The 55,187-nt window shown below is 46.6% G+C and overlaps 2 protein-coding genes across 2 annotated transcripts; both read left to right on the forward strand.

The window, feature by feature from the left end:
- Nucleotides 1-17,699: 17,699 nt before the first annotated feature.
- LOC309680964 (olfactory receptor 10A7-like) lies at nucleotides 17,700-18,635 on the forward strand (the record flags this gene model as incomplete). Its single annotated transcript, XM_082494734.1, has 1 exon — nucleotides 17,700-18,635. The coding sequence occupies one exon, from the start codon at nucleotides 17,700-17,702 to the stop codon at nucleotides 18,633-18,635; it is 936 nt and encodes a 311-aa protein (XP_082350860.1).
- A 13,214-nt stretch (nucleotides 18,636-31,849) lies between these two features.
- LOC309681237 (von Willebrand factor A domain-containing protein 5A-like) lies at nucleotides 31,850-43,452 on the forward strand (the record flags this gene model as incomplete). The annotated part of the gene is made up of 17 exons (XM_082495071.1): nucleotides 31,850-31,892; nucleotides 33,259-33,506; nucleotides 33,615-33,837; nucleotides 34,209-34,351; nucleotides 34,484-34,598; nucleotides 34,777-34,904; nucleotides 35,049-35,137; nucleotides 35,395-35,539; nucleotides 35,941-36,023; nucleotides 36,507-36,621; nucleotides 36,796-36,960; nucleotides 37,244-37,347; nucleotides 37,602-37,783; nucleotides 37,946-38,152; nucleotides 42,475-42,698; nucleotides 43,022-43,136; nucleotides 43,313-43,452. 17 exons carry the CDS (start codon nucleotides 31,850-31,852, stop codon nucleotides 43,450-43,452), a joined length of 2,469 nt encoding a protein of 822 aa, XP_082351197.1.
- Between the last annotated feature and the right edge of the window lie 11,735 nt (nucleotides 43,453-55,187).

Raw genomic sequence — 55,187 nt, forward strand, 5'->3', positions numbered from 1 at the left:
TTTCCAGTTCCAAACTGGTTGTGTCTGTTTCCCTTTGAGATCCCGCTCCTTGTAAGTATTTAACAGACCAGTCATGGTTCAAGTACTGTTGAACAAAAGCAGCACTACTGCACTGTGTGACAGCTCAGCTCAGAAAACCACAAAATAGCTGAAAAATGTGGCTGTTCTTTGAGAAAAAAAAAGATTTATTATCTATTTGAAGGACAAAAATCCTTTTTCCCAAAGTCTCCATGGAGTCCTCTAAGTATCAAAGCAGGTGTCTAAGAGTATCTCAAAGAATTCAAGAAACAAAAACTGTAAACTTGCCTGATACTTTCCCTTTAACCCCCTTCCTTGAGGTAGGTTGTATCCAAGAAGTAAAAAATAAAAATGAACAAATTAAAAAGTCTTAGTTTTAATATTATCCTATGTAATAATTAGTTCTATGGCTCTCCAGGCTCTGCATGTCAGGGTTACTTACATGAATGAAGGTTGTAGTACCAATCCCAAGTTAAGTGAGAAGTAATTTTTTGTGCACTTCCAGAGAACTTTGCTAGTAAACCTGAGATACTCCTCACACCATTTTTAGTTCCTGATGCAAACAATGTGATTTCTTGTGTGAATCCAAATAATTCATGGGGCTATGTTTGGTCAGATCAGACCCAATGTATGCTGGACCAGAATTGCTGTTAGGATGAAATTCTACCGTGTTCAGAACCAGCTGTATTTTTAAACAAGATTGAGGGTATTCATTCTCTAGTAAGATATAAGCCATCAAGGAGAAATGAGTGCAATTCATCCTAAATGGCTCTAGATGCTTAAACCTCTGGCATCCCATTCGATCAGGAGCCCGAGTAGTCAAGGGAGAGATAAATGCTTTGTTGCTGCCATGGCTGGTTCTGAGACAGCAAGGGAGAAGTAACTTGTGGAGGTCCACCTGGAAGGCAGACTTAGATTACCTAAAGATAAGTAAAGTAATTTTGATGGTTTTTGAGTAAAATCCCCACTGGCCAGATGTTTTGCTTTAGGCACTGTTCCATTGCAGCGCCTGGAAGAAGCAGCACATCACTTTCTGGTCAGATTTTCATCATGGGTAAGAAAACTGTCTTCTGTGAACTGCAATGATGTTACTACAGAGTTAACAGAGTTACAGAGTTCCCCCATTGATATGGGGGAAACAACATCCAGTTAGACATTGCAACATAGCAAATAGCATAGCAAGAATCGTAGATAAGAGGCTCCTGAATGATGACACTAGGGCAGTTCTACCTTAGAAGTGGCAGACAAGCAGAGCTATCTGGAGCCATAGAGATAACTGGAATGGCTATCCAAGGCCCTATCCTCTGTGAGGAGTAACCATCTGATTAGAACTGGTCTGGCAGCTTGGAGCTCAGACTACTCAGCATTCTGAATTAAAGGAAACTATTACAACTATCACCCAACAAAGAGAACAGGACACGACAAACTGGTTTTCGGCCAGGCCAAGCTCAGCGGCTTTGGCAATCAGATAAGGACAGTGGACCAAAACAATACAGTGATAAAAAGGAGTAACTGACTACCAGAGGGTTCTGAAGGACCACCGAGAGACTATAATGCACATACCGGAGTGGGTAGTAGCCTATGGTAATGAATTCCCAGAAAAGTAATGAACATGTTAATCATTTCCCGAAAACCTTGTGAATATGTATATATGGCATGTATATAAGCTGTACAACTAACTTTTAACAATCTGCAAGTTTGGAGGAGCGATCCCCCTTGCACCCAGCACTGCAATAAACATACTGCTTTGTAACTCTTCATGAGTTGTGGAGTTTGTTTCCGCATGTCAACATCTTGAATAATCAGCTAAATGATGCTTATTGCTTCCTGTATCTCCACTACAGAACGTAAAGCTCTTAGGCTACAGGACCTCGAGAGTGCTGAATGCTCTGCAGTGATCTTCCATGTTCTGATTCACTGATTGTATCAGTCTGTCCATAAACATACGAATACAGAAACTGAAGACTTATCACTTGTAATTCTGATGTATAGAATATGTTAACCAGTTACCTCTAATTCTAATTTCTTATTTGGCAGGAAACTCTTCACAGCTACTTTTCTTCTGTGGGTTAACCCTTTCTTTTCATTTCAATTTGGCCATGCCATCATGAGCCTTTCTCTATCATCTTGCTAAGTTTCTGCAATTAGACAGTAAAATAAAATGTCACAGCAAGAACATATTGGGATTTCTATGCCACTGGAAAAGGCATTGGTGTTCCCAAAATATGTTCCTCAGTTTCACTTGGAAAGCACATCTGTAGAAAGCAACATATGCAAATTTTGAGAGGAAAAAGAGGGAAGAAATCACATCTGATTGAGCATTAGAAGAATGAATGTTTTAGTCTAGAAGATTGTGGCTATAGAAATAAAAAGGAGAGAATACCATACCTGCACCGAATGTTTTATACATGGAGAGATAAAGAAGATGGTCATGAATTCATTTATCTGTTCTTTGATGGAATGATCCAATAAAACTTACATGTTGAAATGGTAAATCTCACCACAGTGTAACTTACTGAGGGACATAAAAGATCCTTTAAGAACCAGATTTAGCATAACCTAAGGGGTCAGTTGATATTTTCACAGGTGCAGCACTAACAAAGCTAATCCTTTAACATCTTCCAAAGTAAGATGCAACTGTTCAGTCCTACCTGGGCGGAATTCATCTTGTTGAATGCTAGCGTTCCAAAACTTAATTAAATCTAAAGAAGTTGTCCAGGCTCAGTTTTTGGTCACTAGAAAGAGACTGGCATTTTTTGAAATATCAGAATATAAATTCTGGATTTATCTCACTCTAAGAATATAAAAGAGATGATAAGGACTGCCTTCAAGAGTAACTATTACCCTCTGTTGATCTTAGATACAAGAGTTAGAGAAAGCATGCTAAGTTTATGCAAGTGAAAGTATAGGAGATTAATCCTACTCTGCTAGAATCCCTGTTCTTGACTTTGACTGCAAAGACAGAATGTTCTAATTCAATTTCTTTTCTTTGCTGTTGTCTTAATTTCCAACTAAAGCGAGTGATTTTTCTTCACCTTTATTTTTAACTTTTACACAAGAGGAACAGTAAACTTTTTGTGTGGATTGTCTGCTTAGTTTAAGAATGAGATTCAATTACTCAGACATAAGCTAGTAGAGCACTGAAGATGTCCCTAGTTAGCCAGGTTTATCTCCAACTTCAATTGCAGGAAAATATTATTTGCATAAGTTCCTGTGTGCACAGATATCTCAGATACTCTAAAAGGTCTAAAATGATAATCAACTGCCATCTGCAGCCTGTGTTTCATCTAGGCTGCAGATGGCTCTTGTTTCAATATCTAATGAACCTGTGCTGACTCTATAGACTATTTCTGCCATCAGTGGAAAGAAATTGGTTAATCTCATCCTAAAATAGGAAAAAAAACCCTGAGTAAGTTGAACTTTAGAAGTTCCTACTTCTTTCAATTGGCTACAACGGGAAACTATACAAATAAGTTGGATATAGGGATGGCATTCACAGACTTACAGAATAGTTGCAACTAGAGGAAACTTCTGAAGATCTTCTAGTCCAACCACCTGTGCAAAGTAGGATCAACTACAGTAGGTTGCTCAGGGCCATATCCAGTCAGATTTTTATTATCTTCAAGGGCTGAAACTGCACAATCTCTCTGCACAACCTGTTACAGTATTTCACCAACCTCACAAAAATTAATTAGTTAATTTAAGTCTTATATTTAGAAAGAATTTCCTGTATTTCAATTTGTGTCCATGCCTCTTGTCCTTTCACTGGGTATGACTGTGAAAAGTCCAGCTCCATCTTTTTACACCATTCGTTCAGGTATTTATATACATTGATAGGATCCCACTGAGACTTCTCTAGGCTAAACAGTCCCAGCTCTCTTAGCCTCTCCTCACATGACAGCTGATCAAGTCCTCTCCTCATGTTCATGGCCCTTTGCTGGATTCTGTCTGGTATGTCCATGTCCTTCTCGATCTAGACACAGTACTCAAGATGGATATGATTGTATTCAGATGTACAATGTCTTTTTAAACATTTTTAAGTATTCTTCCTGGCTTCTAAGTATTGCTTCAGAAAAGCAGTAACTGCCGGAAGCTGTAAGTCAGTGCCGAGCAAATAGCTTGCTCCCTTAAGTTGTCTCAAATTAGATTGAAAAACATGTTTAGGCAGCTCAGTCTTGCTCAATATGTTTGCAGTCAATGGGGATGTATCCCACCTTTCCTCATGAGAAAGAAAGAAATCAATTTCAGTCATCGTGGGAAAAAAGAGATAAAGACTATTCACAATATTTTTAAAAGGAGATAGCAGAGATCAAAATACCACTGAATGTCAGTGGGAGTTAATAGAGAGAAATAAATAATATTAATTTAATCTTGAAGTGAATGTGTCAACTGAGTGAGATCAATTAAACACAGAATTGTTTATTTCTCATCTAATATTACAAATAAGGCATAAATATGTGGCAGAAAATTAGAAGTCTGTAGTGCAGGTGTCTGAAATAAATTTCTGTGAATGCTCTTTGAAAATGCAAATACTTTTATTTGTTATGATTATTTCTTCTTTTATCTTCATTGGTCTTCTTTGCAATTTCATTGATGCAGAATGACCCCTTTCAGCAAATATATTGTCTTGGTTCCAGCTGGGATAGGATTAATTTTCTTTCTAGTGGCTCCTATGTTTCATATTTTGTGTGAAAGGAGTGTCAATAATGCATATTGTTTCCACTGAATCATTTAATCATCTAGGTTGGAAGGGACGTTTAAGATCATCAAGTCCAACCATCAAGCTAACACTGCCAAAACCCATCACTAAACCAAGTCCCTCAGCACCACATCTACCTGTGTTTTAAATACCTCCAAGGATGGTGATTCAAGTGCTGGGCAGCCTGTTCCAATGCTTGACAAGCCTTTCAGTGAAGAAATTTTTCCTAATATCCAATCAAAATCTCCCCTGGGGCAACTTGAGGCCATTTTCTCTTGTCCTATCACTTGTTACCTGGGAAAAGAGACTAACACCCACCTTGCTACAACCTCCTTTTGGGTAGTTGTAGAGAGCGATATGGTCTCTCCTCAGCCTTCTTTTCTCCAGACTGAACAACCCTAGTTTCCTCAATGAGTCCTCATAAGACTGGTGCTGTAGACCCCTCACAAGCTTCGTTGCCCTTCTTCTCTGGACGCGCTCCAGGATCTCAATGGCTTTCTTGTAGTGAGGGGCCCAAATCTGAACACAGGATTTGAGGTGGGGCCTCGCCAGTGCTGAGTACAGTGGGCAATCACTTCCCTACTCCTGATGGCCACACTATTTCTGATACAAGCCAGGATGCTGTTGGCCTTTTGGCCACCTGGGCACACTGCTGACTGATATTTAGCTGGCTGTCAACCAACAGCCTCAGGTCCTTTTTTGACAGGCAGCTTTCAAGCCACTCCTCCCCAAGCCTCTAGTGCTGCATGGCTTTGGTGTGACCCAAGTGCAGGACTCAGCACTTGGCCTTGTTGAACCTCATACCATTGGCCTCGGCCCATCGATCCAGCCTGTCCAGATCCCTCTGTAGAGCCCTCAAGCAGGTCAACACTCCCACCCAACTTGATGTTGTCTGCAAACTTACTGAGGGTACACTCAATCCCCTCATCCAAGTCGTTGATAAAGATATTAAAGACAACCAGCCCCAGTACTGAGTCGTGAGGAACACTACTTGTGACCTGCTGCCAACTGGATTTAACTCCGTTCACCACCACTCTTTAAGCTGGGCCTTCCAGCCAGTTTTCTACCCAGCAAAGTGTACACTCATCCAAGCCATGAGCAGCCAGTTTCTCGAGGAGAATGCTGTGGGAAACAGTGTTGAAGGCTTTACTAAAGTCCAAGTAAACAACATCTACAGCCTTTCCCTCATCCACTAAGTGGGTCAGCTTCTCACAGGAGGTTTGCCAAGCAGGACCTGGCTTTCATGAACCCATGCTGACTGGGCCTGATCACCTCATTGTTCTGCATGTGCTGCACAATGGCACTGAGGATGATCTGTTCCATAATCTTTCCAGGCACTAAGGTCAGAGTGACAGGCCTGTAGTTCCCCGGATCCTCTTTCTGACCATGCTTTTCAATGGGCATCACGTTTGCTAACCTCCAGTCAACTGGGACCTCCATGGTTAGCCAGGACTGCTGATAAATGATTGAAAGTGGCTTGATAAGTACTTCTGCCAGCTCCTTCAGCACTCTTAGGTGCATCCCATCTGACCATATATACTTGTGTGTGTCTAAGTGCTGTAGCAGGTCCCTCACCTTTTCCCCTTGGGTTATGGGGGCTGCATTCTGCTCCCCATCTACTAGCTTAGGGGGCTGGGTACTCAGGGAAATAAAGAGTGTTACTGTTAAAGACTGTGGCAAAGAAGTCATTAAGTACCTCAGCCTTATCCTCATCCTCTGTCACTATGTTTCCATCTCCATCTACTAAAGGATAGAGACTATCCTTTGTCCTCCTTTTTGTTGCTGCCAGGTGTTGTTTATATTAGTCAAGGACTTTTTTTCAGCTTCTCATAGAAGCTGAGAGGGAGCATAGACAAGACAAGCTGGCCAAAGGAATATTCCATACCATAGGCATCATGCTCAGTATATAAATAAGAGTTGGCCAGGCACAATCCACGATCACTAGTCAGGGTGGGCTGGGCAACCAGTCTCTGGGTGGTGACAGTGACTTGTATTGTATTATTTCATTTTGTATATTCTTTTACTATTACTATAATTATTATTTTCTTTTTCTATTATTATTCTATTAAACTTTCTTTATCTCAACCTATGAGTTTTTTTTTTCCCTTTCCCCTCCTTTTCTCCTTCTTCTCCCTGCCCTTCTTGGAGGAAGGGAGAGAAGCGAGCAAGTGGCTGCATGATCTTGAGGTTAAACCACAACATACATGAAGGAGTTTATTTGCTCTTTTTGTTTTACTGGTAGATTTTTCTGTGTGCTTCTTAGTGAAAATCAAGACTTAAGTGCCTTCACCAGCAATCTGCTGAATTCCATTTTTTTTCTGATACATCATCTATTTTATTCTACCTGTCAACTGGATACTTGGATTTTCTTAATGTTTATCTTATGATAAATGTCAAATTGGTTTGAAAACTAAATGTAAAGATTTTTAAATGATGTTTTGAAAGACAAAGAGATGGAGGACAGGCTTAAAACTACCCACCGAAGATAAATATCTTTGTCATGGGCACAGGATGAGAAAAAAGGACATACAGGCATTGAAAGCTTGAGAGACAGATAAGAATAGAAGGTTGGTTGATTCTGTTCTCATTATTTTAAAGAAACTACTTAATAAAAGGAGAATATTATGAAGAAAATAGAAAGGCTGGTTTTTTTTTTTCACTTTCAAGTGAGTATTAAATATTTAGCTTTTCAGTGTATTGTATTACTGTAAACATTCTTCACAGAGCTTGGATGGAAAATGATGGGCCTTAAACACACCTGTAATACCTTGAGGCTATACAGATACAATCAGTAGATAATTTACTATATTAATTTACTTTATTGTCTGGAAAAAAGACATTTTAAGGTAAGCTATACTATTTTAATTTTTCTTCATTGTATTTTGGTTCAGGAACTGCTGCAATATGATTTTCACATTAGTCATTTACAACTTGTGGTTAATCATGGTACTTTTTACTAAGACCACCCAACAAAGTGATATTAAATACATTTTTTCTTTGTGTTTCAACAAAATCATAGCCTATAACCTGGGAGTACTACTGATGAGAATCAAGATTAACTGAATTCGATAAAATTAACTAGAAGAATAATACTGCAGCTCCACATTTCAACAGAAGAGGAACAATACTTGGCCTCTCTTAATTAACCCTTTAAAAACAGAACTCAGAGGGTTGTGATCAGCGGCACAGAGTCTAGTTGGAGGCCTGTAACCAGTGGGGTCCCCCAGGGGTCAATACTCGGTCCAATTTTGTTTAATATATTCATTAATGACCTGGATGAGGGGACAGAGTGTATCCTCAGCAAGTTTGCTGACGATACCAAACTGGGTGGGGTGGCTGACACCCCAGAGGGCCGTGCTGCCATCCAGCGTGACCTGGACAGGCTGGAGAGCTGGGCAGAGAAGAACCTAATGAGGTTCAACAAAAGCAAGTGCAAGGTCCTGCACCTGGGGAGGAAGAATGCTAGGCACCAGTAACAGGTTAGGGGCGGACCTGCTGGGAAGTAGCTCGGAGGAGAAGGATCTGGGGGTTGTGGTAGACAGTAAATTATCCATGAGCCAGCAATGTGCCCTTGTTGCCAAAAAGGCCAATGGAATCCTGGGCTGCATAGGGAAGAGTGTGGCCAGTAGGTCGAGGGAGGTCATTCTCCCCCTCTACTCTGCACTGGTGAGGCCACAACTGGAATACTGTGTCCAGTTTTGGGCTCCCCAGTTCAAGAGGGACAGGGAACTGCTGGAGCGAGTCCAGCGAAGGGCAACTAAGACGATTAAGGGCTTGGAGCATCTGCCTTATGAAGAAAGGCTGAGAGAGCCGGGACTCTTTAGCCTGGAGAAGAGAAGGCTGAGGGGAGACCTTATTATGGCATACAAGTATCTAAAGGGTGGGTTGAAGGAGGATGGAGCCAGGCTCTTCTCAATGGTTCCAAGTAACAGGACGAGGGGCAATGGGCACAAGTTAGAACACAGGAAGTTCCGTTCAAATACACGGAAACACTTCTTTACAGTGAGTGTGACAAAGCACTGGCCCAGGCTGCCCAGGGAGGTTGTGGAGTCCCCTTCCCTGGAGATTTTCAAGACGCGCCTGGATGCAGTCCTGAGTAATGTGCTCTAGGTAATCCTGCTTTAGCAGGGGAGTTGGACTAGATGATCTCTAGAGGTCCCTTCCAACTCTGATAATTCTGTGATTCTGTGATTCTGTGAAAAGAAATTATTTTAAAATTATTGGGAAGATACTGCAGCCACTTGTGCAGTTCTCCCCGCTCCCCCAGAAAGGCTGGGAGAAGAGGGAGAAAAAGAGGGTGAAGGGAAATGAGAAAAAAAACACGTGGATTGAGATAAAGACAGTTTAATAGAACAATAACAGAAAAGGAAAATAACCATAACCATGACAATAGCCATAAACATAGCAATAGCAATAACAATAACAGTAATAAAGACAGAAGTCACTCTCACCACTTGGTGAACTGGTACTTTCCCAAGCAGTGATTGTGAGTACCACCTCCTGGCTAACCTCGTTTATATACTGATCATGATGTCTATGGTAAAGAATATTCCTTTGGCTGTTCCATCATTCTGTCTATGCTCCTTTTCAGCTTCTGTGAAAATAGTCCTTGAAAAATATAAACAACACCTGCAACAATGAAAACAGTATGTGTTATTGAAATTCCTTTCATACCAAATCTGAAACACAGCAACCACTAGAAAAAAAATTAACTCTGTCCCAGATGAAACCAGGACAAGGCCCTGTTGAGGAGAGAATAGTGATGGACAGAAATAAGCAATTTTAAGTAGTGATTCATGCAATCTATTTTTGTTTTCTACTTCAGTAGAAACTGCTCAGACACATCTTCCCCTTCTCTGACTATGAAGTGAGTTTCTAGATCATCAACTTAGAAACAGGCAACCACAGTGTAACATGAAGATCTAATTATTGGAAAGAGCAGTCAGATAGTAGATATATGAAAAGTGACTATGCTCTCCATGATTTTAGGTGTGTAGTAAAATTTTACAAATCTAGCTTCAAATTGCCATTCCAAAAGGATGTGAATATACCCTAATTCTTGCATTGTACCTGCTAGCCCTGTCCACATGTCTTAGACTTCATGGATGTAAATGTTTAGGCATCTAACACCTTTCCCAGTCAAACTGAATGCTCCTCTCCACTGGCTGTAAAATGAGTCAGTAGCTGTAATACACATCTCTACATTCTAACCAACTAAAAATTAGTAAGATGAATTGCCTTTTAAATCACACCTCAAACTTTTGAGATAGTAAATGTGAAGCAAGCTGAATTTTGTTTTTACACTACAGGAAGAAATTAACTTACTGTCTATTTTCCTTAGTGGTTACTTTTCTCTTCTGTCTTTAACAATCTGAAACTTATTTCCATTTAATCATCTAGGTTTTCTCTGTCCTATTAATGGAGACAAGTACACCCCTTTGGAGGAAAATTTCACACATTCACCTTAGACTTTGGTCTTAGGGTAAGATTAAGAGATTTTTGAAGGTGCTTATGTTGCTCCATTAACTATAAAAAGGTACTGAACTGACACAAACACCTTCTTTTTAAATTATGAAAATCAGAAGATGGTAATCTTATCTCTGTGGGAATCTCAAAAGCACCACAACAGTCTGGAATTTGACTTTTTGTCTTACCCATGGCAAATATGCATTTGGGACATGTCATGGGGAATTTGAATCTTTTACATGACTTTGTTGTTAGAGTACTTTCAAATAAAACACAGACAACAATTCCAAACGATTTCTAAAGCTTACTTGGGTTCTCTGTGTTCTTTTGTTGACACATGACATTTGTGATTGGAAAGAAGAAGGAAAATCAATCCACTGTACAAGTATTTATCTTCTTGGGATTCCCTGAGAATAAGTATTTCAACACCTTCTCCACGGTCTTTCCTCTTGTGTACACCTTAACTGTGACAGGAAATGTTGCTGTCATCATTCTAGTGAGATCACACCCAGGGTTCCAAAAACACACGTTATTTTTTTCTTTGCAACTGCTCCTTCCTCGAGATCTCGTACACTTCTGTCTGCATTCCCAAAGCCTTCACACTCTTCAAAGGTATTAGCAAAACCACTTCCTTCACCAGCAGTATTCTACAGATGTGTATTATTTTCTCCCTGGGCTGCACAGAGTATTTCCTGGTAGCTGTTATGGCCTATGACAATTATTTAACCAAATGCTACCCACTGCATTACAGCATTCTCATGAACAGAACTGTCTCCACTCAACTAGCTCTTTGTTCACAGGCTTGTGGCTTTCTAGCTACTTCTGTTCCAGTCACTATGATTAGCAGGTTGTCTTCTTCTGTGGCTGTAATTCTACCAATTGCTTCTTCTGTAGCATTGATTCTTTGACTATTCTTTCCTGGAGTGACACCCATGTGGTTGACATGACAGCTTTCATCTTCTCTATTTTTGTCATTCTTCAGTCATGCTTGGTGTCCCTGATCTCTTGCATTCATGCTGTCCACCACACTCAGAATCAAAAGAGTTCAACGCCGTCACAGTTTTTTCCACTTATTCTACTCATCCCATTGTTCTCATTATGTGATATGGCTCCACAATTTTTCTTTTTGTCAGGTCTTCTAAACAAGTCTTGATGGAAATGAACAAGATTGTCAACATACTGAACAATATTGAATCTTTTCCACCTACACTTTGAGGAAAAAGAGGTTGAAGCACTTTTGAGGAAGGTATCAAATGTGTCCTAAAATGTAGCTGAAAAGGATTGATGTCATCAGCCTAAATATTTAGTCTATGCTTAAGCTTGTTTTTTTTTACAGCAATTTGCACCTTCATTCCTTCAAGCATGCTTCTAAATTTAGACATTTGGATAAATATTTTAAAATTTCTGAAGGGCAGGGTTACAAATATTTAGGTATGTAGGAAGAGATTTTTCTTAGCAAATCATCATCTATATATTCACAGAATCATAGAATCATAGAATGGTTTAGGTTGGAAGGGACCTTGAAGATCATTGAGTTCCAACCCCCCTGCCCTGGGCAGGGACACCTCCCACTAGACCAGGTTGCTCAAAGCCCCATCCAGCCTGGCCTTGAACACTTCCAGGGATGGAGCTTCCACAATTTCCCTGGGAAATCTCTCCCAGTGCCTCACCACCCTCAAAGTGAAAAATTTCTTCCTAATATCTAATCTAAATCTGCTCTCTTCCAGTTTGAAGCCATTCCTCCTCCTCCTATCGCTGCATGCCCTTGTAAAAAGTCCTTCCCCAGCATTCCTGTAGTCCCCCATTAGGTACTGGAAGGCTGCAATAAGGTCACCCGGAGCCGTCTCTTCTCCAGGTTTAACAACCCCAACTCTCTCAGCCTGTTAATATTAAATGTCTACATGTGTGCCATATTAAATGACTGTATGTAAGACAGTTGTCTGTACTGTAGTTGTACTAAAAGGAACAAGAACTTCCAGGATGAGATTCAGCTCATACAATAGATGGCTGGAAGAACCAAGGTTTAAAAGTATCTCTTTTCCTTTTATAATAAAAGAAGCCTTGACAATTCATCTGCCTAAATGCAAACATCTTCTGTAGTTTTGAATATTCCAGATTTTGAAAATATTTCCGTTCACTATCCTTCCATTTCCCCCAAACCCTCACAGGCACACGGAAGGAAAATGCAGTGTATCTCTCATCCAGCAGCTGTCTTTATTCAGGCAGTGACAGCTGCAAAGACACCAAACCTCAAGTCCGAGGACATGCATGTACATGCTATGGTTTCAGTGTTGCTGTTGCATGAAAATACCTGGTTCTGCTTTAAATTGCATGTCAAAACACAAGTGTGTCATAGTGTTGTCCCCAAGTGGGGTCATCTACCCGGTGTGCAAGATGCCAATGTACACCCAGAGCAGAGGTATTTCTTTAAATCATTTCTGCAGAGACGGGGAGGGGTGGTGATCCATAAGGCTAGCACACCGGCCAACGGACTCTTTGCAGTATTTATACGGTTCAAAACACAGAACTTACCACCCTTCATTCGTAAGTCCTTTAACTGATGTGTGCATGCTCCAGTGCAGTGTGGGGCAGTTCTGTTTGGTCTCTAATGGAGTCGGTGGTCGCAATCTCCCACTGCCGCCTTTACCTTTCCCCCAGTTACTGCAAATCTTTGTTGACTTTGGGCCTTTTCCAGCACCTGTCCGGTTTTCAGCCTGTTTTAGCACTTTCTGCATAGGTATGTTCCCTTGTTATCAGCCTTCTGTTCTTCTTTACTTTCATTAGCAAGGCATGTATCGGCTATACAAAGTGTCTTGTTTCACAAGGCCGTGTAACCTTTTTACAGCTCTTTGCTCTTGCTTAGCGAGAAATTCTGCCTGCTGAAATACACTCTACCTCTAAAAAGCACATTTTTCCTTGTTATGGTACATCACCGCCCCACCGTTTGCTGCCTGGTCACCCCTCGTGCTGCTGGGCCTGCAGCTCCCGCAGGGCCACTGCTTCAGCTCCAAACCTCCCCGTGTCTGCTCTGAGTACGTCGACATGCCAAAACCATTACTAAATCAGGTACAGATGCAGCTGAAGTGGTTTACAAATGGTAAAGGGTTTTTTCCACTAATAATAAATTACACATCTCTTGTGGTTTAACCCCGGTACGCAGCTAAGCACTACACAGCCACTCACTTACTCCCCCACCCAGTGGGATGGGGGAGAGAATTGGAAGGGTAAAAGTGTAAAAACTTTTGGGTTGAGACAATTTAATAAATAAAGCAAAACTGTGCACACAAGCAAAGCAAAAAAAAGGAATTCATTCACTGCTTCCCAGTGGCAGGCAGATGTTTAGCCATCTCCAGGAAAGCACGGCTTCATGACACCTAATGGTTACTTAGGGAAAAAAATGCCCTAACTCCAGACATCCGCTCTCCCCTCCTCCTACTTTCACTGAGATTTTATTGCTGAGTGGGACATCATATGGTACAGAATACCCCTTAGGTCAGTTGGGGTCAGCTGCCCCAGCTGTGTCCCCTCCCAGGTTCTGTGTACCCCCAGCTGGCGGGGCAGTGTGAGAAGCAGAAAAAGCTTTGATGCTGTGAAAGCACTGTCCAGCAGTATCCCAAGCCACTATGAAGAAATTTAACTCTATCCCAACCAAAACCGGTACACCACCCCACATAAACACAGTTTACAAGTCATTATCAACAGCAAGAGAACACAAACAAGACAAAAAAAAAAAAAAAGAAAAAGAGAGTGTCTATTTGATTTCAAGACATCTGACAAGAGCAGCCATAGGCCTAGATAGCAACTGTGGAAGTAGCATAGGTGGTGGGAGGATCTTTTGTGGAAGCCTAAAGGCATGGTTCTAGAAAGCATAGCTTGATAGAAAGCTTGTGTCTGGGAAGGGAAGGGAAGGGAAGGGAAGGGAAGGGAAGGGAAGGGAAGGGAAGGGAAGGGAAGGGAAGGGAAGGGAAGGGAAGGGAAGGGAAGGGAAGGGAAGGGAAGGGAAGGGAAGGGAAGGGAAGGGAAGGGAAGGGAAGGGAAGGGAAGGGAAGGGAAGGGAAGGGAAGGGAAGGGAAGGGAAGGGAAGGGAAGGGAAGGGAAGGGAAGGGAAGGGAAGGGAAGGGAAGGGAAGGGAAGGGAAGGGAAGGGAAGGGAAGGGAAGGGAAGGGAAGGGAAGGGAAGGGAAGGGAAGGGAAGGGAAGGGAAGGGAAGGGAAGGGAAGGGAAGGGAAGGGAAGGGAAGGGAAGGGAAGGGAAGGGAAGGGAAGGGAAGGGAAGGGAAGGGAAGGGAAGGGAAGGGAAGGGTGAAACATTCAAAGTTAACAAGTGTTCAGTTAACAGTGAAGATTCAAATGTGAGTAGCTAGAACTGAATGAAACCTCTGCTACAAGAGATAGCTCTTCCCCTAAAGGCATCCAGTCCAATTAGGCAAAGGTAGTAGGCTAGGATCAGGCTAATTCTGTCCTTTGAATCACACATCCCTTCACGTTTTCAGCTGTTTTCAGCTGTTTTTCAGACTTTTTTTGGTTAACAATTGATCATCAGCTGGTTCAGGATGCACAGTTCATAGCTTCAGACAGATAAGATATGATATGCCTAAGTCTGACGGAGTCACTCCGGTCCCACTTTGCAGACAATGGAGGGAAAGCCATCATTCAAAATAGCATTTCCTCTGCTATTGTAAGTATATCATTGGTTTGTTACCTCCCATTGCCCACAGAGAGAGCATTAAGTTCTGAACAACCAACTATGACATTTCTAAAATCAGCTGAAATCAATCCCACCCATAGGGGAAACGGGGATTTCAAGAGAGTCTATTTAATCCTGGAGTAAGTCAAGTGTCAGAGGTAGCTCAGCTCTTTTCCTCTTGGCCACAAAAAATAAAGATGCATGGAGGTCTCTACCTTTTCAGTTGCACCCAATTCAACTAAATTGAAAGAACTTTAACAAATTCCTTTTCTTCTTCTTCTCTGTGAGACTAGTCTTTGGTGACTGGCATGATGATATCTCTTTGAAGGGCAGGTAAATTCCATTTATGGTGCTTCAGAGAAAACTTGCCTGATGTTCCATGGAATATACCATGTGCTAACATCACAGATTATTCAAGCTGTGGCAGGAGAGCATCTGCATTTAAAATGCAATTTAAAATCTGCAATGTAAGCTGACTGTTGGAGTAATCAGCCCAGCACTGCCCTAATGTAAGAAAACAAAGGAAATTCTTCTAGTGAAATTTGCATGATTCGTTTTGGAGGCACTGGACGGCTGAAGGTAGGACGCTTGCCTCAAAATGCATATTGTGAATACGTAAAGCAAATCCAAGGAAGAACTAAACAAGAATTACACAAGTGAGAGTTGTTTCTGAGGGGTGTTCTGCGTTAGGGAAAAAACCACCAACCTATCAGTAAAACAATGACTACTGTGAATTTATTGACTTAACAGCTAATGACTTAAGAGTCTAAAACTTTCATAAGGGATCAAAGAGCAGAATTAGGTAGTGAAGTGGCAGAAGGAGAAACTAGATGGAGTCAGTATGAGGTGTGATTGAATCATGGTACATCTGTATGCACTGCTCTTGCTTTGTTGATGTGTCCTTCTCTATGTGTTGTGCTCTCTTGAACACGTCCATGTGTGTACAGTGGAAAAGGCGCTCCCCTGCTCTGTCCCTCCATATGGACACATTTCTGCTGCCCAAATGCACTCTGTGCCTTGAGATTCACTGGTGTAGTCCAGTGGTTTGTTGCCGCTTTGGGAAAACATGAGAAGTCTGAAGAATGAAGAATTAGTGACGACTTTCCCCTCTTGTGGCAGGCTTATTTCTTCTCTCTTTCTGTGCATCAGTTTCCCACTCTGAGCAGAAAGAAAACACAAAGCTCCCACGGCTGGCACAGCGCTACGTGAATATCCCATAGGCATCGCACACACAGCAACACTCACCAGGGTAAGGAGGCAACGTGACTAAGGAAGCAGATGGTACTGAGCTTCACCCTCTACACTTTATTAGTGTTCTCTATGGCTGTCTTTCCCTCTGATTATTCCTTCTTCCTTTGCTTGTCTATAGACAATGGGTATTTTGGTTTGCTTTGGTTTGTTTTTGCTTTCTTTGGACTGTGGGTGTTCCAGTCATCATCTGGGCTTTCACTTCAGTGTGGAAAGCACCTACAGAACCACTTGGGACCACAGACCTAACCTGTGGGGGGAGCACATACTCTCAGCAATTAACCATAGGCCCATGTTGGAGCCAACGCTTAAATACTGCCTCCTCGTAGTTGTATGCTTGATCACTATCCCAAACTATGAAACTCAGAGAGCACGAACATAACAGAGGGGCAGAGTCCAGCTGGAGGCTGGTAACCAGTGGAGTGCCTCAAGGGTCGGTACTGGGGCCCATATTATTCAATATATTCATCAATGATTTAGATGAGGGAATTGAGTGTACTATCAGCAAGTTTGCTGATGACACTAAGCTAGGAGGAGTGGCTGACACGCCAGAGGGCTGTGCTGCCATCCAGAGAGACTTGGACAGGCTGGAGATTTGGGCAGGGAATAACTTAATGAAATACAAGGGAAAGTGTAGGGTCCTACATCTGGGCAGAAACAACCCCAGGTTCCAGTATAGGATGGGGAGCTACCTGTTAGAGAGCAGTGTAGAGGAAAGGGACCTGGGGGTCCTGGTGGACAGCAGGATGACCATGAGCCAGCACTGTGCCCTTGTGGCCAAGAAGGCCAATGGCATCCTGGGCTGTATTAGAAGGGGGGTGGTTAGTAGATCGAGAGAGGTCCTCCTTCCCCTCTACTCTGCCCTGGTGAGACCGCATCTGGAATATTGTGTCCAGTTCTGGGCCCCTCAGTTCAAGAAGGACAGAGAGCTGCTGGAGAGAGTCCAGCGTAGGGCAACTAAGATGATTAAGGGAGTGGAGCATCTCCCTTATGAGGAAAGACTGAGGGAGCTGGGTCTCTTTAGTTTGGAGAAGAGGAGACTGAGGGGTGATCTCATTAGCGTTTATAAATATATAAAGGGGGAATGTCATGAGGATGGAGCCAGGCTCTTCTCAGTAGCAACTAGTGATAGGACAAGGGGTAATGGATTCAAGCTGGAACACAAGAGGTTCCACTTAAATTTGAGAAGAAACTTCTTCTCAGTGAGGGTGACAGAGCACTGGAACAGGCTGCCCAGGGAGGTTGTGGAGTTTCCTTCTCTGGAGACATTCAAAACTCGCCTGGACGCCTTCCTGTGCAACCTCATCTAGGTGTTCCTGCTCCGACAGGGGGATTGGACTAGATAATCTTTTGAGGTCCCTTCCAATCCCTAGCATACTGTGATACTGTGATAACACACTTTAGCATACACAGCCATTGCTGCCTTCTTTTCTTCAGCTAAGCCAGCTATAGAGCTGCACCCCTCAATCCAGTGGCTCTCCACGGATTCCCAAGAGACTACTCACTCCAGCAACTGGTAGAAGCACCGTGAACTTGGAGCGGTGACTCCCCCTCTGACAGTCTGTCCATTTGATTCCTCCCAGATGAAGCCAACAGATGGACAAGAACCAGGAAACCACACTCTGCTGACTGGATTTGTCCTCTCTGGATTCTCCAAACACCCAGAACTGCACCACTTGCTGTTCTTCACATTCTGCTTAATTTACACCATCACCATCATTGGGAACCTTCTCATCTTCATGGTCACAGTGCACCCTTCCTTCCGTGTGCCCATGTACTTCTTCCTCCGGGTCCTGTCCATCCTGGATATTTCCACAGCATCGATCGTTGTTCCCAAGATGCTGGTAAACTTCCTGTCAGAGGACAGGAGCATTTCCTACATGGGCTGTGCCACACAGGTCTACTCTGTTATTTTCTTAGGAGCCACTGAATGGTACCTTTTGGCAGCCATGGCCTACGACCGTTACGTGGCCATATGCAACCCCCTTCGATACGCAATCATCATGAACAGCAGAGTTTGTGTTTCCTTGGTTCTGCTGTCATGCTGCAGTGGTAATGTTGTGTCAGTGGTGCAGACAGCTTGGGTGTTCTCATTGCCGTTTTGTGGGCCCAGGAAGATTAACTACTTCTTCTGTGATATTCCCCCTCTCATCATGCTCTCCTGCACTGACATCTCTTCATACGAAAAGCAGATCATCACAGCCACAGTGCTGGTCATCTTCACACCATTTTGCCTCATTCTGGTATCCTATGCCTGCATCATCTTCAGCATCCTGAAGATTTCCTCTGCAGAGGGCAGACACAAGACCTTCTCCACCTGTTCCTCGCACCTAATTGTTGTAGCATTGTACTGTGGAAGTGGGACCTTGATTTACTTACGTCCCAAAGCCAGTTACTCTCAAGACGTAAAGGAATTTCTGCCTCTGACATACACAGCCATAACCCCTATGTTAAACCCCCTGATTTACAGCCTAAGGAATAAAGATGTGAAAGAAGTACTAATCAGAGTGATGGGCTGAGCTTATGAAGAAATAAATCTTTTCTTGTCTATGAATGTGTGGTTTCAAAATGTTGTTTCCATTTTTGGTGTGTGTGTAAGGTTTACTAGCTCACTGGAAACACCAGAAGCAAAGAGGGATTTCATACCTGAGAATATTTTGGCCTTATTCTTAGCTCTTAGCAAATTGTTTAGAATTTCCATTTCTTCCTTAGGAGTATGAAATGTATACCAGACATTTCTTCTAAAACAGAGCAGCTAAAACCCACCCTACTTCCCACACCTTTTTCAGGTATTCTGGCTTGAAGTTCTCACTTTCATTGCAGGAGTTCAGCTGCCCTCTCACTTAAGAAATATGCTTTTACAGGGAACTTTTTCAGATAAGCGTACACAAATTGATAGCAAGTAGGCGGGTTGCTTTGACCTTTTTTTTTTTTTTTCCCTTGTTATATGATTCCCATTCCTTGCAGTAGAAAAAGGGATTCACTGAATGAAAGTGATAAAGAAATTAACTGCAACTCGTTAAAAGACACATGGTTTTTATTGAAGGTGTGGGGAAGGCAAAGGAAAGGAAGGTAAACTAATGCTTCTCCATTGTTTCCAGCAAGAACTAAGCATTTCATATAGTAGAGTGCCCACAAGCATCTTGGAGTCTGAGTCATGGGATAATTAGCATTCTGCATCTGTCATCTGGAGAAATTCATGCAGGCATGATAACAGGACAGTTCCAAGAGGAGTAGCTGAGATCTCCAGAAGCACACAGAGAAAAAGCCATGCTACGGCCTTGGAGTATTCATTTGGGAGAGGGGGAAGACAACAGCACTAGCTTTCTCTGAGAGGGAAGGAAAGTGAAACTAGTCTCCTGCATGGCCAAGGAGAGTTCTGCATCCAGAAGTGACCGTGTGAAAGTGTGGCATCACTCTGTATGTGCCGTTTCTGGCACTTGGACAGATTTCCACCTGGACAGGGCTACCAAGATGATTAGGGGACTGGAACACCTCTCTTATGAAGAAAAACTGAGGGAATTGGGCCTCTTTAGTCTGGAAAAAAGACGGTTGAGGGGGGACCTGATCCATGCTTATAAATACTTAAAGGGTGGGTGCCAGGAGGATGGGGCCAGGCTCTTTTTGGTGGTGCCCAGTGACAGGACAAGAGGTAACGGGCACAAACTTGAGTATAGGAAGTTCCACCCAAACATGAGGAGGAACTTCTTTACCTTGAGGGTGGTAGAGCACTGGAACCGGCTGCCCAGGGAGGTGGTGGAGTCTCCATCTCTGGAGACGTTCAAAACCCGCCTGGACGCGTTTCTGTGCAACCTGCTCTAAGGTGTCCCTGCTCTGGCAGGGGGGTTGGACTAGATGATCTCCAGAGGTCCCTTCCAACCCTATGATTCTATGATTCTATGATTCCCCAGGAGCTCCTATGTTCTGTTTCCTCTCTAGTGCAGCACAGGAGAAGCTTCCACCACTATGGCCAGGCTCCACATTTGCCATTTCAGTTTCCAAGACTGACTGAGAGCAGAATTTGTGGTTCAGGAATGGGGAAAAAAACCCACAAAACTATCTAACAAAAAAAAAAAATCTAAAAGATGTCAATGAGTGTTCATCTACAGTTGCAGTTTAGTGACTTGTTTATACACACACATACACAAGGGGGAAGAAAAAGACCACGAGGAGCAAGAAAAACCCTCTCTTGGGATTAACCTCCAGCAGGGTAAGCTTTCTGCTGTCAGAAAACAGCATACACCTTACAAAACCTGAGCACTGGTTTAGTGCAGCTGCACCCCCTAGGGCTAAACTTCAGCCTTCTCTGTAGTTGCCTAAAGATATTTTGGGTACAATCATGGGGCTTGCGGGTATAACCCATGGCATACAGGAAACTTATGCTCCTTTTCACTGATACCTCACCCTGCATGAAAGTACTCCAGACGCCATGGGGTCTTAATTTTGAATTTTGCCCTGTCCTAGTTGTCTAGTTTTAGATTGTTGCTGAGTCTTCCTGAAAGTGAAAGCAATGTAGTGAACACCTTTGGAAGGAAAGTTGACCCAGGTTTAATGCATCTCTCTGCAGATATAAACGTGATGGTTATAAAAGCATCCAAGACAACCTACTCCTGGTTCAGTCCAGGGATATTTACATTCAACTCGGGTCACCTGGTGTGGGATAATGTGGTTTCTGGGTAGAGCAAAGAGTTAGGAAACAAGGAGGGGAAAAGAATACTAGAATCTACAGAGACAACACATCTGTGATTGCCATGAGAATAAATTCTGTCACCATGGCTTGGTTTTGCAAATGAGACCATATTTAATCATCTGCTTATTGTAAATGAGACTTTCCAAAGGGAGGAAGTAATCCATAGCATTCTTCCCTCTGGCCGTAGTTTTGTGACTTGCTACGAGCGCAGGTTTCTGTTGAGATAGGACTGCATCACACTCTTTCACATCTATGAAATCCCACATGGTATTTGCATTGGCTTTCTGCAGCAAGGGTGAGGGTGGGAGAGGGAGTGAAGCTGCAGAGGTGTCCTCAGAGGTGAGAAGAGACCAGACCATGTCAAACAGAGCCAAGGCTCGAAGACAAACCCACTGCTGCCTAAAACAGAGCCAGTGAGCGATGCTGGTGGCACCTCTGTGACAACGCATTTATTCTGCACAGCAGCTGAGAGAGAGGAGTGAGAAAATGTGAGGGAAACAGCCCTGCAGACACTCAGGTCAGTGAAGCAGGAGGGGGAGGATGTGCAGAGCGTCCCCTGTAGCCTACAGAGAAGACCATAGTGGAGCAAGTTCTCCCCCTGCAGCCCATGGAGGACCACAGCAGAGCAGATATCCACACTGCAGCCTGTTGAAGACCCCATGCTGCAGCAGGTGGAGGTTCCCTGAAGGAAGCTGTGACCTGTGGGGACCAATGCTGGACCAGTCTGTTCCTGATGGATTGTGCGCCATCGAAAGGACTCATGTTGGAGCAATTCTTGAAGAACTGCAGCTCCTGGGAAGGACCCACATTGGAGAAGTTCATGTAGGACTGTATCCTGTGCGAAGGACCATGCAGGAGCAGTGGAGGAGCGTGAGGAATAAGGAGCGGCAGAGAAAACTTGTTATGAACTGTCTGCACTCCCCATTCCCCATCCCCCCTGGGCAACGCAGCAGGGAGGAGGTAGAAGAGTCAGGAGTGAAGTAGAGTGAAGTTGCCTTGGAAGAAGAGAGGTGGTGGGAAAGTGGTTTTAGTTTTATTTATATTTCTCAGTATCCTACTCTGTTATTAATTGGCAATAAATTGAATTCATTTCCCCAAGACAAGTCTGTTTTGCCCATGATGGTTTCTGATGAGTGATCTCCCTTGTCCTTATTTTCTCCCCACTGACCAGCTGAGGATGCGAAGTGATAGAGAGGCTTGGTGGGCACCTGGCAGCCAGCCAAGGCCTGTTCATCTGGTGCAGTGAATCCATCTGTAACCAAAAGTCAAAAATGCATTGTCGTACTGTGGTGCAAGGTCAAGCTCTACTGATCAGCTCAAACTCCACCTGTGTGAAATTAAACCCCGTAGTGCAGATGCCTACAGCCTTGCTGGTCTCTTGAGCCCCTCTCTGCTGAGTGAAGAGGATCTGGCACATGTTGCGCATGATCTCTCAGGCCAAAAGTTGCTGTCTGCTTCAGGGTGAGACGCTCTTACCCTTGACTGCTGCACAGATCTCTGTCACCTGTGAAAGGACACCAGCTGATAGGCTTTGTGTTGCCTTCCATGCAGATGCCTTCTCATGGAGGTTTTAACACAATGCCTAGTTGAGTGAGGATATCCGTTAGATCTCCTCTGCTTACAGTGGGAACCAAGAAACCTAGCTTGTTTGCAGATACCTGCACAGCAGGCACCAAAACCTTTATGATGGAAATCTCTCCCCAGTGTAAGGGAGGTGCATTTCACCCACTAGTCCCACCCATTAACACCAGTATCCATAATGTTAAATATGTTTATAGCTTCTTTTCTTTCCCCCTGCTGTTAAAACCCAAAGGCTTCTCATGAATATTAATGGCCACCTATTATTTTTTCTCTAAATAGAGTTACAAATAAAAGGCATTCTCTTCCCTCCAGGCCTTTTGCTCAGGTGTACCTGTGCTGTAAATTGGTCTCACATTCACACAGGAATAGGAGACACCTCTGTGAGAATGTTAAACTGTGTAGCTTTCCTCTGGGTAGCACGGTGATTGTCCCAACAGAGCCATCTGGGGAAATTATAAAACACCTCACAGCTGTTTGGGCTTTGGAATGACCACATAGCGAATGAAGTACTGGCATTGAGAGGAATATCACTGCAGCGATTCAAAAATCTGCTCTGTTTATCAGGATTGAATAAAATCCTTTAGGATTAGATAAAATCCACTGCAAGCAAGTGTCATGGTTTGGGCTGGTCTGGCCGCTAAGGCAAACAACAGGTGCTCTCTTTAAACCCTCTCCCTTCAGAGAAGAGAGAGAGAGAATAAGAGAGAGAGAGACTTATGAGCTGAAAAGAAACTAAACTACTTGGACGCTGGCGACTGAAGAAAGAAATTGACCCTCTGGTCCATCAGCCTGTATACTGAGCATGAGGCAGATGGGATGGAATACCCCATTGGACAGTTTTGGGTCACCTGTCCTGTCAGCTCATCCATGCGGGTGTGACCTCTCTACACTTTTCCACTTCCAACCCTCCAACGGGGCACACAACAAAGTTAGCTGAGCTTGGCTGTTATAGGAATAATAATAAGCAAGAGCCTTTCTACATACCGTTCCTTGGCATTAACTGCCTTATGACTCTGATCGCAGACACTACCTGAAGAAGATGCCATTACTCAAAAGAAAACTAGTTCTGTTTTACCTCAAACTAGGACAGCAAGGAAAAGGCGGTCCAGATGAATTTCCATGGCACTTTCAGCTGTGTGCGTGAAGCTCACCCATGCCCTGTTCTTAGGCACCTGCACTGCAGGCATCCAAATGTGACATGGTGAGCCCCCTTTACAGACAATGATAGGCAGAGGAGAGAGGGGGCTACTGGGATATGGTCTTTCCAGAAGGCATTTTTTTTCTCCTCCATGTGAAAGGATCCTCTTATTTGACTGACTGTGCCTCTGGAGGAGCCTGTTCATTCTCAGTCTCTGCTGCTCAGGGTGCTGAAGCCTCTCTCTAGTTTCCAGACGCTTGCAGAAGAGGCTCAGATCTACAGGCAGAAGGTGCACACAGAAAGTGGAGATGGGACCCTAATGACTCACGCTGCACTTGGCATGACATAGTTGCTTATAGCTCTCAATTCTGTGCAGTACCCTTGTGCTACTTCTCCCATGGACTTCTGGGCCAAGTCACCTGACCCCCAGGAAAGGAAATAGAGCCTGAAGGCCTGCTTCACGCAGGAGCTGTAGGCCTTCTGGCACAAATGGTTGAAGTAGCAGGCCCTGGGAACATCAGCCTGGATCAAGCACCTCTCCTGAAAGCACCAGGGATTGGGGAGTTAGGATATAGACATACAGACATATAGATGTACACATACTTATACATATACTGTGAAAGAGACTCCCAAGTGAGGTAGTTGGGGACGCTGCTGGGTTTCCCACTATCAAATTTTAGACATTGAAGCTGAGCTGGTAGAAAAAGAAGCGTATCTACAAAGCCAAAGTCATTGAATGACAACATGTAGAACAACACAAACCACTACGTGCGCTCACGTCATCCTGGAAACCACAAAGTTCCTTTTTGTTGGGGCAGATATGCATAGAAAGAGAAAACTGTTGGAAAAATTTGATAAAAACCTAAGTGTCCGCTTGGCAGACTTTTAAGGGTCTACCTTACAATGAGGGATTCTCTGGGAAGCATCAGAAAGGCCTGTCAGACACTGACAGAAAAAAAAAAAAAAAAACAAAGCAAAGAAGACATCGAGTACCTCTGCCTTATCTTCATCTGCTCTCTAAATCACAAGCCCATTCAGCAGTGAGCCCATATATTCCTCCTTTGTTCTTTTCCTGTTAATGTAGCAATAGAAGTTCCTCTTGTTGCCCTTGACATCTCTTGCAATTCTGAGTTGCAGCTGAGCTTTGCTTTTCCTAACATTGCTGCATGCCAGGACAATGTTTTTGTATTCCTCCTCTGTATTCTGTTCCTGCTTATACTTCCTTTATATGCTTTCTTTTGCTTTGGAGCTCAGTTGTTTGGCCAAGCTGGTCTGATATCTCTGCTTGCTTTCCTGAGTACCCAGAGGGACCATTTTTGTGCTTGAAGGAGATTTCCCTCAATGACTTGTGATCTCTCTTGACCTGCTTTGCCCTTTACAGCAGATCCCTGTGGGATCCCCCCTATTTCCTTGGAAGCAAGGACTAACAATGGCAGGGTAGGAGTCTGATGGCATCCTGGGCTCTATCAGCAGGAGTGCAGCCAGGAAAGCTAGGGAAGTGATTAGTCCACTTTACTAAGTACTCATCTGATCACATCTATAATGCTAGAATGAACACGGGGGGGGGGGGGGGGGGGTGGTGTGGGTGAACCCACCCCATGACTGTGAGGTCAGTCTCAAGCTGTCCTTTGCAACAAAATAGCTAATTCCACCTGAAACTGAACTCAGCATGAATGGTAACAGCTCAATCTACAAACCCTCCCAGATGGCTGTATGGAGGAAATCAGGATTTACTCCTGCTTCTCTACACAGCTTTCTAATACTGCTTCTCTACGCCAGCACGCATTACAACCCCAAGCATCCCCACACCACCCACTGCAGACTCCACTCACGCATGATACGCGTCTTCAGCATCATGCAAAACAAGACCTACTTTTGCTGCCTGCACCATAGTCTTCTGATTTCAAGCACTGTGAAAGGAAAAAAAAAAAAAAAAAAAGTCATTCTGTCTAAAAATTATGGGTGAGAGGGTCACTGTATGGTGCTTACAGGAGACCTTGGCAAAATGCTACATAGGGTGGCCATGGTGATCTCTGTGGGTTGCTAGGCCAGAGTGTGGAGGAAAGCTGCTTTGCACCCCCTTGGCCTGAGCATCAGGGATCACTCAAACAGTTTCTTTTAGGATTGTAGATATAACTTACATCTTCATTCCTAGTCAGAGCACAGGGCAACTCTCCTTTATAAGTCCCTTAGCTAATGAGGCAAAACTGAGGTTTTATCTTTCCTGTCTTTGTGGAAGGCACCAGGAAGAGTTTTCAGGCCACCAGAGGTAGGCGTAAGGCCAGGCTTTTGTTCAGAGCTTGCAGTCCCTGTTGCTGTCTAGCCTACACGAGCTATGCATAGCATACTGCCAAGGTCTTCTATGAGCCACTAATGATGCTGAGATAAACCGCTGTTTTCTCTTGAAGGAAATGTACAGTTTAAAGAGGCTGTGTGCTGGTTTTGGTTGAGATGGAGTTCATTTTCTGCATAGTGGCTAGTATGGGGCTATGTTCTAGATTTGTGCTGAAAACAGTGTTGATAACAGAGAGAGGTTTTCATTATTGAAAATGAACTATTTTGTGCTCTCCTAACTTCTTGTGCTTCTAGTGGGGAGGTGCTGCTTCCCACGGGGGAACACGGGAGCCTTCCCCCTGACCCCACTCACTGCACCCCGGCCACCTCCAGCCCTCCCGTGGGGTGGGTGGTACTGGGCAGCTCCCCCTCCCCTGCCCATCCCGTGCAGCATTGCTGCAGTCTGCTCCCCAAGATGTCCCTGCCACCCACAAAGGCCCTTTTCCAGGCAACATCACCAGCTCAGAGCCCCCAGGACAGTCAACAACCCACAGCTCCACTGACCTCCCAGAGCTGCCCAGAGACCTGGAGCACCCCTACACCCACTGCCTCCCACCCACCAGAGCAGACAGGGCTGGCAGCATCTCCAGTGGCCTGAGCTCATACCAGCAGACAGGGCTGGCAGCACCCCTCGTTCCCAACCATATATCCCAGAGTGCACATTTTGGCAGCATTTCCTTTCCCGGAATACGGCCAGGCACTGCGGCTGTGAACGCAGCTCCTACCCAGCCCTGCTGCTTCCTGCAATGACCAGCCCTCCTCCTCCTTCTCCTCTTTCTCCTGCTCCTGCTCCTGCTCCTGCTCCTCCTCCTCCTCCTCCTCCTTCTTCTCCTCCTCCTCCTCCTCGATTGTCTGTGAACATCCTTTCATGCTGCAGCTGACAGGTTTCCGTCAGGGGCCGTTCCTGTGCCTGTCTGCTCGTTTCTCCTGCTGCACGCTGCCGTTCCACGGTGAGTGCGTTTGTCTGTGCATCCATCCTTCCTTCCCTCCACGTGGAAGGATTGCAGACCTGTTCTGCGTGCATGTGTGCATTTGTCTGTCTGCGCTCGCCATAGCCTGGCAAAGGCTTGGGGGCTTCTGTGTGTCTGTTTGTTTGCTGCCCCACCCTGCCAGGCCACCTGCGTTCAAATGGTACCTATGTATTTGGGATCTCAAAGGTCAAGGACAGCAGGCCAAATTCACAGAGGCACACGCACGGATCGTGGTATCTGTAAATTCAGTCTCTTACCTGACAGAAAATCATGTTTTATAATGATAACACGGTTGTGCGAGCATTCTGTTATTGAGATCCTCAAAAGCAGTTGCTGGTAAACCAGTATTTCTACTATGAACAAAGAATCATACCTTTAGTCTTTTATCAATTTAGCAACTCTCTGTGTCCCCAAATAGGAGCTGTTTGCCCAGGAATTCCTCTGACGAAAGGGTCCTCCAGAACTGGGAGGATTATCCAAGTACAGTTTAAAGAAACTGACAGCAAGGATGGATGACTAAAGGTAGAAGTCTCTGAGAGCACCAGGGAGAGCACGTGCTTTCTCCTGTGAGTAAAGCGAGGAGAATTATACCTGTTGTTGTATTTAGTGATGAGTGAAGACGAAGTCCCTGGTGACGGGTTTGGACCTGCTGGCTTTTCTTCCTTTCTTTTTGTCTTTGACTTTTCTCACTCTTTGCTTTTGCTCTGCGCAGATCCCAGACTTACACGAAAAACTTATGTTGATCCTTGTGGAGCCGTTTGAGATTATTTATACGTGTTAAGAAAAAGGGGCCGTTAACTCCGCAGGTCTGTCTGGGGCAGCGCTGGCTCAGAATAAAAGACTGCTGTTAATGCTGGGATGAGTCAGGGGAGCGGGAGATGCTTTTTCGCCTAGGAACAAAAGGGCGGTTCCTGAGAGCCATTCCCTTGGAAATCCCACCCGGGGCAGGATCATCAAGAGCTGACGGATCCCCCCAGCTCTCTTGGGTGCTGTGTTATCGTGTCTGGGAGGGAACGGCATAATCACGCACGGCATCCCCCCGGCTGCAAGGGTAGAAAGTCAGTTCTTCCTCCCCACACGCCGGCTGGGTTGACAGCCACCACGTTGATCCCGGGGCAACGGGGCGGCTTTCCGGGAAGGAGGTTCTATCCGCCCCAGCACTGGCAGAGCCGTCACCCGCGGCGTGCTCTGCCGGCTCCGCAGCGGAGCGGAGCGTAAGGGCCCCCCCTCTCCCCCCGCCTCCCCGCCGATCCATGCCGGGGAGCGGCCGCCCCTTCCCCGGGCTCGTCTGCAGGGAGAGCGAGGCAGGGAGGGACGGCGCCCCTTCCCGGGGCCGAGGCGGGGGCGGCCGTGCCCGGTGCCCGCGGGCTCCACGCTGCCCTTCGCCCTCCCTCCTCCGCCGCCCCCCTCGCCGGCGGCCGCGCAGAGCCGCTCCCCGCCGCGGTCCCCGCGGTCCCCCGCCCCCGTTCCCCCTCGCAGGCGGCTCGTGGCTCAGCGGTGCCCGGGACCAGCCGCCCCGTGCGCCCCCGGCCCCGCGCCCCCGCTGTTGTCCGCCGGTGGGGCCATCTACCCGGTGTGCAGGACGCCAACGTCCAGGATGAGACTCAGCTCATATAATAGATGGCTGGAAGAATCGAGGTTTAAAAGTCTCTCTGTTCCTGCTATAATAAAAGAAACCTTGACAATTCATCTGCCTAAATGCAAACATCTTCTGTAGTTTTGAATATTCCAGATTTTGAAAATATTTCCGTTCACTATCCTTCCGTTTTCCCCAAACCCTCACAGGCACACGGAAGGAAAATGCAGTGTATCTCTCATCCAGCAGCTGTCTTTATTCAGGCAGTGACAGCTGCAAAGACACCAAACCTCAAGTCCGAGGACATGCATGTACATGCTATGGTTTCAGTGTTGCTGTTGCATGAAAATACCTGGTTCTGCTTTAAATTGCATGTGAAAACACAAGTGTGCCTCTCCCCAGCAGGTACACTACAGCAGAGAATGCACATCCCTCCTTCCCTTCGTCATTCTCTCTCCCTTCACATCCCCCTGACTCCTCACTCATTCCTGTGCCCCATTCTCACCTCTTTATTGCCTCATTCTCTCTCTTTCTGTGCCCTCTGGCAAAACCATTGGAGGGATTTAGAAATTACTCTGAATGTGCCTATTTTTAATTGCTTACATTCATATATATATAATAATCTTGAACTGAATCCTACTTTTGTGATAAGTAGTAAGTCCTCTTATTTAATTTTAGGGGTGACATTTAGTTCACAGAACGACAGGATGGTAGGGGTTGGAAGGGACCTTTGGAGATCATCTAGTCCAACTCTCCTGCCAAAGCATTCACCTAGAGCAGCTTGGGCAGGAACGTATCCAGGCAGGTTTTAGATATCTCCAGAGGAGACTCCACAGCTTCTCTGGGAGCCTCTTCCAGTGCTCTGACACCCTCACTGTAAACAAGTTTTGCTTCATGTTGAGGTAGAATTTCCCATCTTCCAGTTTGTGCCCATTGCCCCCTGTCCTGTCTCCGGGCACCACTGGTAAGAGTCTACCCCCATCCTCTCGACACCAGCCCTTTAGATATTTATATTCACGGATAAGAACCCCTCTCAGTCATCTCTTCTCCAGGCTAAACAGACCCAGGTGTTTCAGCCTTTCCTCATCAAAGAGGTGCTCCATTCCCTTGATCATCTTTGTAGCCCTCCGCTGGACTCTCTCCCATAGTTCTCTGTCCCTCTTGAATGGGGGGACCCAGAACTGGACATAGTACTCCAAATGTGGCCTCACCAGGGCAGAGTAAAGGGCGAGGATGACCTCCTTTGGCCTGCTGGCCACACTCTGCTTGATGCCCCCCAGGATGCCATTGGCCTTCTTGGCCACAAGGGCACATTGTTGGCCCATGATCAACTTGTCGACCAGGACTCTCAGTCTCTCTCTGCAGAGCGGCTTTCTTAGCAGGTCCACCCCTAACCTGTACCGACATGTGGGGTTATTCCTCCCCAGGTGCAGGACCCTACACATGCTCTTGTTGAACTTCATGATGTTCCTCTCTGCCCAACTCTCTAGCCTGTCCAGGTCTTGCTGAATGGTGGCACAGCCTTCTGGTGTATCAGCCACTCCTCCCAATTTTGTGTCATCAGCAAACTTGCTGAGGGTACACTCTGTCCCTTTATCCAGGTCACTGATGAATATGTTGAATAATAGAGGGGTTGGACTAGATGATCTCCAGAGGTCCCCTCACCATTTTGTGGTGTGGAACACCAACTGAGAGGCTTCCAACTTGACTCTGAACCGCACAACTCCCAACCTTCTGAGCTCTGCCATTCAGCCAGTTCTCAAACCACCTCACTGCCCACTCACCTAAGCCACACTTCCTAAGCTTACCTATGAGGATGTTATAGGATACTGTGTCAAAATCCTTGCTAAAGTTAAGGTAGACAACGTCCACTGCTCTCCCCTCAACCACCCTACTGGTCGTTCTATCACAGAAGGCTATCAGACTGGTCAAACATGATTTTCCCTTGGTGAATCCATGTTGACCACTCCTGGGAACCTTCTTTTCTTCTACATGCTTGGAGATGACATCCAGGATGAGCTGTTCCATCACCTTTCCAGGGATGGAGGTAAGGCTGACCGGCCTACAGTTTCCAGGGTCCTCCCTTCTTGCCCTCTTTGAAGACTGGCATGACATTAACTTTCCTCCAGTCCTCAGGCTCCTCTCCTGTTCCCCACAATCTCACAAAGATGATGGGGAGTGGCTTCACAATAACATTCACCAGCTCCCTCAGCACTCCTGAGTGCATCCCATCAGGGCCCATGGATTTGTGAGTGCCAGGTTTGCCTAAATGATCTCTAACCAGATCCTCCTCAATCAAGGGAGAGTCTTCCTTATTCCAGGTTCCCTCTCCTACCTCCAGGGTCTGGAGTTCCTGAGGGCCAGCCTTAGCAGTAAAGACCAAAGCAAAGCAGGCTCATGTTGAAACATGAGTGTCTAATATCATTTTAGATGTCCTGTCATTTCCAAGGTAGACGTGTGCTGTATGTATGGCACAGCACCTATGGGAGACGGCTAGACAGGATTTCCTCACCTTTGCAAGAAACACTCACTCGTGCTAGGGCTCCTTGCTGCAAATGGCCCTTCTGTCCAATGTTTTGACAACAGAGTTAAAGCTCTATTCAGTATTGGAAGAGTTCAGACCACTGACCACTGACCTGTACGCAGACGTGTGGTTTTAGATACCTTTCCTTAGGTGCCTAATTGACAGATTAATCACAAACCAGGCACTTTTTATCATCTTCTCCCTCACATTGCACACACTGCATGTGCTCATCAGTTCCTCCTTCCTGCACCTCTCTGGATGTGCATCCATGTATCCCAACTACAAATTCATTCATCCATTCCCCTTCCTGCTTCCCCATACGTTCACTTTTTTCTGCTATTCACTCCTACTGCCACTAAATACAGCCCTTTCCAACTATCCAACTATGCCACTTTCCTCATACATATCCATGCATTCCTCCACCCATCCTTCCAGACCGTGCTTCTCCTACTCTGTCTTTCTGCCACTCTGCCCATTTCTATCATCTCTGTCAACATTGGTATTCGTGTCTTGCGGGTGCAGTTATCACTCAGGCCCAAATTCATACTGTGCCTTGTGTCTCAGGCTTTGACCCATCATTCCTCCCACCTTCCCTGTACTCTAGTCTGGAGATGACATCTACTCTAGTCTGAATTAAGCAGTACCTGCGCATTGAACCAACAGGCGTTTTTGACACCTGCAATTCCCATCCCGGGCCTGTCTCCTAGTCATCTGCTACCAGGCTGGTGAGAGAGGGGCAAAAAGGATTCTGAGGTGGGATGTGAGGAAGCTAAGAGTCATCTTGGCCCATGTATGTGCAGGGGAGCTCCATGTCTTGGAGTAAGGGAAGACAGAGGTGTTGACTTTTTTCCCACGAGGTCCTCATAGCTCACTTTATGCTCCTTTCCACACAGAAGCTGTCTTCATCCAAAGAGTCAAGATGAGGAAAAGCGGCATCCTGTGCAAAGAGTATATGTGTAGAGGTGAGTTGAGGCCATAAAGGTGGTATCTGTGAGCCGTGGGGAAGTTTTTAGCTGAGAGAGCAATGTGGGAAGGAACTAATTTCTTGGCTCGCTGACAGGGAGGCACATCTCACCATGTTCTGGGAACACAGGGGCATGGCCTGTAGTCAGTCTTCAACTTTTCTGGTTGGCATAGAAAAAGATGTTTTTATAAGTGTGATTCATCTCACCCATAGCACTGAAGGCTTTTCAGGGATACCATCACAAAGTGGGAGGATGATGCAGAAGCGATGTCTACTACTGTGGGATGGGGAGCAACACTCCTCAGTGCTATGATATTGCATCACCTCTACTGTGGTGCTAAACCATTCCCTACTGAATTGTGTTGTGATACCTAGGTACGTTGCTTGACTGGTGAATTGCATTATCCCTTCCAGGTGAACTATACCATCCTCTTCCAAGACATTATAATCCCTGTGAAGGTCTTATACCTTCCTTTGGCTAAGTGTCACTATATTCCTACTGCAGTGTTATGCCATTCTTGACTAAGACACTACGACGCATTTTACCATCAGGTTTGGTGCACCACTGATGCCAAACCTTGCCACAATACAAGATGTTCTTCATCTCAAACTGAGGGCCAAGGTATGGAGAAGGTTGCCTTTCCATGGGCTGGTGTCATAGCAGGAAGAGAGATCCTCAAATTCAGACCTACACATTGTCGGCCTCAAATAAACCATATGCTCCAGGTATGACAGGCGAGAAAGGGAGGTCAGCAAGAAACATCTCCACTGCTGACAATGAAAAGGAGATGAGGCAACTTCCTGTGACTCTGCCTTTGATGACATGCTAAGTGCCCTTGGTATGGTCACCCATTCCTTTCCAGGAGTCCAAAATGAGTAGTGTATCTGCTTATGCTGAAAATCAAGCTCATCTGTTCGGAGCATTAGTCTCAAGGCAGGTGATGGTGCCTGCTTCTATCTCAGAGATATGGTCTGAAGGTTTGAGAAGCTGCAGGGCACCTCCTGCTGATTGCATGAAGCTCTGTTGTGGGACTGTCTCATGCTGTGTGCTGGGGGACAGGCAGACTCCTCTCAATGCCATGGTAGGCCTGAGCAAAGATGAAGCATGGCACATTTAGGCAATCTGAGGGCACAGCTTGTCCTGTGTGTTGGACAGAAAGGAGCTTAGAAAGGTGGGGAACTGTGGTCTAAGGGAAACATGTTGATAGCCTCAAGGACCTTTCACTGCTATTTGTCAGCTTCTGCAACTGTCATTTTTGTGACAGGTTTGGACACACAACTGTTTCCTACTACAAGCAGACACCTCAAATTTAAAGTTTCCCACGTGCAACCGGGGAGTCTGACAGCTGTCGTGTCTTCCTCAGGCTTCTTCCAGAGGGGAATATGGTTCTTCTCTTCCTATCTTGAAGTGGAGCTGGAAACTGTGACAGTAAATGTAACCATCCAGGACTTTGTGGCCGATGTGGTGTCTGAACTGTTTTTCCGCAATAAGCAGCAAGTCTCTAAGGAGACGATGTTCGTATTTCCTGTGGACTCTAATACTGTTGTACATACCTTCTACGCTACCATGGGGGACACTCGCATTGAAGCAATGCTCTGGGAGAAGGAGGAGGTACTGATACTGTGGTGGGAGGGCTCAGCAGATTGGGATGAAGTATGGAGGTGAGAGAGGGGAACCCTGTGGAAACCTCAGTGACACGTTTTTCTCCCTCTGTGACAGGCCCAGCAGCTGTGCAAAGCCACTTCAGGCATGGAGAATTTAAGATACCTGCAGAACCAGTGGGATCTTCGGGGTCCTGTGTTTGCTTGTTTCTTGGGGACCCTGCCTCCTAACAGTGAAGTGGCCATCAGCCTGTGCTATGTCCAGGAGCTGCCAATGCAGTCTGATGGAGCTGCCCTGTTTTGCTGGCCACGCGAGCTGTTCCCCCACAGAAGAGACATTAGTGAGTGATCCCCCGGGTGCATCCCCCAGGGAGAAACACATCGCTCCCCAGCATCCCTCCTGGGGGGAACCTCTATATCTGCACATGTATCTCAGTGAGAGAGTCTGAACATTCCGCCTTGCACCTCACAGTCAGGAACACCACAGGTCTCCCCATATATCCCACAGCAAGAGATCCCCACAGATCCCTGTGCAAACCACAGTGTGGTCTACAGATTCACCACCACCATCCCCCCCTCCACCAAGCACCACACTGAGGGATGTCTCAGATGCCACATTTCCCCCCTACCAACAACAGACAGTGCCCCACCGTAGCTGTCTACTGCCCTAGGGTCTCTTCTTTCACCTTCTCACACCTCTTTCTCACTGCAGGCTGGATTTATTCTAAGGAGGAGATGTGTGAAAAACTACACTTCAGCATCTGTCTGAAGTCAGCGCATGGTGTATCCCATATAGCCATTAACAGCAGCTACACCCCTCTGCAATACACGACTCCAGATCAAACATCTGCTGAGGTATGGCCTTGCCAGATGCTAGAGTCCCAAAGGGGAAGAGGCGGGAAGGGTCCGCAGCCTGCTGGTGCTCCTTAGGACTCCTCAATCCTTTTATTGGGTTCTGTCTCCTTCCCACACCCTACTTGTCCTCAGGTATCCTTGAAATCGCCACCCTGGATGCAGGACAATCTGAACTTGCTGGTGTATTACAGAGGGTCTCACACTCTCAGTGCTGTGGTGGAGAGGAGAGATCCCAAAGCCCCACCTGGTGAGTGAGGAGGGTGGAAGTGGGCATTAGGGAGAGGGTGCCAGGGGAGACTGGGGGGATCTGTGGAGCTTTTCAGGCCATAGGTCAGAGCTGAGGGCTATGTGGAGGACAAAAGCAAAGAGACAGGGAAGCGAGCTCCAACTTAAAAGTCTTCCTTGTTTCTCTTGACACACTCCAGGCTCTCTACTGGGAGACCCTGTGGTGATGGTGACACTAATGCCCAGCATTCCTGAGGTGGAGCCCAATCCAGGCCATCCTGGGGAATTTCTCTTTCTCATGGACTGCAGCCTCTTCAAGGATGCACAGGTACCACCGGAGGACATCTTCAGGGGGGATTTTCCACACTGATCATGCCCAGCTGCTGGGGATAGAGGCCAGCTGCTTCATGTAGGCAGATGTTCTGCCTGGTTTCCCCATCTGAGCTCTGCCCATCCCTCCATCTGTCTCCAGAACACACTGCTCTTCCTCCTCAAGAGTTTGCCCCTGGGCTGTTACTTCAACATCTACAGTTTTGGGGCCACGTTCAAAGCCTTCTATCTGTGAGTTGGGGGTGATGATGGGGCTGGGCCAAGGGGTAAGTAGAGTTTGACTTTTCTAAGTGCAACTATGGGACAAGCTCTTGCTCAAAGGCAGTTATGGGGCAGGATCTGCTGGGAGCAGCGAAAGGGTAAGTCCTCTTTTCAGGGTGTTTCTGTAGCACTGGCAGTGAGGTAGGGGCTTTTCTAGGGAGTGGTCTTGTGGGGGTAGCCGTGAGCCAAGTTGTCTCCCCCCTGACACTCTGCGTGCCCTTCCACAGGCAGAGTGTGGAATACACGCAGGAAAGCATGGACAATGCACTGGGGCGCATCTCCTCCATCTGCCCTGATCTGGGGGGCTGTGACCTGTTGGGCCTGCTAAGGTCTATCTACAGCACTCCTCTCCTTCATGGGCACCCTCGCCAGGTATCAGGGGCCAAATGGTTATGGGGAGGGAAATGAGTGTGAACAATGGGGTAAAGGTAGACTGTAGGGTGAGCCAGTCTACTGCTGTTTGCACCAGGAGTTGGCATGTGGAGGGTGGTCCTCATGGCAGAAAGGGGCACGGCCTTTGGGATGGGCAGCATGGGAGGGAATTTTCCTGCACTTGGGGAAGGTGGATCTTCCTTGTGGGGTGCCCCTTTGAGCCAAGAGGTGACCTGGTGTTAACGAAAGGAGACATACAATCTCTGTTCCTGTTTCCAGGCCAGTGGGTGCAAGAGAGTAAGGGAGCAAACTGGGAAGGCTTCTTGCATTTTAGAAGGGCATCTTTCCTCTATGGGGTGCCCAGCCCTGGAAATCTTTGTTTCCCCTCCTGTCTCCCTCAGCTTTTCATCTTCATCCAAAGGAAGATCTCCAGTGAAGAGGAAGCTGTCATGGCTGAGGTCTACCGTTATCGGGACCACCACCGGTAATGAGGAAGCCCTGTTCCTGTCCCATAATGTGCTAATTCACAACCTTCCTCTCCCCTTGACTGTCAGATTCCTTCAAACATTCTCCCAGACCCTAGTCTGCCACAGATCTTCTCTTTACCTCGATGGAACTTCAGCAACAACCCCCACAGACACTTCCCTTACCTCACAAAGACTGCCTATACTTTTCATCTAGCAAGTCTCCTGACCTAATCTTTCCCTGCTCTTCTCAGCACTTTTCCTCTTCCTCCTCACCCTGCAATACCTTAATGTTCTCTTTGGGCCCAAAATCCATTATCATGATCTCCCAGTCCAGCAGGCAACGTCTTTTACCCCAGAGTGAATAGGAAAACTCTGAGTTGGTTTAATTTCTATGATTAGAAGCAATCTTACCTCTCCAGACTTTGTCCTTTGTACCACTCTTGTCCTTCTTGCCTCCCACCTTTGTCCCATCACTAACCTCCCACTGTTTTCCTGTACAGGTGTTTCTGTTTTCCCACTAACAGTTGTGACAGCTTCAACCTTTCCCAGGCCATGGCCCTGGAGACCAAAGGTGAATGTGTGTGCATCCACTCTAGGATGGACATGACATCTGAGGTAATGACCCAGGTACCCTTCTAGTCTATTCAGTACCTCCCATGGCTCTCCTAGATGTGCAAGGCAATCCAGATACCACCATCCACTCGAACCCAGAGACCCCCTGCAACTTCCCTGCCTTCTAGAAACGGGAGGGAACCCAAGCAGTCTGTGGTCTCTGTTTCCTCTTACCAGGCAGTGAGATGCCTACAGCGGGCTTTGCAGCCTCTGGCAAGTGGGATCTCACTACACTGGGAACTTCCCCCTGGCCTGGAGGTGTCAGTGATCAGAAAAGCTCCTGAGACAATCTTCCAGGGACATCAGAGCTCCGTCTATGCCCAGATCCATGGGCAAGCAGAGGTGAGAGTGATCCCGGGACCATATGCACCGGGGCAGGGTTTTCTGGAAGGTAAAGGACCCACTCCCTATTTCAACTTCCCAGCACTCAGTCCTTCACCTCCACTAGACCTGAGAGAGACTGTGATCAGGGCTCTGTGAACACCCTTCTTTCCCCCAGAGACACCACTGCTGCTGCTCCAACCAGGGACATCTACTACCTTAGTAGAGCAGTGGGGAACCTAGGCAGTCAGGCTGCCCGTGCCTTGCAGATGACCATTTCTGTCTCTTTCCCTTGTGTCACCAGGATCCAGAGGTGGGTGAGGGAGCTGTGACCCTTCAGTACCATGTGGGCAGCCAGTCCTTTGATTACACCCTCAGGTTCTCACTGTCCCCATCAGCAGACAACAGGTGAGAGGGTAACAAACTTGCCCATGAGGCAGAGTGACATGGCAAGGTCTGGAGGAGGGACAGCAGGTGTCCTTTGCTTGCATCCTTCCCGCTGTAGCCTGAGGTGGGAAGAGAATCTGAGCATCCAGTGTTCCTCTCTTGTCCCTTCTGCCCTGACCTGGGTGACCATTGCACCACTGCCCCCTCCTCTTTACTCCACATGTCCTATGTCCCTCTCCAAGGTGGAACCAAGGACTAACTCCCTGCCCCTGTAGGCTGCCTGTGCACCGCATGGCCATGATGCACCTGCTGTGGAAACTGGCCTGGGAGGGGACAAGCAGGACAGAGAAGGACATCTGGCACATTGCAGTTAAGTCCAGCCTCAGCCTAGGGGTCCAGTCCCCCTTCACATCCAGTGTGGCAGTACGCATGAAACAGAGGGATGCCTGGCACCATGGTAAGGCCAGAAACAGTGGGGATAGGACTGGGAGGGGAAAGCAGGACTTGTTGCTCTGATACCTCCTCACCAGCCACAGCCCCTATCCTCTGGGCCTGACCACCCTTTGCCTATCTCTAATACCCCTGAGTCTAACACCCATCCCTCTGCTTCTCTCCCCAGATCCTTTGCCTCCAGACTCCTCCGTGTTTTTCTCTCCCTCTTGCAACTTGGTTCCCTGCCAGCTGCTCTGGTTACATGGCTTCAGGCCTGTGCGGTTCAAGTCCACCAAGTTTTGGATGGTCCAGAAGTGCCAGCTCTTCCTTGAGAAACTCAATTGCAAAGCCCCTGACACTGAGGCACTCACTCAGCTTTCAGCATCCTGTAAAGGTAAGGAGAAACTTCTCAGCCAGGCAGTCTCAAAAGGTGTTGGTCTAGGGTTGAACTCTCCTTTCAGCACTTAGCTTCTCACCAGACGTCTTGGTTGTCATTGTCCTGGGGACAGATGGAGTGACAGAGAGAGCAAACTCCTACCTCTCAACTCTGGGCTGGAAACTAAGAAACAAATGCCTTAGTACTTCTCTGAAGTAACCTTATCCTTGTCTTCAACTATCTTTAAATCTATACCCAAACACTGTTTGTCACAAAAAATCTGCAGGAAGCTTTAGTTTTGTCCTCATACAGTTCAGCAAAAAAGAGCCAGCTAGCACAGTGTTCGCACAACGGTTTCCAGGCTTCCTTTTCTTCCAGCTTTCTGCTTGTCCAGGGCTCATCTGATCACTAAGGATCACCTGCTGGGAACTTCTTGTGATTTCTGTTGACAAGGAGTGTTAACTTCTGTAGACTTGTGCTTCAGTCATCTCTAATGGTCAGTTTCTGTTGGCTGTTTCCTGATTAAGGGGTGTCTCTGCTTACTGTTTTCAAGAAAATTCTAATGGTGGGAGAAGGTGTCAAGCACTTTTTCAGCTGGTGTTGCTGCATAGCAGGTAGGCAAGAACATAGAGCTAGCTAACAGAGACATAGCAGCTGTGCCCTCCTCTGTGGGAGGTACGTTCTGGTCACAGCTCAGACTTGTTAACTGGAAGAGCTAGGAGGAAGAAGTTAGCAGACTGCACACCAAGGTGAATGAAGGGGAGATTGTCCTGGTCTTTATGGAAAGCCTGCAGAGAAAAACCCCTGAGTTATGTGAAGCAAGGAGGATGGGACATCTGGAGGATGTAGTCAAAATGGAGAAAGGTGGCTTGTGGCTTCTGACAGCAGGGGGAAGGCTCCCACTCAACCTGCAGACCTGCAACTTCAGGCTAGGTATAGTGCCTGGGCACTGGTGAGGCCAAACAAAGCCTGTCAAGGGAGGCACCCAGAGCCAGCTGAGCCTAAACCTAGTGCCCCAGCAGAGGGGAAAGGCATGTGGTGGTTACTGGAAATTGTCTCCTGCAGGGGGTGGACACACCCAGCTGCCAACCCTACCTCATGCTTCAGGATGCTCATCAGAGGCCGGGACCAAAGAAGCTGCAGAGACTGCCAAGGTTGGTCTGTCCCTTGGACTATTACCCATTGCTGGTCTTCCATGTGGACAGCAATGACACTACAAGGGATATCCTGGAGAATACCATGTGCGATTATGGAGCCCTGTGGGAGAGGATGAAGGGTGTGGCAGCCCACATGGTGTTCTTCAGTCCTTGCAGTGAAAGTGAAAGGATTGGTAGAAATTAACTCATCCTGCAGGTCAACAAGTGACTGGTGTCACAGGCAGGACTTTTACTACCGTGGCTGCAGGACCCTCTCTGAGGAACAAGGCTTACTGAAAAGGAACAGGAACAGGTGACAGGTCAGCACAGGTGATGTTGATCCAGCAGATCAAGGAGAGGAGGTACATGAAGCCATCTTTAGGCAGCTGGACAACACCTCACAGTCACAGATCTTCATACTCATGGACAGCTTTAACAAACCCCAGTATCTACTTGAAAGGCAATTTAGCTGGGTGCAAGAAACCCAGGAGGTTACTGTTATGCACTGGAGCCTATTTTGTGTTGCAGGTGCTTGATGAAGAAGGGCAGCCTTAGCTACAGCAACCACGAGGCTGGAGTTTATGATCCTGAGAGGAAAGAGCAAGACAAACAGCAGAATTATAAATCATGGACTTCAGAAGAACAGATTTTGCCTTGTTCAGGATCCTGTGGGAAACTGTTGTGGAGGGCAAAGGGTCCAACATAGCTGGTTGATCTTCCAGGACCCAATACTCTGAGATGCAAGGAACTCAGTGACAAAGGATGTGGAAAAAAGCTGTCATAGTCCCAAACATTTTGGGCTCAGTTTTAACTGGTAAGGTTTTCCCTTAGGTCTACCATATCTCTGAGTCTCCCAGCAGAGTTTGTGTGAGTGAAGCGGTACCCACAGTAGAAGAAGATAGGAATCATATAGGCTGGTTAGATCTAAAAAAGTTCATGGGATTGGGTGCATCCAAGAGGCCTAAAACAGCAAGGCTGGTGCCACTGCAAGGCAGTGACTTTATCATCTTCCAAAGATCATGGCAATTGGGTGAGGTTCCTGATGACTGGGAAATAATCAGGCGTCTTACCCATCTTCAAGGAGAGGAAGAAGAATTCAGAGACCTACAGGATGGTCATACTCCCCTGAGTCCCTAGGACGGGTATGAAGCAAATTGTCTTAGAAGGACCATCCCATATGGGTTTTTCAGAAGTAAATCATGCCCGACGAACCTCACTGCTTTCTTGGATGAGGTAACTGGCACTGTGGACAAGAGAAGGGCCTTTGACAGTCTCCCAAAGTCTCCTTATCATGAGACTGATGAGATATTGGCTGGGTTAAGTGACGAATAAGGCTGGTGGAAAATTACCTAGATTGCTGGGCCCAAAGAGCAGGTATCAGCAGTTCAGAGTCCAGCTGCTGCCCAATAACCAGTGCAATTCCAGAGGGATGTCTCATGGTAACAGTACTGTTTAACATCTTCTTTAATGACCTGGACATGAATGGACAGAGTGGACTCCTAGCAAATTTATGAACAACACCAAATTGGGAGCAGTAGCTGCGTGGTCAGGACAGTGGAGGGCAGGGACGGGCTGGAGAAATGGCCTGACAGGAACCGCGTGACATTCAATGAAAACAAATGCAAAACCTTGCATCAGGAATGGAATAACCCTATGCAACAATACAGGCCCAGGGCACATGCACGCAAGGAAGCAGCTGTACAGAAAAGGATCTTGGGGTCATAGCAGACAACTAGTTGAACAGAAGTCAGCAGTGTGGCATTGCAACAAAGCAAGCCAACCACATCCTGGGCTGTATTAGCACGAGTGTAGCCACTAGTTGCAGGCGGGTGATCCTCCCTATTCATCATCCTTTGCTACCCTACATCCTGGGGTATCATGTCTAGCCTCTGCTTCCATTACAAGAAGGGTGTTGACATCCTAGAATGAATCTAGTGGAGGGCTGCATGTGGGATGCGAGGAGAGGCTGAGCACTGGGTTTGTTCACCTTTAAGAAGAGGATACCTTATTTCTGTCTACAACCAGCTGACTGGAGGAAAACATAAAGAAGCCACAGGCAGACTCTTCTTGGAAGCACACAGCATTAGAATAAGAGGTGACAGACACAAGTTGGAACAAGGGAAATTCTGAATGTGTTTGAGGAATTTTTTTTATTTTTTTTTTTTAAATCATAAGGGTAATCAAAACCTCGTGGAATCTCCATCCTTAGCACTGTTCAAGACTTGACTAGGCAGGTACCTGAGAGAGCTGTTCTAATGAGACCTGCTTTAAGTAGGGATTTGGACTAGATGATTTCCAGAGATCCCTTCCAACCTCTGTATACTTTTAGGCCAGCCGTAAACAAGCCCTAGTTCTGCCCCAACCACTCTGTGCCCGAATGCTTCCTTTTCTGCCCATTGATCCCATAAAACTCGGTCAAAGAAAACCTCTAAGTCTTGTTTGAAAGTTTTAGAAGGCAGGCATTCTTTATTGACGTGCTGGATGCACGGAGGATCGTTCCTCCTAGCGTGCATGCTGTGTGTTGCTTCAGACACAGCTTATATACAGAAAGACTGTAGAAGATAAGGGTGGAAAGTCTCAAGGCCTTTAGGCCTGCTCAAGTTATCCATACAAAAGACTGTAGAAGATAAAAGGAATTTCCCAAGGCCTTTAGGCCTAGTGTATCACTGTAAAAGCTCTTAAATCTGCCCTGGAACTGAGCCGTGCCTGGGATTATAATGCCCCATGGGCTGTGCTTGACCCTCCTCATCTTCACTGTCTTGTGATCCAGTTCTGCTGTGGCTCCAAAGAAGTGTTATGTCCTGGAATATGGGAAGGAAGAGCTCATGCTGAGGCTGGTGGGTTTGAGGGTGGAGGATAGACCCCTGTGGGGCCTCAACGGTGAACATGAACCATAATGGGGGAAGCATCAGGAAGGAGTAACATTAGTGATGCTCATGGACGAATTAAGGGTGTTCTGAGAGAATTATGCTGCGTGAACTAGAGCACATAGGGCAGATTTTAGGATGCCTATGAGGGACTGGGAAGATCTGCAGATGCTCTGGGAGGTCTGGAAAATGTTTAGGATGTTTGTGGAGGACTGGGAAAAATTGTGAAAGGCCAGAGAGGATGATGGACAGCTAAGTATAGCTGGTGAAGGCAGAATTTAAGGTTACAAGCCATTGCCTATCTCATATGACCTGTGTGAATGTTTATGTCTTCCAGATGGGGAGCCTCCTCTTGAAAAGCAGGCAATGGAAAAACCGCCAGCATTTAACATGAGTTGGGACTGGACAATTTCACCACTGTCAACAAGATTGTGTGACTTCTCTGGGCTCAGGGTAGTGGTGGCACTCCAGAAAGCAAATGGCTCCTGGGCCCTCACCACAGCCCTGGCCTTTGCCTTGGGGCTCAGCAAGGCTGACATTGAGGGACAAAGGCCCAGTGAGGTAAGCAGATCAGGGGCAGGCGCAGGGAACTGTCCTGAGCCGAACCTTCCTCTGCTCTAAGTTTCCAGTCTGAGCCAAACTGAAAGGAAGAGATCAAAGCAGTCAGGATATAGAGCCTCGTCACTTGTGGAAGGGGGGGGTGGGGGTTGTGCGGTAGAATCAGCAGAGATACCTGGGAACTTTCAAATTTTGAGGATTTCAGAGGCTCACAGAGCTTCTGTGTATGTGTGGAGGTCTTACTTTTTCCACGTACTGGGTTAGGTTTGATCTTTCTTTTTCTTTCTTCCCCCTGACTGTTCTGGTTTCCCCCACAGGATGTGCAGCCAGCTGCCTGGGCTACAGTTTTGGCCTTAGTCTGGTTGCACCAGTATAAATGGAAGGTATCTTGGTCAGAGCTTCTGGAGGCCAAAGCTTGTAGGTGGCTGCAGGACCAAGCTGGTAAGAAGATTTTGCTGGGAGGAGTCATGCTCTGGGCCTTCCCCACCAAATCCACAGCTGACACCTGTTGACCCATGTCCCTCTTTCCCAGTGCTCTTGCAGGGCAGTCTGTCAATACACACTGCCTTCCCTTACTGAGCTGTAGTCCCCCTTCTGCTTTTTCTCTCTACTTGCAGAGGTCCAGCTGGATGAATATGTGGAGGCAGCAAACTCCCTGTTAGGCTGCTTTGTGGAGCCCACCATCTTCAGGATTCGAACTTACCCCACTGCTGGGTGTGGGGAAGAAGCTGGGTGGGAACATAACCAGGACAGCTGACCCAAACTGGCCAAAGGGATATTCCGTATCATTAACATCATGCCCTTGTGGCAGTGAGTGAGTGGCTGGGTGGGTGCTTAGGTGCTCTCCGGGACCAACCCACTGCAACTGACTTGTTCACACGTATTCTCTCTGCCATAATATGAAAGTTTCCATTGGGTTCTGGAAAATGACCTAAATACATATACTAAACCTTGCCTCATTTTTCCACATCCTGCTTCTCTCTGTCTATCTCTCTACCTGTCTATCTATCTATTTCCTGACCTACCTACCTATCTACCTTTCTTTCAGTTTTCTATAGAAATGTAAACCCAATGTTATTTGGTTTTGCAGGCATTGATTTACTCACCCTCACAAGCTGGAGGATTTTGTTTGTTTGTTTGTTTGTTTGTTTTTAAAGAAGCGTTTGTCAAATAAAGGGGTGGATTTCCCTCTGTCACTGTAGGGCCTTCCATAGGTGCCCAGGGCCATTTCTGCTGTTCTGAGGTGTCTGAAACACCTGCCAGATAGGAAGCAGGATATAAAGGACCGATTTTCTGAGGTGGCAGGTGCAGAGTGAACGGAATACCACGTGGCATGGGATTCAGTTGCCTAAATATGGATGTTCTATGATTTTCAAGTGTATTGGTTTACATGGCAAGGTTTTGGTAGCAGTGGGGCTGCAGGGGTGACCTCTGTGGGAAAAGGCTGCCCCGTGCCAGTTACAGATGGTTCCAGAAGAGACCCACAGCTGGCCAAAGATGAGCCAATCAGCAAAGCTGGTGGCATCCCTTTAAAACGTATTTAATAAAAGCTAAAAAATGCCACTCAGGCGGAGCAGGAGGGACAAAAAGAGTGAGAATAACAGTACAAACACCAGGGTAAGAGGAGGAGGTATTTACCTGCAGTCCATGGTGGAGCAGGTATTCATGCTGCAGCCCATGGAGGACCCTACACTGGAGCAGACGGATGTTTGCTAAAGGAATTGCAGCCCGTGGAGAGGACCCACGACGGAGAAGAAGAAAAGTGTGAGGAGGAAAGAGCACCAAAGAGAAACTGCTATGTATTCATCATAGCCCCCTATCTTCGGTCCCCCCTGTACAGATGGCAGAGGCATGAGGCAGAGGAGGAGGCAGGAGGGAAGGAGTGAAATTGAGCCTGGGAATGAGGGGACATGGGGGAAGAGTGTTTGAATTTTTGCCTTTGTTTCTCACCATCCTACTTTATTTTAAATTGTCAATAAATTATATCAATCTTCCGCAAGTTGGCTCTGTTTTGCCCACAAATTTTTTCATCTTATTTTTCTCCCCTTGTCCTGTTGAGGAAGAGGAATGAGAGAACAGCTGTGTGGGCATCTGGCACCTAGCCAAGGTCAAACCCTAAGAAAAAGATAATGAAATTTTAACAGTGATTGCTTTTCTATATCTTCACTTTTTATGCTGATATTTTGGGCAGTGGAATCTCACATTCAAGATTAGATCAAATTTACCTGATAAGCAAGGATGGTTACAGCATCCCCGAAATCCCCCAAAATATTAACACAAAGTTTATTTTCTATCCCAGAACTTCTTCAGGGCCTCCTAGGCCTCCTTGTTTCTCAAGCTGTTTATAAGGGGATTGGGATCACAATTTTATAGCAGGTGGAGAACACTTTATTCATAGAATCATCGAATCATAGAATAGTTTAGGTTGGAAGGGACCTTAAAGATCATCTAGTTCCAATCCCCCTGCCATGGGCACGGATACCTCCCACTAGACCAGGTAGCTCAATGCCCTATCTAGCCTGGCCTTGAACACTTTCACGGATGGGGTAGCCACAGCTTCTCTGGGCAACCTGTTGCACTGTCTCTCCACCCTCAGAGTGAAAAATTTCTTCCTGATCTCTAATCAAAATCTACCCTCTTCCAGTTTGAATCCATTCCCCCTCATCTTATCATTACACGTCCTTGCAAAAAGTCCCTCTCCAGCTCTTTTGTAGGCCCCCTTCAGATACTGGAAGGCCACTATAAGGTCTCCCTGGGGCCTTCTCTTCTCCAGGATGAACAACCCCAACTCTCTCAGACTGTCCTCACAGGAGAGGTACTGCATCCTTGTTATCATCTTTGTGGCCTCCTCTGGACTTTCTTGAACAGGTCCATGTCCTTCCTGCGTTGGGCACCCATGAGCTGGACTCTGCAGTCCAGGTGGGGTCTCATGAGAGCAGAGTACAGGGGCAGAATCCCCTCCCTTGACTTGCTGGCCACGCTGCTGAGGATGCAGCCCAGGATGTGGTTGTCTTTCTAGGCTGCAAGCGAACATTGCTGGGCTCATGTTGAGCTTCTCATCCACCAACACCCCTAAGTCCTTCCCCTCAGGGCTGCCCTCAATCCATTCTCTGCCCAGCCTAGCACAGCCTTGTACTTGGGATTGCTGCAACCCAGGACCTTGCACTTGGCCTGGTTAAACTTCAAGCCTCAAGCCTCTCCAGGTCCCTTCCCTCCAGTGTGTCAGCCGTGCCACGAAGCTTGGTGTCATCAGCAAACTTGCCAAGGGTGCACTCAATCCCACTGTCCATGTTGCTGACAAAGATATTAAACAACACCAGTCCCAGTACCAATCCCTGAGGAACACCACTTGTCACTGATTCCACTTGGACATGGAGCTGTTGACCACCATTCAGCTAATTCCTTATCCACTGAGTGGTTGATGCATCAAATCCATGTCTCCTCAGTTTAGAGACAAGGATGCCATGTGGGACAGTGTCAAATGCTTTGAATAAGTCCAAGTAGATGGCACCAGCTCCTCTCCCCTTATCTACCAACACTGTGAGCCCCTCGTAGAAGTCCACCAAATTTGTCAGGCATGACTTGCCCTTGGTGAAGCCATGTTGGCTGCTACCAATCATATCCTTACTTTCTATGTGCTTTAGCGGAGTTTCCAGGATGATCTGCTCCATGATCTTTCATGATTATTTGGATTTAGGGAATTATTGGCAGGTAGTAACACATACGTGATAGCAAGGATCCCAGAGAAAGTAGTCATCACAATGAGGAGATATGAACGAGTAGAAACGGCTTTCTGCAGCCCCATTGAGGCCACAGAAAATCAAATTCAGAATCAATACAACATTCATAAGGTGACTGTAAAGCCAGTAATTCACAAGAGAGCTTCCAGCCCTGGAAAAATATTCCAGTTCATTATAGATGTATAATGAAGAGGTTTACAGATAGCTAAATAGCGATCACATAGCATCGTGGCTAGTAGAAGATGTTCAGTTCCTCCCAAGGAGCCAAACATACTGTCGTGGTTTAGGCCAAATCCACCACTGGGGACCCGAGGGACCCCAGACGGGACCGACAGATGCTCCCCTCTACCCCTCTACAAAGAGAGAGGCAGAGGAGGAAAAAGAGACTTAAGAGTTTAGAAGAAACTAAACTACTTTAATGAAATATTAATAATAAAATAAAAAGAAATAATGAAAAATATATACAAAACCGTATCGAGCTCCCGAGATGACAATCACGTCACCGGCTGGCACTGGGGCAGTCCCAGGCTGGACTCAGTGGCGGACGGGAACTGGATTCCGGATCTGGAGTCAGGATTGGGATCACAGGCAGAGAGAGTCCTCCTCAGATGTCGGCCATTGAAGGAAGAGCCCCTGACCCTTTGGTCCCTCAGCTTTTATACTGAGCATGAGGCAGATGGGATGGAATACCCTGTTGGTCAGTTTTGGGTCACCTGTCCTGTCCGCTCCTCCCTGCAGGTGGGACCCCACTATGCTTTTCCGCTTCCGACCCTCCAACGTGGCAAATAACAAAGTTGGTTGGCCTTGGCTGTTATGACAATAAGTGTAAGCAGGAGCCTCTCTGCATACCACGCCTGGGCATCAGCTATAAACAATTGGCCTTATCACTCTGAGAGAGTGAACACTGTCTGCACAATATGCAGTTAATTTCAGTTGTTAGAAGAGGCCCAGCTAAGAAGCGAAGTTACTGAACAAAATTGGTTCTGTTTTACCTCAAACCAGGACATTCCACCCCTTATTCCATACCATTTGCATCTTGCTCAGATTACTATTACTTTTATACATCAAATTTACACACACACAGTTATATGTGATATGGATATATGCAGGTTACTCATCTACGGTTTATGTTTATATACAAAATTTTAAGTCCATTTAGTTCATGATTGCAGGATCTCATCTCAGGGCAGTAAAGATGGTACAAAATTCATTGTGGTTTATGCCCATGGGTAGCATGTTCATCTTGAAGAGCTTGCTGGACGCCACTTGATGAAGTTAGCTCAGGTTTCATCACCACTGTGTTATTCTGAAAAACACTTATTAAACACTGTTAGTATTATGTAGTGATCAGCATCATACAGCTCAGGATTGAGTATTCTCGCCAAGGGTTAAATTCCCTTGAGGTACACATTGAACTTCTCCATCCTTCAGCATCACCCACCAAGTACATCCAGGTCCTTGGGCAAAAACAGTCCCACGAATGGGTTTGCTTTTGCCTGAAGCAGGAAAAACCCAAACAGTTTTCCCTAACAAATTCCTTTCATGCACCACAGGGACTTTATCCCCTTCTACAATATGTAAAAGGTCTGATTGAGCAGGACCAGCTCGATTGATGGATCCCCTGGTGTTAACTAACCAGGTAGCTTGTTGTAAATGTTTGTCCCAATTTTTAAAGGTTCCACCTCCTATAGCTTTTAGGGTGGTTTTTAACAGTCCATTGTATCGCTCAATCTTCCCAGAAGCTGGTGCATGATAGGGGATATGATATATCCACTCAATACCATGTTCTTTTGCCCAATTATTTATAAGATTGTTTTTAAAATGAGTCCCATTGTCTGACTCAATTCTTTCTGGCGTGCCATGTCGCCACAAGACTTGCCTTTCAAGGCCCAGGATGGTATTCCGGGCAGTGGCATGAGGTACAGCATAGGTTTCCAACCATCCGGTGCTTGCTTCCACCATTGTAAGCACATAGCGCTTACCCTGGCGAGTTTGAGGGAGTGTGATGTAATCAACTTGCCAAGCTTCCCCATATTTATATTTCAGCCATCGTCCCCCATACCACAAAGGTTTTAACCGTTTAGCTTGCTTGATTTCGGCGCATGTTTCACAGTCATGGATAACCTGCGCAATAGCGTCCATGGTTAAATCCACGCCTCGGTCACGTGCCCATTTATATGTTGCATCCCTTCCTTGATGACCTGAAGTGTCATGGGCCCACCGAGCTAAGAATAGTTCACCTTTATGTTCCCAGTCCAAGTCTGTCTGGAAAATTTTAGCAGCCTGATCCGCTTGCTGATTGTTTTGATGTTCCTCAGTGGCCCGACTCATGGGTACATGGGCATCTACGTGACGTACCTTTACGACTAGGTTTGCTAGCCGGTCGGCAATGTCTTGCCACAGCTCAGCAGCCCAGATGGGTTTACCTCTGCGCTGCCAGTTGCTCTGCTTCCACTGCTTTAGCCACCCCCACAGAGCATTTGCCACCATCCATGAGTCAGTATAAAGATAGAGTATTGGCCACTTTTCTCGTTCAGCAACGTCCAATGCCAGCTGGATGGCTTTTACCTCTGCAAATTGACTCGATTCACCTTGTCCTTCAGCAGCTTCCGCGACTCGTCGTGTAGGACTCCATACAGCAGCTTTCCACCTTCGATGTTTTCCTACAATACGACAAGACCCATCAGTAAACAAGGCATACTGTTTCTCATTATCTGAGAGTTCATTATATGGTGGAGCTTCCTCAGCACGTGTCACCACCTCCTCTGGTGGCATCCCAAAGTCTTTGCCTTCGGGCCAATTTGTGATCACTTCTACGATTCCTGGGCGATTTGGGTTTCCTATTCGAGCTCGCTGCGTGATTAAGGCAACCCACTTACTCCAGGTAATATCGGTGGCATGATGAGTAGAAGGAACTTTACCCTTGAACATCCAGCCCAGTACTGGTAATCGGGGCGCCAGGAGGAGCTGTGCCTCAGTACCAATTACTTCTGAAGCAGCTCTAACTCCTTCGTATGCTGCCAAGATTTCTTTCTCAGTTGGAGTATAGTTGGCCTCGGAGCCTTTATATCCCCGACTCCAGAATCCCAGGGGTCGACCTCGAGTCTCCCCTGGTGCTTTCTGCCAAAGGCTCCAGGTAGGGCCATTGTCCCCGGCTGCGGTGTAGAGCACATTTTTAATGTTCCGTCCAGTTCGGACTGGTCCAAGGGCTACTGCATGCACAATCTCTTGTTTAATTTGCTCAAAGGCTTGTCGTTGCTCAGGGCCCCACATAAACTCATTTTTCTTTCGAGTTACTTCATAGAGAGGTTTCACAATCTGGCTATAACCTGGAATATGCATTCTCCAGAAACCCACAACACCTAAAAAGGCTTGTGTTTCCTTTTTGTTAGTAGGTGGGGACATAGATGTTATTCGGTTAATTATATCCATTGGGATCTGGCGACGGCCATCTTGCCACTTGATTCCCAAAAACTGGATTTCTCGTGTAGGTCCCTTGACCTTACCTCTTTTAATGGCAAAACCTGCTTTCAGAAGAATCTTAATTATTTTCCTACCTTTGTGAAAAACTTCTTCTGCTGATTTACCCCACACAATGATGTCATCGATGTATTGTAGGTGTTCTGGAGCCCCACCCTTCTCCAGTGCAGTCTGGATCAGTCCATGGCAAACAGTAGGGCTGTGTTTCCACCCCTGGGGCAGTCGATTCCAGGTGTACTGGACACCCCTCCAGGTGAAAGCAAACTGTGGCCTGCACTCTGCTGCTAAAGGAATAGAGAAAAAGGCATTAGCAATGTCAATTGTAGCATACCATTGGGCTGCCTTTGACTCCAATTCATACTGAAGTTGTAGCATATCTGGCACAGCAGCACTCAGTGGTGGTGTGACTTCATTCAGGCCACGATAGTCTACTGTTAATCTCCAGTCCCCATCAGACTTTCGCACTGGCCATATAGGGCTGTTAAAGGGTGAGCGAGTTTTGCTGATCACTCCTTGGCTCTCTAGCCGGCGAATCAGGTTATGGATGGGAATCAGGGAGTCTCGGTTGGTGCGATACTGTCGTCGATGCACCGTGGCAGTAGCAATTGGCACCTGCTGATCTTCAACCCTCAGCAGTCCCACAACAGAAGGGTCATCTGAAAGACCGGGTAAGGTAGACAGCTGTGTAACATCCTCAGTCTCTACAGCTGCTATACCAAAAGCCCACCGATACCCTTTTGGGTCTTTAAAATACCCTCTCTTGAGATAGTCTATGCCAAGGATGCACGGAGCATCTGGACCAGTAACAATGGGGTGTTTCTCCCATTTATTCCCAGTTAGGCTCACTTCAGCCTCTAATACAGTCAGTTCTTGAGATCCGCCTGTCACTCCAGAAATGGTGACAGTTTCTGCCCCTTTATGATTCGATGGCAATAGGGTACACTGTGCACCAGTGTCCACTAGGGCTTTATACTTTTGTGGCTCTAATGTGCCAGGCCATCGAATCCACACAGTCCAATAAACTCGGTTGTCCCTCTCCTCCTCCTGGCTGGAGGCAGGGCACCTCTAATGTTGACCGTAGTACCTACGATTATCAGATCGGTTCCTACCTGGTCCGTAGGATCGCCTACCGTAGGTTGGAGCAGCCTTCTTCCTGTCAGAATCCTTTCTCCTACCTGCTTCATTTTGCAACTCAAGCACCCGTGCCTGTAGGGCTGAGGTAGGTTCTCCATCCCACTTCTTCATGTCTTCTCCATATTCACAGAGGCAAAACCACAGGATATCTCGCATCGGGTTTGATTTGTCTTGAGTCGGAGGGTGTTTTTTCTCTTGAGTAGGAGGGCGTTTCCTCTTAGCAGCTGCAACATGAGTCTGTACAGGGAAAGAATGGAGTTTTTCCTCCACCTTGGTTAGTTTATCAAACAGTTTATCGGTTTGCTCAACTAATTTCTGGGTCATTTGCTCTATTTTCTCAGTCAGTTTCTCAGTCATTTTCTCGGTGGTCACAGTCAGCTTCTCAGTCATTTTCTCAGTCATTTTCTCGGTGGTCGCAGTCAGCTTCTCAGTCATTTTCTCAGTGGTCACAGTCAGCTTTTCTATGGCTGCCACAGAAAAGGGACGAGAGAGACTGTCTTCATACTGTCGTACCTTATTAACCACTTCATTTACAGTTGGGGTGTCAGTATCAGATCCTCCCCAGACCATTGTTGACAATGTGTGGGAGTATGTTGATGGTGCACTTTGTACAAACTTTTTTAGCATAGATTGTTTGCATGGCATTTCATCAGGGTCTACAATCACTTGCCCATCACTATAAATCACCTCTCGCACAGCCATTTCTCTCAGGTACTTAATACCTTTTTCCATGTTGGTCCATTTAGTTGGACGGCATTCGATATCATCCTTAAAGGGATACCTGTGCTTTATGGCTGACACCAGTCGCCTCCAGAGACTGAGAGTGCTTGTCTTTCTCCCAATCTCTTTATCAATACCTCCATCCTTGGCCAGGTTTCCCAATTGCCTAGCTTCTCTGCCATCTAAATCTAGGGTATCTGCCCCATTATCCCAGCATCGGAGCAACCAGGAGACAAGTGTTTCACCTTCATGACGACTAAAGTCCTTCCTGATATTTCTCAGATCTTTCATAGAGAAGGATTTAACAACTACCTCTACATCTGAGTCCTCCTGTGGTGAGGCTGCCCTAGAAGGGGCCTCTCCAACATCTGCTCTAGAAGGACTCTCGCCTTTGTCTGTTTTCAAAGGTCTCTTTCCCTTATCTGGTCTTGAAGGACCCTCCCCTGGATCTTCTTCAGAACCCTCCCCCAAGCTATCTGACTTGAGGTGGTCTTTGTCGTAAGGGGTAGGGGAAGGAGTTGACCTCTTCTTCTTCCTCCTGGTTACCGGGGCAGCTTGTACCGATTTTGATGGAGTTTGAGTAGGTTTGGTACTGGTTGTAGTGGCTGCAGTAGCTTGTGCCGGGACGGGCGGCGGAGGGGCCGGTGTTGTTGCGGTGGGGGGGGTGGCTGCTGGTGGTGCCGGTGCCGTTGCAGGCGGCGGAGGCGCCTGTGCCGTGGTGGTTGGGGGGGCGGCTGCCGGTGGTGCCGGTGCAGGCGGCGGCGGCGGTGGTGCCGGTGCCGTTGCAGGCGGCGGCGGCGGAGGAGGCGCCTGTGCCGTTGCGGTGGGGGGGGCGGCTGCCGGTGCTGCCGTTGCTCTGGGGGGGGCAGCTGCGGCCGGGCCGGGCGGGGCCGCGGTTTGTGCCGCTGCAGATCGCCGAGCGGCTGCGCGGGTCTGAGTGGCGGCAGCGCACGGTACCCTATAGCTACCCCTGCACAGATGTTTCACAAGAAACCACCCCTGCACCACATTCAGAAGCACCGACAACAAAATCACGATCTTAACAAGGTACCAGTCCTTATCCTCAGAGCCCAGAAGGTTTCCATGCCCCAGCTCTGAGGGTGTCACATTAGCATAAGTATCAAAGGGCGAAGTAAACATTCCCCAGGTAGAACCGACAGTATAGTTAATAACAGAATCCATCACCTGATGCCCGAGATATACAGGTAGAGCCGTTACCCAACTCATCGTGTTATACATCTGAATTGCGAACCACACCAACATAGCACCTTTAAACCTTCGCATAAAAAGACAAAGAATAAATGAAGTTTGCAACACATTTGACAGGTTAGACCAAGCTGACTGCATTAAGGTCCAACAAAGCTGTTTAAAGGCATGATACATGATTTCCTCTAAGAACGACATAATGCAAGCTGTCTGTTCTAATCTCTGAGCAAGTTGGAATTCAAACTATTTGGACAATTTATCACAGCTCTGGTGGAGCACTGTTCGAGCCCCACGTTGGGCGCCAATTAATCTGTCGTGGTTTAGGCCAAATCCACCACTGGGGACCCGAGGGACCCCAGACGGGACCGACAGATGCTCCCCTCTACCCCTCTACAAAGAGAGAGGCAGAGGAGGAAAAAGAGACTTAAGAGTTTAGAAGAAACTAAACTACTTTAATGAAATATTAATAATAAAATAAAAAGAAATAATGAAAAATATATACAAAACCGTATCGAGCTCCCGAGATGACAATCACGTCACCGGCTGGCACTGGGGCAGTCCCAGGCTGGACTCAGTGGCGGACGGGAACTGGATTCCGGATCTGGAGTCAGGATTGGGATCACAGGCAGAGAGAGTCCTCCTCAGATGTCGGCCATTGAAGGAAGAGCCCCTGACCCTTTGGTCCCTCAGCTTTTATACTGAGCATGAGGCAGATGGGATGGAATACCCTGTTGGTCAGTTTTGGGTCACCTGTCCTGTCCGCTCCTCCCTGCAGGTGGGACCCCACTATGCTTTTCCGCTTCCGACCCTCCAACGTGGCAAATAACAAAGTTGGTTGGCCTTGGCTGTTATGACAATAAGTGTAAGCAGGAGCCTCTCTGCATACCACGCCTGGGCATCAGCTATAAACAATTGGCCTTATCACTCTGAGAGAGTGAACACTGTCTGCACAATATGCAGTTAATTTCAGTTGTTAGAAGAGGCCCAGCTAAGAAGCGAAGTTACTGAACAAAATTGGTTCTGTTTTACCTCAAACCAGGACACATACAACTGTGCGGTACAGTCCCTGAAAGAGAGATTTTTTTCTCTGTGAGGAAATTGGTTAATATCTGAGGAACAATATTGTATAGCAGGTCTCAAAGAAGGAAAGACTACCCAACAAAAAAATAAAAGGGGATCTGGAGGCTTCAGTCCACACATATGGTAAGAAGGAGAAGAGTGTTTCCAGAAATGACTAAAAGGTAAAAAAGCAAGAGCAATACAGAGTTCTGTCTTCCATAAAAATCCCAGTGGACTGGATTCTGTCACAGAAATTCTATTCCTTGGGTCAGCACGCAGAAGGGATCTAGAGGACAGAGACAATGTCATAAAAATGAAAACTGTAGGAACATACGAAGAATTACTACACTGACTTCACTTCAACCTTGCCAAGAGTCTGACATTAAGCAAACTATAGATTTATCTTCTTCACCAAGACAGCATCACTGTGTTGTTGTTTAACCCCAGCCAGCAACTAAGAACCACAGAGGTGCTCACTCACTTCAGGAGAGAAAAAGTGAGAAAACTCATGGGTTGAGATGAAGACAGCTTAATAAGCAAAGCAAAAGCAAAACAAGGAATTCATTCACTACTTCCCATTGGCAGGCAGACATTCAGCCATCTCCAGGAAAACAGGGCTCCATCATGGGTAACAGTTACTTGGGAAGGCAAATACTATCACTCCAAATGGTTCCCCCCCTTCCTTCTCCTTTCCTCAGATTTATATGCTGACCATGATGTCATATGGTACAGAATACCCCTTTGGTCAGTGGGCGTCAGCTATCCCAGCTGAGTCCCCCCCAGCTTTCTGTGTACCCCCAGCCTGCTCACTGGTGGGGTGATGTGAGAGGCAGGAAAGGCCTTGACTCTGTAAGCATTGCTCAGCAATAACTGAAAGATCCCTGGGTTATCAACAGTGTTTTCAACACAGGTCCAAAACATAGCCCCATAGGAGCTACTATAAAGAAAATTAACTCCATCCCAGCCAAAACCAGCACACACCGGAGATCATTTATCCTTCTTCATGGTAAGAACCTCTTACCGTTCTAATCAGAATTCACGTTTGAATGGTAGTCCCTGTACTTTCCTATAGACAAACTGCACTAGAGTAAATTTCCCCTATTCGGTTATGTTTAGCCATGAAAGTAATTTTCCAAAAAACCAGAATCACATA

The sequence above is a fragment of the Vanellus vanellus genome, assembly GCF_965231255.1.
Source record: "Vanellus vanellus genome assembly, chromosome: 24".
In the NCBI taxonomy this organism is placed as follows: domain Eukaryota; kingdom Metazoa; phylum Chordata; class Aves; order Charadriiformes; family Charadriidae; genus Vanellus; species Vanellus vanellus.